Raw genomic sequence first — 71,399 nt, forward strand, 5'->3', positions numbered from 1 at the left:
AGCAGCCAGCATAGATCAAGAGCTACTACAAACCAGTCAGACAAACAACCAAAACAGGAAAACACAAACAGAAGGAGAATGTCGAATATTGAAAGATTACGTAGAAATTCTCCACTTTTTGAGGAGTCACAGAAACATGAAGTAAAGCAATGAGATGTCACTTCAAAACTACCAAATTGACAGACGTTTCAAAGGTCTGATGGTTTCAATAATTGAAAATTTGCAGCAATAATGTTACTATTAGGAAGGTAAACTGGTACTACTAATTTGGAAAATAATTCTAGTAAAACAAAATATATGTAGACCCATAACCTAAAAATGTCATCGCTGTCTGTATACAACCTAGAAAAGGCCACACACATCCACATCAGGATGGTCAAACATGGAGACACTGTTTGCCCATCATCATCTGAAATAGTGGCAACAATTCTTTGGTTGACCAGATTTTAGTCAGGCTCCTGAGCCTTCTCTTCGGTGCATCTGTGCTCTACATTGTAAAATCCAGTTTTAGCAAAAATTCTGCTAAGTTAGAATTTAGCAAGAGGCCTCCACCCTTCCTATCTCATCACCCTTGGTATCCGATCAGGTTCTTATCCCTTCCCCACCCCCAGGTGATGTCTGCCCACCCTGCCTGTCTCCAGGAATAATCTTGCTAAGTCAGGTTAGTCAGAACCCTGCTCACACCTGTTTCCTTTTACTAGTCTTTCCTCCACTGACCCCCACCATGCTCCTTGGTCATAAATATCCACTTGCCCATGTTGTATTTGGAGGTGAACCCAATGTTTCCCACACTGTAAAATTCTGTTGTAGTGATGCCTCTACCTATCATGATGGTCCTGAATGAGGTCTACTTTACCAACTTTAACAAGTTCCATAAATAATATTTTCTTTGTAATAGAATAAAACATTGGAAACAACCTAAATATCCATCCAAATGACAATGTAAAAGCAAAACATGTGTTCTTCATACAATGGTACCATCTGTACTGGGTCACAGTGCTACCCTACCTCAGACCTCCACACCCAAGATAAGGAACTATTGATCAATCACGCTGAGGCCAAGAACTTCCTTTCTTCACAGAGATGCAAACAGAATCATGTCCTCTATTCCATTTGGGGGGGAATGAAAGGAAGAAAAGTATTGTCAAACTCTGGAAATAACGTTGAGGGAAACCGGAGAAACGGAAGGGTGGCATCTCAGAATCTACAGGAGTAGACAGGATCAAAAACATGGCCAAAGTCAAACAAGATACAGCAAAAAAATGAATTGATTTTTTAAAAAATAGAAATGGCCATAGATTGGAGAAGAAAAGAAAAAAGAAAACTTAGTCCTTCCAAGATGGAGGATCAGCACCTCTTCTACCCAATATGGAGACTCTGTACATGATTGAAACCATAACTGCTCCCCCAAGAAATGTTATTGCCTCTTACTAGAAAACTGCCAGGTATCTGTCCAAGTGTATGTTTCCAAAGGGATTTGCACCATATGGGAGTGTGGGGTATATTTCTGGGATAAGGAGAGAGTGAGGAGAAAGAAACTGAATATCCAACTTAGAAATTGTCCAACTGGATGTTTCATGGAGGAAGATCTCAAAGGGGAAGGAGAAAATAAATGGGGTCAAACAACACATAGGCACAGCACTGTTGTTCACTAGGAACCTATATTCCTATGGTTTGTGGGAACACTATGACCCCTGAGATAAGGGAGAAGGAATCATAGAGGCGGGAGTTATTACTAAATAGGATAAAGGAAAACAAGTGGAGATGTGGACGGGGGTTTACCTTTGTGACTTCTAATATCCATGGAATGAGGAAAAGATAGTATTGAGGGTGTGAAGGTCAGGGATTAAGTTAATGTCACGAGAATGTAACATTTCAATGTCTTGAAACATTGGCATAGCCACGCTAGGGAGTGGGAACCCACCAAGACATCAGTTAATGGATTACTGGAACCAGCACAGCCAAACTGAGTTTGGAAGTTCAAAAATCTGTCATGGATCTCATCAGCACATCTGTGTGGCTTTAGTCATCAGGGTTTGGCAGCTGGGGAGCAGGGCTGGTTTGATCTAAGGATAGAGTTTGGCAATACTGTGAGGATGGGTATGGAGGAGAGGGGATAATCACGAGTCCAGTCCCTTTGATTTGATCATCCTACTTTGTTGTGAACGTCCAGATGTATTGGCTGATAATGAAATTTTTCAGTCCTTTCTCAGAATCTAGTGTAGGTTCAATGATCTTGTATAGCAGCTGATGGAAAAGACTGGCTAGGTGGTCTCCTGAAAGAAATCTCCTGTTTATCCTTTGAAATACTGGCCTCTTTTTTTTTTTTTTTTTTAAGCTGGTCTAGTTTTGTCATTGTATTGGATTCTTCACTGGAAGATTGGGTCTGCTGTGGGAACACTGCTCACAGCTCTGCATGTCTTGGCCAATATCCTTCCTTGTACCACTTCTCTGTTAGTCCCAGAAGAGTATTTTGCTTAGAATTGCTCAGAGTTAAGAGCACAAATGAAGGAAGCTATGAAAGGAAGCATAGCTCATTTTCACAGACTTGGAAACCTGAATGTCAGCATCAGTAACAGCTACAAGCTTCAATTTCCAGGCAAAAGTTCCAGGGTAAAAAGGAACAAGACAGACTCTGAGAGAGAGAGAGAGAGAGAGAGAGAGAGAGAGAGAAGGACAGTATAGAGAAGATAAACTGAAGGAAACAAAGAATTCTGAAGGGTCATCAAAGCTCATGTCTCTTCATCCTTTCTAAGTTTACAGATCTCTGCAACACCGTTTTGATTTGAAGCACAGATAACCCCACGGATTATTATCATGGCAGTTATCCTTTTACCAAGCCTGAGTCAGGTAGTTCACTGTGAGACCCAAAGAGGTCCTACATCTTGAGGATGTGTGCTTTATTAAGGGACAGAGACAGATCTTTGAACTCAAGTTCAGATTCTTCTGAATTTACGCCCAACCCCCTTATCCCCCTTTGCTTCATGGCTACAGATGCTTATTGAGCTCCTTCTCTGCATGAGGCATGAGGCAAGATAATTGGCCTTATCTGTACTGGTACTTCAGCCTAGTAGGTTTCCTCTAGCATTGCTAGGATAGCTCATTCTGGAATAGGCCCGCAATTGTACACACTTTCCAAAATGTTCTCAGACCAGTGATCTGCATTGGGAAACAAGACTTGCTAAAACATAAAGTTAAAATCTCATATGGCTTTACTGAAATTCTGAAAATAATAACTGATTAGTCCCAAATAAGTTCTTCTGCCTCTATCAATGATGGGCATCTGATTCAATCACTTTGCTGAAAAACAATATAGCTCTTTTTCATAGACTATTTTCAAAAGCTCGTAACATTAAAAAACTCATTTGCTATTTTATCAAGACCCCTATGGAGTCAATTTGTACAAAGCACTTGAATAGTCTCACATTTCATGAGAAATGTTAAGCTGAATTTTTAATAAATATCTTTTATTATCACAATAGATATTTATACTACATTTGTGGTGGTGTATTTATGCTTGTAAAATGTGAATCTGATCGGTGAAGTTGAAACAGAACCATTATTTTCAATGGATTATAATTATTTTCTCATAAGCCCAGTTCTATAAAAGCATGGATTTGAACATTATTGAACTGATAAATTGGCAGTTCTTTCCAAATTTGGGCTCAACTTACTCAGAATCGTATGAGTCTCATCAATTTCTGTACTTGCCTTTCTAAAATTGAATGTTGTAACATATTCTTGGCCTTCCTCTCATCTCCTTTTAAGCCTTACATATACTTTATTGTCTCAGTGTACTCAGTGACTATTCACGTAAGATGTATACCTCATTTCTCACTCCATAAAATTGAAGATGTCATAATCTTTTAAGAGGCGTACAACATGTCGGATCTAAAAAGAGAACTTGATCACTAATCCTCATGGTAGAAACAGATCCACATATCTAGGAAAGTTTCTCAAAGCCAAAGTACTAAATAGTAACTTAGTTAATAGTTAATGTTAGACCCTGAGACACTAATCTCCCAGACTAGTGGTCTTTCTGTTATAATCATAAAGAACTGTTTATATTTTAAAAACATTCTCCCTTTGTATACAAATTATCTCTTCCATATTTGGCGATTGTTAGAGATTGAATGTTTATGTTCCCTCAATTCATATGTTGAAATCCTAACTCCCACTGTGAAAGTAGAAGGAGGTGTAGCCTTTGGGGATCAGTCAGGTCATGAGAATGGAGCCCTCATGAATGGGATTAGTTCCCTCATAGAGAGACTCCAGCCAAGTCTCTTGCCCCTTCTGCCATGTGAGATCATTGGGAAAAGATGGCCATCTGTGAACCAAGAAGTGGGCTCTCACCAGACACCCAATCTGTTGATGCCTTGATCTTAGACTTCCAACATCCAGGACTGTGAGAAATAAATGTCTGTTGTTTATAAGCCACCCATCCTGTAGCCTTCTGTTATAACAGAAGAGACTAGGACAGGGATGGATTCAGCTTTTCTTTTTGAATCATTCTAAGTTAGATATTCAAAGGTCTATCTCTCTCACTCCTCTTTCCTCATTTTCATCCTTTACTCTTCTTTCTTTCTCCTTTTTCCTCATGTTCTATCAGAGTCCTTTCAACCTGTCTCCACGTCATCCCATGGAGCTCACCTTGGCCGCACGTGGCATCACAGGGATGATGGGGGTGGAACAAGTGGAGTGGTAACTGGCATCGTCACGAGACTGACTATTTACTTATGCTTTGCATCCACTCGAATGTACCTTCCAGAGAGATCTAACCTGTGGTTACCCCCCATTACATATTCAGTGACCAACAGAGTGTAACTATGAATATTTGCAGAATGATGTATTAAGCGTTTCTTAGGTACCATGCATGTTGTACAGTCATCTTGTAAAATTTGAAAAGTGGTATACTTTATCCACTCAAACCTGGGTGCTAAGAGGTTAAATAATTTGCCCAAAGCTATGTGGAAAAGCTGGTATATCATACAAAGTCTGTGTTCTCTTCAATATCCCAAAGAACCTCCTAAGATAACATGCGATTTAATGAGGCTTTTCCAAAGCCCATTTAAGGTCTTACTTCATTACTATTCCTTGGCAAGGTCTGTCTTTGTATTTACTGGGCAGAAAAACAATTCGTCTTTTGTCTCAGGGCATTGCCTTTATAGAAATGCCAACAAAAAGAACAAGAAAGAGTGACTATAAAACCTATCCGTTTGGGAATCAGCTTCTTAAAAAGACTAATCAGGCAGCTCCAGTTCAGGATAGACGAATAAACATACACATTTGTTCTTCACCTTCCAAAGACCTCCACTGAAATAAAAGATTAGAAGTTCAAAAGAAGGAAAGAAAAAAAAAAAGAGTAAATTAAGGGTTGGTAATAATCAACAACAGTTAAGAGATTTCCACCAATTTCTGAAGGGAGGTGGGAGAGGATGGAAAGATGAAACAAACAAAGATAAGTGACTCAGATGCTTTAAAAAGGAGACAATCTAGCTGTTGGAATTCAGAGAGGGTGTGGGTTCAGAATTAGTAAATGGCACAGAGGTTGGTATTTAGACGTTGGACTAAAAGCAGGAGTGTTAGTTGACAATGTACAAATGACAACCACACCACTGGACACTCATCCTACTTCAGTGTCCCCAGCCCATTGAGGTTGTTGGCAGGATTTAGTTTCCTGTATTGTAGGACTGACAGCCCCATTTTCTCATTGGCTATCATGGAGGAGCAGGTCTCTGTTTCTGGAGGCAGCCCACAGAAGACAGGATGCTGAGAGTGGGGGAAAGGCGTGTGAACAAAATTCAGCTGCTCCCAGAGACTGAGCATATGACTACTGATACATATTTAATCTGCAATAAAATAATTAAAAAATATAGTTTTAAGAATCTCCCGGACCTTAGAATGAGATAAAAAATATCAAAGAAAACACAGGCAAGATCTGTGCAAGAGGACAAACACCAAACTGGTAAAAATTTTAGAAAAAAAGTAGAGAAAATGAAATAGATGAATGAGATGTAAATCTCTCAGGCCTGAAGAAGGCCATGAGTCTTCAAATAAAACTCCCCATCAACAGCTCAAGGGCAAAAGAGAGAAGCAACACTATAGAGAATTGATATAACTTCTTTCTTAAATGTACGATAGAATCACCAGTGAACCCATCTGGGCCTGGTGCTTTCTATTTCAGAAGATAACAACTATTGATTCAGTTCATATAACAGATGTAGACTGTTTACTTCTTGTGTTTTAGCAGACTGTATCTTCAAGGAACTGGTCCATTTCATCTAGGTTATCAAATTTGTGGCATTACAGGTGTTCATAATACTCCTTTATTACCCTTTTACTGTCTATAGGATCTATAGTGATGCCTGCCTTTCATTTCTGATGCTTTTAATTTGTGTTTTCTCTCATTTTTCTCAGTTAGCTTAGCTAGAGACTTGTCAATTTTATTGATCTTTCCAAAGAAACAGATGTTGATTTTGTTGATTTTCATTATTGATCTCCTTTTTCAATTTCACTGATTTCTGCTCTAATTTTTTTTTTTTTTTTTGGTATTACCTTTCTTCTGCTTACTTTGGATGTAATTTGCTGTTCTTCATATTTTTATTTATTTTTTAAGATGTTATTTATTCATGAGAGACACAGAGAGAAAGGCAGAGATTCAGGCAGAGGGAGAAGCAAGCTCCCTGCAAGGGGCCTGATGCAAGCCTCCATCCTGGACCCCAGGATCATGCCCTGAGTCAAAAGCAAACGCTCAACTGCTGAGCCACCCACCCAGACGTCCCTTCATATTTTTATTTTAAACATCTTCCCTATTTTATTAACTTTTTATTAAACTACAAATACTGTGCACAAAATACTAGATGTAGAGCCCTGAGTTATGTTCTTGGCATCCTGGAGTTCTTTTTGCAAAGGTAAAATCCACATGCAAATCCAGTAGGAAATAAAAGAAGACTTAAGAAAGTGATAACTGCTTTACTCTGTGTAGGGCAACATCTGGGATTTGGCTTCAAATACATTTGGTCTAGATCTTGACCCTGACACAGATAAATGTTTGGCACCAGATAGTCACATAAACCCTCTGTGCCTCAGTTTCTTCATCTGTGAAATAGGAACAGGAATATCCATATTTTAAGAGGCTTTAGATTTAAATGTAAGGAAATTATTTAGCATTGTACCTGAGGATGTTACATGGTTAGGATCCACGAATTAGTGAAAGAAATACAGAAATAGGCAGGATGAGAAGGGGGAGAGGCAGAGGCAGGCTATGTTGAGGACAAGAGTAGCACGGGTAGAGAATGCTGAACTGGCCACAATTACCTATAACCCACAGCAGAGAGAAACTTCTTGAATTTCAAATATAAAATATAAATCACTTTAAAATGTATAGCTCTACGTGACAAAAGTGCCATGCTCTCACCCCAAACTAAATCTGTCTTTGTCCTGAATAGAGAAAGACAAGAAGGAGATACAAAAAGGAGTATGGGAGTAACATGTATGTGCATACACGTTTACGTATTTGTATGTTTACATCATAGGAAAAAATTTGTAAAACTGGCCTTGGCACAGTGGAATAGTAATTATTTTGCAAAGATCCCATTGTCACGTATCTCATCTCACAAACCTGCTCGTGTTGCACACTCTCACTGATGATGTATGCTTCATTTTCTCTTGTACTCTAAGAACAGAAGCTGGGGTGCCTGGGTGGCTCAGTCAGTTCAGTGTCTGTCTTCAGCTGAGATCAGGATCCCAGGGTCTCTGCTTATCAAGGAGTCTTCTCCCTCTGTTCTCTTCCCCCGCTCATGCTCTCTCTCTCTCTCAATTAAATAAATAAAATCTTAAAAAAAAAAAAAGAAGTTTAAACATACAATAGCTGGTGATAAACAAAATGTGGTATGAACATCCAGGGGCCCATGACTCAGCCTCAGTAATGAGGTCATTCCAACACAGGGCTATACCTTGAGGACTACATACAAAGTGAAAGAAGTTAGTTACGAAAAGGACCTGTACTATGATGCCACTTATATAAGGTACCTAGAGTTGTCCCATTCACAGAGACGCAAAGTAGGAGGGTGGTTATCAGGAGCCGGTGGGGGAAGGGATGGGAAATTACGGTTTAATGCATATAGGGTTTCAGTTTTGCAAGATGAGAAGATGTCTGAGAACAGACGGAGGTGATGGTTGCACAACAGTGTGAATATACTTAATGCCACTGAACTGTATATCTAAAAATGATTAACATGGTAAATTGTACATGATGTGTATTTTATCTGATTTTTTTTAAAATAGGAAAAAAAAAAACTACCCTTCTCATTGGTATTTGAAGAAATGGAAAAATTTTAAAAAGGGAAATCTTTAAAAAAGTAAACTGGCTGGGTGTGTGCTCATGAAAATCAGCCTGTGTTAAAAGTGAGCTCCCTCCAGGACTCCGGCCTACACACAGATTGGGGTAATGGTCTAAAATTTGACTTAAATGTGCTAAGCTTCACAAAACACTCCCCTTCCCTCCATTCACTAAATGGACCAGGAGCAGCTCCCACACGGTGGAGGAGGAGATGCCGCATCCTAGCCCGCGGGGAGCGGGCCCTGCTGCAGATCTCGGCTGTCCCCGCAGGACCTGAGGCTCTTGTCACTCTGTCCCCCCTTCGGATGAGCAGCCTGAGGCTCACCCGGGGCCCTGCGGGGGCGGGGGGGACCTAAGCCCCAGGTCCCTGCCTGCCCCGCTCCGCAACCCTGGTCCAGGCAGGCCCGGGGAGGCTGCGGCTGCGGGAGCCACAGTGACACAGTGACAGACAGTGGCCGGCTGCTCCCCCAGTGGAACCTCTGCTTCTCTTCTGCACGTTCGGGGGCCGCCTGCCGGGGGACTCAAGGACGCGGGGATGCGGAAGGGGGGGACGCGGGACAGGACTGGGGGGCGGGTGTCTGCAGGGTCTGCCAGAGCAGGGTCTTGCTGGGGCTCCTAGGGAGGTTCCTGGAGGGCACGGGGGGCACAGGGGGCTGTGGAGGGCTGTGGGTCTGGGAGGCTGCTGGGGGGCGCAGGGGGATTGGAGGTCTGCGGGGGTGCAGGGGGCTCCTAAGGGGCTGCTGGGGGGCGCGGGGGGCTGGGGGTCTGCGAGGGCACGGGGGGCTGCTAGGGGCATGGGGGGCTGCGGAGGGCTGGAGGTCTGCAGGGATGTGGGTCCTAGGGGGCTGCTGGGGGGCGCGGGGCCTGGAGGTCCCAGGGGGTGCAGGAGGCTCCTAAGGGGCTGCTGGGGGGCGCGCGGGGGGCTGGGGGTTTGTGAGGGCATGGGGGGCTGCTAGGGGGCTTGGGGGGCTGTGGAGAGCTGGCGGTCTGCGGGGGCGCAGGGGGCTGCTTGAGGGGCACGGGCAGCTGGAGGTCCACAAGGGCGCAGGGGGCTCCTAAGGGGTTGCTGGTGGGGCGCAAGGGGCTGGAGGTTCGCGGGGCTCAGGGGGTTGTTGAGGGTGCAGGGGGTTGCTGGGGGGCGCTGGGGGCTGGAGGGCCGCAGGGGCGTAGGGGGCTCCTAAGGGGCTGCTGGGGGGCGCGGGGGGCTGGGGGTGTATGAAGGCGTGGGGGGCTGTGGAGGGCTTAAGGTCCGCAGAGGCGCAGGGGGCTCCTAAGGGGTTGCTGGGGAGCGCGGGGGGCTGGAGGTCCGCGGGGCGCAAGGGGTTGTTGGGGGTGCGGGGGCCGCGGGGGGTGTCGGGGGCTGGAGGTCCGCGGGGCGCAGGGGGCTGCTGGGGGGGGCTGCGGGCCGCGGGGGGCGCGGGGGGCTGGAGGTCCGCGGGGCGCAGGGGGCTGCTGGGGGGGGCTGCGGGCCGCGGGGGGCGCGGGGGGCTGGAGGTCCGCGGGGCGCAGGGGGCTGCTGGGGGGGGCTGCGGGCCGCGGGGGGCGCGGGGGGCTGGAGGTCCGCGGGGCGCAGGGGGCTGCTGGGGGGGGCTGCGGGCCGCGGGGGGCGCGGGGGGCTGGAGGTCCGCGGGGCGCAGGGGGCTGCTGGGGGGGGCTGCGGGCCGCGGGGGGCGCGGGGGGCTGGAGGTCCGCGGGGCGCAGGGGGCTGCTGGGGGGGGCTGCGGGCCGCGGGGGGCGCGGGGGGCTGGAGGTCCGCGGGGCGCAGGGGGCTGCTGGGGGGGGCTGCGGGCCGCGGGGGGCGCGGGGGGCTGGAGGTCCGCGGGGCGCAGGGGGCTGCTGGGGGGGGCTGCGGGCCGCGGGGGGCGCGGGGGCCTGGAGGTCCGCGGGGCGCAGGGGGCTGCTGGGGGGGGCTGCGGGCCGCGGGGGGCGCGGGGGGCTGGAGGTCCGCGGGGCGCAGGGGGCTGCTGGGGGGGGCTGCGGGCCGCGGGGGGCGCGGGGGGCTGGAGGTCCGCGGGGCGCAGGGGGCTGCTGGGGGGGCTGCGGGCCGCGGGGGGCGCGGGGGGCTGGAGGTCCGCGGGGCGCAGGGGGCTGCTGGGGGGGGCTGCAGGCCGCGGGGGGCGCGGGGGGCTGGAGGTCCGCGGGGCGCAGGGGGCTGCTGGGGGGGCTGCGGGCCGCGGGGGGCGCGGGGCCTGGAGGTCCGCGGGGCGCAGGGGGCTGCTGGGGGGGCTGCGGGCCGCGGGGGGCGCGGGGGGCTGGAGGTCCGCGGGGCGCAGGGGGCTGCTGGGGGGGCTGCGGGCCGCACTGCCCACGCCCCGCAGTTGCCGCGGGCGGGGAGGCACGCCCGGAATGCGCGGGGACAGCTGCAGGGTCGCCGCGGCGGCCGGAGGGGATTCTTTGGCAGTGACCACAGGGCCGGCTGGGCCAGCTGTCCCACTCAGCGCGCCAGGGGTTCCAGGGTCGCCGGGCGGGTGTGGCTGTTGTCACCGGGCCGTCACCGCGCAGGGGTTAAGCGAATGTCGCCGATTATGGCAGCAGAGGAAATGACACTTTGAGGAGTGTCCCCGCGCAGGCTGACTCAGGCTTCGCACACCATTCCGGGGGCCCAGTCACTCCGTGGACGCTTGTAAAAATAGCGCCCAGCTCGCCGGGCAGGCCGCAGCCCCCCACCCCGGGAGGAGAGGTGTGGGGCGGGGAGCCAGAGGCGAGGGCTCGGCCTTGGGGACCCGGTGCTGCTGCGGGGACCGTGTCAGGCCCGCGCCCTGGGCCCCCTGGGCTGGAGCTGCAGAGCCCGCACACCCCGCCGGATGCTCCGACCTGACCGTGGAAGGAAATGAGCCTCCCCGCCTTTTGGTGATAAACCCGGCAAAGGGCTGTCACTTCTCGTGGAGGCCAGACACCTCCTGGCCAAGCCCGGGTCTGTGGGCCCGTCGCCTTCATCGATGCTGCACCCGACTGGGGGAGACGGGTATTATCTTTCCACTTGGTGAAGGGCCTCGACTTCCAGTGACAGGGGCTGGAGGGAGGAGCAGGGTGAGAGGGGGCTTTGCGACCCCCGCCAGGCCGGGGAGTCCACTCCACCAGCCGCCCTACTCTCTGTCCCTAAATCAGAGTTAGGCACAGAGCCCCCAGATGAAAGAGCCCCGCGCAGACCACACTGTGCATGATTTCCTGCTCTAGTCTGAAGGCAAAAACCACATTTGTATTTTAACAGCTGCTACTCCCTAAGCAAACATATTCATGTAGAAGATTCGGAATCTCTCCCCCCACACACACAAACACACAAATTCCCTGGAAACATAATTTTCTTAGGTAGCCGCAATTGTCTAACTTTGGTTATCTGTACGCATTTATGAATCGGCCAGTTAAGAACAAGAAAGTGAAAGGCAAGAAGGAAGGTGAGCAGAGAAGTGAAGGGGCAGGGCTGAAGGCGGGCGGGACGAAGGGGGGCCCTGTGGTTGCAGCAAGATGTGCCTCAGGACAGACCACAGACCAGACCGCAGATCCACATAGTGGGAGAGGCTGCCGGTGTGTTCTCCTCCCCGCGGGCACATTCCCTCCTATTTGAGTGACCTGAGACCAAGTTTGGACCCCCTGTCTACAGGCCAGTCAGGGAAGGCTTCCTGGAGGAGGTGATACCTGAGGCCAGGACTTCTCCAGCCCAAGGAGCCAGAAGCCTGGGAGCGGCCGTGGGATATAAGCGGCGTGGAGGTGCGGATGCACAGTGGGGAGTGGGGCCGGGAGGCCAGCAAGGTGGCCTGTAGACCGTGCCCTGCGCAGGGCCACTCTCAACAAAGTCCTGGAGCTCCGGTCTGCAGGCTGAGGGGGCAGGAAGTGGGGGGGGATCCTTCCCACTTCCCGAGCACATTGTTCTGGGGAAGGCAGAGTGGAAAAGGGATTGACCCCAGGCAGAAAGGCACTTAGGGCAGGAAGTAGGAAAGCTGGCGGAGGGGGGGTGGGGGGCAGAAATCAGAGGTGGCTACTTCAAAAGCCATCCAGGCGGGGGTGTGCACCAGCGCAGGGCGGAAAGGCCCCCACCCCCGGGTGCCAGCACATGACTGGGAGGTTCCCCGCCTCGTGAGGAGAATGAAGCGGGTAGCAGGCGTGGCTGGCACCTGGGTGTGTGCTGGAGGTCGCGGGGGGACGACCTCCTGATCCCATGACCTTCTGGACGCAGCCCTGTGAGGCCTGTTACCATTTTACAGAAGCAGGAGCTGAGAATCAGAAGGGTCGAGGAACTGAAGAGGTGTCCACACAACTAAGAGGTGGAGGCCGGCTGTCCTGAAGGCTCCCCGCCCAGGTGACTGTCACATCCGTGGTAAGCCGGTGAGATTCAAAGGGCCATGAGACATCCCGGTCGGGGGACCTGGGAGCTAGATGAGTGTGGAAGCGAGAGGGTTCCGGGCAGAGATTTGGTTGTGACGGCTGGGTTAGGGATGGGTGGGAGTTACTGAGCCGTGCAGGCTGAGGTCGAGATCTGGGACACCTGGCGCTGGGGAGGTGGCCCCCGAATGGCTTTAGTGCAGAGTGGGAGCGTGGGACAGAATGGGCCTGGCTCTGCCTGGCCTGAAGGAAGCTCAGCTTCTCTGCATTGTTTTTTGTTTTCTTTTTTTCTTTTTTTTTTATTTTTATTTTTTAAGATTTTTTTAAATTATTTATTTATGATAGGCACACAGTGAGAGAGAGAGGCAGAGACACAGGCAGAGGGAGAAGCAGGCTCCATGCACTGGGAGCCCGACGTGGGATTCGATCCTGGGTCTCCAGGATCGCGCCCTGGGCCAAAGGCAGGCGCTAAACCGCTGCGCCACCCAGGGATCCCTGTTTTTTTTTTTTTTTAAGATTTTATTTATTTATTCTTGAGAGACACACAGAGAGAGGCAGAGACACAGGCAGAGGGAGAAGCAGACTCCCTGCAGAGACCCTGATGTGGGACTTGATCCTGGAACCCCAGGATCACACCCTGAGCCAAAGGCAGATGCTCAACCGCGGAGCCACCCAGGAGCCCTCTCCATTGCTTTTATGACCTCAATTACTAGCCGTGTTGCTGCTGGCCTATTTTATTTTGCAATTCTCCTAAAAATAATGATCCCTTGTTTTGTTTTGTTTTGTTTCAACAGGGTTCATTTTAAAAAGTTTAGCATCTTATTTATTACTAAGACTCTTTGGGGAATAAAGTGCTATCCAGTATGATTTTTTCCCCTAATAAATGAAGCTTATCTCTATAAATTCCAGAACTTAGTATCAATCATGCCTATGTGTTTTGTTTTGTTTTGTTTTCTATGTGGTATTACATGGTTTGCTTCTTTTCTAAATATAGCATAATTGTGGTCTTCTCATTATGGATATATGTCATTAAATGGAGTAATTTTTACAGTGTTGTCTCTACAAGTGAGGCCTAGATGATTACTCACTACCATTATGAATGATTCCAGAATGCTCTGCATTTATTTCGTTCATTGATGACCTCATTTATTTAGTCATTGAACCAATGTTTGTTATTTCTATTACCAGTGAACAAAAGAAACGAAATACCCTGCTCTTGTATTCTAGAGCTTCTATAGCCTTCTGGTTCCTTCACCCTGCACTACAGGGTTCCCCTCACACTGGTCTGATATGACATTGGAGAACTCCGTGGCTTTACCTTTATAATTACTAACAAAATGGTTTCCAGCAGATGGGAAAGTAGTGGCCTAGTGTAAAGGGATGAACAAGAGAAAAGTCGTTTCCACAGGTTTCTACATACCTACAGAAAGGATTTATCCCATAAAATGGGAGTGATTAGGCAAAAGGTCATGATGTCTAAAATGCCATTGTGTTTATGCGTTAATGTAAAAAAAATGATGACACAAAATTATGTCTATTAACTACATGGTATATCACTTTATATTCTTTTCTTTGAACATCTATCTTTAAAGTCGGCCACTTATGGACAACCGATGGATGGATTTTGCTTGTTTCCAATCTGCCAATTCTACTTCTAATCTGCAGGTTCAGATGATTTAATTTTCATGTAATTATCATGTGACTGTCATCTTTCTATTCATTCTCTACTCATGTCCTCTTTTTTCCCCCCTTTTCCCCACCTTTTCTGCCTCTCTTTGGATTCAGTATTTTTTATGATTCTATCTCTTAAGATCTCTGCTATTTGCTTATTATCAATGCCTCTTTGTTTGATTTTTAGCAGTTGTCCTAGTGTTTACAATATACATTTTTAACTTGCAGGTTTATGTAGAGTGAAAAGCACACATCCAAAGAATTTCGCTTTTTCCTCCTGTTCTTTGCACTATTGTCATAAGTTTTACTTCAAATACATTTATGTGTGCTACACATCCCGCAGTATATTGTGATTGGTTTTGCTTTAAACAATTATCTTTTAAAGAGATGACACAATTTTTCAAGTCTTTTATATTTTTCATGTATTTCCGGTGCTGTTAATTTCCTTTTTTTGTAGAACAAAGTTTCCTTCTGGTATCACTTTACTTTTACTAGCCTGATTTCCTTTACTATTTCTGTAGTCCCAGTATATCCATGAAGAATTTACTCCACGTTCCTGTATCCAGAAAAGGCTTTAATTTCCCTTCATTTTGCTCGGCGGAGGACTCTAGGTTAGAAAATATGTTTGTCATTACTTTAGATTGTTTTTTCTCCATTGTTTGTCTTGGTTCCATACGTTCTGAAAGAATTCTGTGGCATTCTGTGCTTCTCTAATAGGCTTTTTTCCTCTTGTGACATTTTCCTCTCTCTGTGTCCTGTCCTGGTTTTCCAATTGCACATATGTAACTGCTGGACATGGTCCTGAGTGCAGAGCTGGGGAGCAAAGGAGTATTCACAGCCAGCTCAGAATATGAGGAATGGCAAACAGCATTGGATCCTAGCAGACAGTGAATCGTCGTTGCAGGTGCTTGTTGAACAGTTATAATATGGCAGCTTCTACTCTACTGTTTATCCACCTGACTCTGATTTAGGCTCGAATTTGTGTGTCCCAGCAAGCCATCCTGTAGCTTCCTTTCTTACCATAATTCTCTGCCTCCCTTCTCTTACTAGGACAGGTGGCCCTCATTTTTAATTGCATTCAGGGTTTCCCTGTGTCTCTAAATGTATTACTCTTTATTCAGCTCTAACTCTTTATTTCTCTATCGTCCATAGCTGCTATGTCATTAAGAACAAAAACAATGACTTTTGTTTTTACCTCAAATAGCTTGCCTTTTACCCAGAGCATGTTACATTCTCAGTAAATGTTCCATGGGTGAATGAACGGTGCCTTCCACTGGGCTGTGACTCCAAAGGCAGGGTTGTATTTCCTCCAATTTTTGTTGTAACTTCATTGCCAGATATAATCATTGGCATAAAATAAGGTGTTAGTGGTTGTGTTCAGAACACTGAAGGTCTGGATGAATGGGAAAGTCAGCCACCGCTCTTGCTAATTGACTCTGATGTTGACAGAATGATAGCAGAGCCGAGGAAAAGAGGGAAGTGGGTCTCAGCGACTATTCTTGCTCTTCCTCTGTAACATTTCTAGCTGGGAATCTGATCTCTGCCACCAGTTTTCGAACTGTCCCTTTGGCTTATGGTCTTTGAGTGCAATGACAAATATACTTTACATGGTAGCCATAAAAATGGCCATGAAGGGATTGTACTTCCTTCCTGCCTTGCGTTGTATTGCTAGTCTTGTCAACATCCATTCTGTCCCCCTCCAAATAACAATTCAAAAATAATAATAATAATAATAATAATAATAATAATAATAATAATATTTATTGAGTACTAATTGTGCCAGACACCTGGCAAGGTATTTTACAAGGATCATCATGATCATTTAACAGATTAGGAAACAAGATTCAGAGAAGTGATTTGATTTGCCCAAGGAAATATATCAGCAGAAAGAAACACAGCTGAATTTGAGCCCTGGTTGGTGTGCCAGCAAAGTTCACATTTTTATCACTAGATAAATGCTATTCTGTCAAGGTTTCTTTAAAGTACAAAATATAGTTTTATAGTTACTAGCCAATGATATATTAAATGCACAAACCCTAAAGTCAGACCAGGGATAAGTTCTTTATTGCTCTAATCTTCAGTGTGTTCATCTGGAAAACTGAGATTCTGATAGCATAGACCTTTTTGGAAGACGGAATGAGATTACGTGGATGAAAGGTGTTTCTCACATTGCAAAGCACTAGATGCATGTTAGTCATTATTCAAAACATCATATAGTTTGAGAAGCACCAAGAAAAGAACTCCTCCTACCTTAAAATACACTAATGACAAAGCTATGATTTGGGGCCGGTAAATAACTCAGTAAATAACTCCTTGAAAATGTGACTACCTTATTTTAAACCCATTTACTAGGCAACTAGCCATCGTTCCTTACCTAGAATGAATTATATCCATCAGACTGACATCTTGACTGCTAGATAAGGTTAGTTTCATATAATGGTTGGGAAATTTTAAAGTGAAGAGAAAGATAGCTATGGAGCCGAGCATACTGCATCGAAAAAGTCTTGTAAGCAGAAAAGGCAGCTGAAACGACACCTAATGCTCTGGGGCCAGAAACAACGAGGCACAAAACACGTAGAAGGGAGGAAGAGGACAGGGATCAGAAGTGCAGAGAAGAGGGATAACTTCACAACTCCACTCAGGGCTTTTAGAAATATGAACTGGGGGCAGAAATCCTCGTTCAAATCCGATGATCTTGGATTTTGCCAAGCACAGAATTGTCAGAGCGATTGCCCAAAGTACAGGGGAAAAGCAGCAGTTGGTCTCATAGGCCTGAGATGTCAGGCATGGCTCCAGGCATGATGGGCTTTGTGTCACCACGGCCCTGAGCAACCTCCGTCCCCTTTGCCCGCGTGAGTCTGAGGTGGGCTTACTGAAATCCTTCAGTGAATTCTGCTTATGTGAAATGTTAGTAAGCATGGTCTTAATTCCATAGGGATCTTTTTTCCAGTGTTTTCAACTTACACATGTTGGATATAATCAGAAAAAGAAATAACTGGGTTAGAAAGAGGAAAAAAGAGGAAGTGAAAGACAAGAAAACCAACAACGAGGCAGACAGCGCTGGGCAGAGGTCTTGCAATGAGGCTTCAAGAGAGACGGGTCTGAGTCCCCCGCCTGCCCCTCAGGAGGGGGTGACACAGGCATCACTGGGGCCAAGGGCAGATCCCTGGGAGGCTACCTCTGTCCCTGTGGCCTCGCTCATTGGCCATCAGAGTTGTCAGGCGGGCCTCCAAACCACCAGCTCAACAAAAAGCCAGGCCCAGGAGAAACAAAGCAAAGGAAATACGTCTCTCAGTGTGTGTATTATCTGCAAAGAAGCAAAATGAACGGATAAACATCTGGTTGCAACAGTGGGAGAGGGAGATCTGGAGAAGATTTTTCCAGTAAAACATGTTCGTTGGTCATAAGCGTCAAGGAACTCAGTGAACTGGGCTGTGCAGCGTGCCGTGCCTTGTAGGGTCTCTTACATTCCTCCTTCCCCTGTGTCTTCAGTTTCTTGACTGCGGATGTCCCAGCCCGAGACTTTCAGAAACCCCATTCCTGCATCAGGGAAGTCTCCTGTCCTTTAATGGGGTGCTTGTATCTACACAAGAAAAGAGCCTGTCACTAGAAAGGTAACGTAAAGGGAAGCAATACATCCAACTTGTGTATATGAATGTTGTCAGTTTTACTTTCATGCATGTATTTGTTTACAGAAAATTGTGCAGAGCACTAACCCTATAAAAAGGCAGACCTATTGTCAAGAACCTTCAAGTACCCAAAGGAAGACAAAGGGAAACCCATAATATGCTCATTACTGCTTACACTTTTAACTCCAGCTAATCATATCCTCATGTTCCCTGCATGTACACATTAAAGAAAATGTCAGTAATTAGTGGAAAATTTAACATAATGAATCCATGTAAAAACAAGGTTTTAATTACAGCATTTACACAGGTTACAAATTCCAACTTGCTTTTGTATAAGAGACAATCAGATCCATACTTTATTTTTTTTAAAGCTATTTTAGGGAAGAAAAAAAATGAGGCTTTGATATTTGAGTCATGATCATACACTTGGGTTCCAGGATGGTGTTCTGGCATTTTTCAAGCAGATCTCATTCCTTGTTGGGGAGGGAGGGTTATTCTTATAGTTCATTGTGTATAACCATCATCATGGAAAAATACGCATATGACTCCATACCCGAGTACTTCTTCCTACATGATCCCAGTCCCCAAAGATCCCTTCTCAGTCTGGTCCACGACAAGCCAGGGTGGACTCTGCCCTTCCATTTCCACAGTCACTCATATTGACAGTGCTTCAAAGTTCACATTCTAGGTCATCAGTTGGTGGGTGATAGAGCTTATGTCATTCCAGAATCCTAAGAGAACCAAATCCCTAGGATAGACCCAAGAAGCCACTGGACTCACATGTAGAATGTGAGTAGATCTAAAAATGAGTCAGTTTAGCTCTGGAAAGAAAATGTCAGAATCTTTATTAAAATAGGAAAAATACGTAAGTGTTAGTGATATTGAACATGCAGAGCGACTCCACAATCCTCAGTCACTCCTTCCATCAGAGGTTTGCACACCAAATGATCGCCCTGGGCTCCCACAGAGAAATGGGCATTGCACAGGCCAGGGAGTGGACCCCACGTGGACCTCACTCATTCCTTCACAGCCAATCGTTAGGGAGCGCAGTTCATCGGGCCCCCTTAAGTGAATTTCAGGTTTAACTCATCGACTTTTAACTAAACCCACCTTACCAAACGGTTAAGCAGCTTCAAAAGTTTCCTGCAAAGAAATAGCAAATTAAGCATGATAATTAATGTAAGCTGAAGTGAATGGGAAATATCAGACCTTTACTTCTTCAATTAGTCCTACATGCTCTTCCTGCCCCCAGAATGGTTTAAAATAATGACAAGAAGCCAGACCAAAAAAACAAAAAACAAAAAACAAACAAAAAAACCTAAATTATCAGGAAAGCACCTTGAAATATAGGTTGTATCTACAGTCTTCAATATTGACCCTTGTCATAAGGGGATATTCTCACTTGAGGCTTAAAGGTGATGATCGTATTTGGAAAATGTGTAGGATCGAATTACACAGGCTTAAGAACACTTAGACATCTACTTCCAAAATTTAATTAAACCTAATGACAACATTTAAAAGTCTTTTTTGAGAGATATTAACAATAGAAGACAAAAATCTGCCTCCTATTGGTTGAAAACTTTACATAATAACTGAAAAGCTTGTTTTTCCTATTATTTTGATAAAAACAGCAGAAATAATATATGGGAGGGGTGTCTGGGTGGCTCAGTTGGTTAAGAGTCTGTTTTTGGCTCAGGCCATGACCCCGGGATCCTGGGACAGGGTAGGGTCCCTTGTCAGGCTCCCTGCTCAGCGGGGAGGAGTCTGCTTCTCCCTCTGCCCCTCCCCCTACTCATGCTCTCTCTCTCTCTCTCTCAAATAAATAAATAAAATCTTAAAAAAAAAAGGAAAAAAAGGAAATAATATATGGAAAAATATAATGAACTAAATAAATAAAACAACAATATGCTAACAAACTGAAATAGAGTTTTTTGTAGTCTCCTACTGTTACATGATCTATAGGAAATATTATGAATCACGTAAAGAAGTTAATATTAAAACAGATCACACAATGAAAAGTGTTGAAAAGTGTGAAGTGTCCTTCAGGTCTCAGCTTGTGGAAATTTCTAGACTCTGCTTCAGTAATGGATCAATACAGAAATAATTGTTTCTCATTATTACTCATTACGTGTAAAGAGAAACACGTTAATGAGTAATAATGGAATACTTTTTAATAAAAAATAATGTGTATTGGGAGACAGAGAATGACTATGAAAATGATGTTTTTCAGACAACTGTTGGTTTTCTCTTAACAAATTAAACAAAGTTGTAAACTTAAAAATGAATACTGTGTTTTTCTCTTACAAAAAGAAGAGTGTACAAGAGTTGCTGAGTTGTTTGTGATGACACGTGGCTCACAGTGGCACATTACATAACACACATTTACACATATGCAGCACACACTCACCGCTGATCTAAACTTTGAAGTACAGTGAGTAAGAAAGTAAGTATAACTCAAAAGAACATATGCTATGAAGGGAGCATTGTGTAAAACATTTGGAAATGTTCCTCTTATCTGATTTCTTAATCTAAAAGTGATGTCAGTTTATCAGCTTCAAAAGACTTCTATCTACCTTGGAAAACGGACTTGATTGACATATTTACAACTGTAGGAAGAAAGTTCTCAATAAGGCAAAATGCCCATATTTCCAATGGACTATATGACATTTCTACCTGGATATCTAATAGGCATCTTAAATGTGCTATGCCTAAGACCAAATTCCTAATAAACTCCTGCACCCTTGTTCCACATTCCCCTCTCCCATCCTAGTTAGTGGAGATCACATTGTTTAGGCTACTCAAGCCAAAACACTTGCACAAAACCTTAAATCTTTTCCCCTCCTCCTCCCCCCATACCAAATGCATCCCACACCAAATGTATCAAGAAATCCTCTCAACCCCACCCTCAAAACATATTGGTAGTTGGACCCCCTGTCACCTTATGATGATGGCAAGGCCCCCACCTCTCTTACTCTGCTCCTTTTTCTCCTGATTGGCCTATTTCCCCTTTGTCCTCATTCTCTCTCTTTGTGTATTCTCTTCACAACATGCAAGGCATTCCTATAAAAACGTGAATCATGTGCATCACGTCCTTTCCACTCCTCTGCTCAAGGCCCTCCCATGACTCCCCATCTACACTCTATGGTCACCACTCAGTCTCCACCCTCAGGGTACCACCCCCTTGCCTCTGCGCTCCCACCCCATGCAGACACTCTATGCAATTGCTGGAGCGAAGGCTCTTTCCCTCCGTGGACGCTCTTCCCCCAGCTGCTTGGTGGCAACCTCCCTCGACTGACTTAGTTTGCTGACATCTCAATGGCATCTACCTTGACATCCTCCTTTAGAAGGATATCCCTGTCTCCATTTCCTTCTTTATTTGTTCCACACTTGCAACCTCCAAGTATCCCACATCCCCTCATCATTTATCTCCTGAATCTGTCTTCCCCCACCAGTGCATACTTCCTAGAGTCGGGGATGCTTGCCTGTTTTCTCCCTGCAGCGTCCTGGCATCTAGCCCAGGTGTGAATGGGGAGCCAGACTGGACAGTTCCACCTGCCAGAGAGAGAAGACAGACTTGAGAGGCATGATGGCCATGTAATCAACAGTACTTGGTGTTCAATGGATCTCAGAAGGGCAGAGAACACTTGATCAGGGCTCCGTGTTTTGCAGGCTGATGGGCCAGGGAGCCAGTGATGCCATTACCAGAGAGGGAATGTGCTGGAGAAGCAGGCATGCCACTGGGGAAAAGATAGGCTCCAAGTTTATATCAGTATAAACCAACGGACTGAAAGCCAACACCGTTGTGTTGAACAACTAATTCACCAAATTACAGAGAACAGTGTGAAAGTTTTAGATTTGTACTCCAGGCCTGTTTCCTTTCCTCCTACCAAACTATTACAGAAAGAAAAAAAATAAAAAGGAATGGCGTTTGAAGCTCACAAATTAGATGCATAGGATCCGACAAATTGGGGCCTAGGGTAAAAGCCGAGAAATGTGCTCTTTAATTCCTTGTAATATTCTAGTTTCTCTTACCATGTTCCAAGTCCCTCCTACTGAGGATCTAGCTTATTATTGAACTTGATACCTCAGTGCTCTCTTCTGGTCATTCATTCCTTACTCATTTCTCTGGCAAAATATTCATCACGAGTTTGCAATATTTTATTTAGATATTTGAAAGAATCTCATAAGAATCTAATGAGATTAAAAAGTGCTTTTTGTTTGGTTGATTTTGCTTTTTTTTCTCTCTCTCTTTTGTTCAGGTTTTAAAAAACGTAGCTAGACATTTGATACTTATTTTAACAGGAATGGCTATATGTTTATAACCATCACAAACAAACAAACAAACTCTGGTTCTTGTGATGTGTCACATATTCTTTAGAAAGCATGTTCCTTACAGGCAACAGACATTTAACCAATCAGATAAGGGCTGCTTCGTGGCTCATATTCGTGGAATACATCCTGAAGTTAATGTTTTCTCCCTGAGACTGATGGATTTAGCTTCTTAGAAATTCTTCTGTAATATTTGTTTTGTTTGCAAAATGGAAAGACCCTGAATTATATATAAACGCCACCAGGAACTTGGTCTAACAACCAGATTCTCTTTTCTTCCCTTTATTGTTGTTCTAACTGCATAGAAACTTAATTTTAACAGATGCTTTTCAGATGGGCCAATTTCAAATAGGCCTTTGACCACCACTCCCTGGGTGATGGGATGGACTCAGAAGGCATCTGTGCATTGGAGGAGACTGAGGCAAGCGCCCACACTCTCTCTGCAGGCTGATGGCTGTGCAACCAGGAGAGTGGTAGTATGACTTGAGTCCAGGGGTCCATTCCTTCCTGACCTGGACATCACTTACCTTTTTGATGGTACATCTGTGAGCTTCTGTCTCCTAGTCTTGTGAGAGGGAAGCATGTGAACACAGTGCTTGCAGCCCACCGCAGGGAAAGGCAGATAAGAAAACATAGTCTTTGGAAACTCTCAGGCCTGTGAGAAGGGCTAACACTCACTGCATATAACCTGGCACACATATTCCAGAGGTGGAGATGTGCAAACCCTTCCAGTCCACTCCCCTGCTAAGACCTCTCCAGAAACCCCTGGCAGCCCAGCAACCGCAGGAAAGACCCTGCAGCCTGCAGACCCTGTTCTAGCAACTGCTCTCTGTCCTGACCCGCCAGGGTCTCTCTCTCATGATTTAGTCGATACTGTGGTTATCACACCTGCTGCTTCTTAAAGGTTCCATCACGGAAGGAGACCGGCTTGCCGGCCTTATTCATACACTATGATATCCCACTTAGATTTAACAAATTCTCTTTCATAAATTTATATATATATATTTCACATATTTATATAAATAAATTTCATCTACATAAATTTCATATATTTATATATATATATACTTGCTTAAATCACATAGATAGTAAATAGTTTAGGACAAGCTAAAACAGATAGATATAATGAATGCATTTGAAATTTTGAACTTTGCTTTACAATTTATAAAGGAATATCAAATAAAATGCTCTATTTGCTTCTCCCTCAAATCCTATTAAGAGGACACGTTTTCCCTTCCTGTTTTTCAGTGAGGAAAATCAGTTCTAAAATGTGCAGTCACTTGCCCAGTGTCCCGCCCTTAGAAATGGAAAAGTCTGGGGCATCAGGACACAGGCATCTGTGCCCAGGTCTGTGTCATCACGTGACCTAGTCAAGGTAACTGCAGGAACCAAAGGAAGCCTGCTGCCTCAAGGGGCAGCTAAGACCCTCCTGGGGTCTTCTCCCAGAAGAACAAAGCCTGCAAGCTAGATCCTAAATGCATAAGCATTGGTATCAGTGACTCACAGTTCAAAGAATAAAACAAAATCTCTTCAACAGAATCATGCCAACATCACTCAAAAGAATTTTTGGAGAAACACAAGGTGTGTATTGAAATCAGAGGCTAAGCAATGAAATGAAAGGTGGCTTTGGGTGCCTGAGCCTTCTCTTTGCAAATAATTGTTTTTGTATAAAATAGTAACAAACCCAGCCAATGGCATTCTATTGAGCTGCTTCAGAGAGACTCCTATAAAGTTTAATTTTCCTGGAATCCATGAAAGAGAAACATAAAAATGGGATTTTACTCCCCTTGTTCATTCTGTCCCTTACTGGTTCTTAGAACATATTTATTCACGTATGGAAATGGTTTACAAACGCATGTGTGGTCTATCTTCTCTGACACTCCCCCAACTGCTTCGAGAGACCCAGTCAAGTACAATTTGCTCTAAGCTACGAATGAGAAGACTAACATGCAGAGGGATCGGGTTCATATCCAATCAACTGGCTGTGGAATAATGGAGCATCCACTTAGAGCCCAGCTTCCACTGAACTAGAGCGCCTGAAGTAAGCCACAGCGCTTTATAAACACAGTTAGGGCGCATCAAAGATTCAAACTGTTCATTTAAAGCACCCTGATTTGTTAACCTCATTAGTGATCACGGGCCTATTGGAGGATCGGGGTCTATTGGAGGACCGGGGGTGATTGCAAGGTCCTAATCACACTGGAGGATATTCAGTTTCCTGAATATCCTGAATAAATATTCAAATTTATGCATTTAATCTCTTTTAACTTTGGATAGTTTTATTAAAAAATAAATATTTTTGGAATAGATTTGAGCCTTAGACTAAAGAGAAATCAGTCATGTCCAGATCCTTCGGGTAATTAGGAGGGGGCAGAAAGTGAATAATTGTACTTTCCAATAAAAAGTAAGTCAATCACGCTGACACTGCTGAAAACAACTGAGAAATTCTGGATAAGACAGGAAAAAAAAAAATATATATATATATATAGTAACAGCATCAGAAGCTTACAACATAGTAAGGGATTTCCAGACCAAAATCTAAGTGAAATCAGGATCCTAACAAAGCAAGCAGAATGCTAAGGCTCCTTTGCCCTTAGAGAATTTGTCAAGGCTGAGAATGTGAACTGCACTTTTTAAGGTTTTGTGAAGTAACAGAAGAAGGAGCTAAAGCTCAGGACCCAACCAACATGTGTACACTAGTATAAGACCTCCCCCCCTGTGAAACGCAACCCTGGGGGAGCTGTAACTCCAGGGTAAGGACGTACTAAAAGTTGATCCCCACTCCCCACACCTCCACATGTCAACAGGAGATTTCACGGGGCCCAGCAGGGCCTGCAGGAAACGCGGCTCTTGCATAAACTCACAACCTGAAACACTCAAGCCACAAATTCAGTTTCAGACGATCGAGTCCATAGTGCCTGAAAAAAAAAAAAAAAAAAAGAAAAGAAAAGAAAAAAGAAAAAAAAAATCCCAGCTCCTCCTATTTCTGAAAGAATTCTCGCAACACTATTCCAAGGAAAATAACCATTCGCGGTAAAAACAATCGGCCAAATTGAGAAAGAAAGCATCATTAAAGAATGCCAGCAGAAACAACAGAGAACGGTTCTACGAAGGCTCCAGATGTAAGAGTAATCAGGAAAAGGTTTGTAAAACAACCCGTCTCACAGCGCACGATTGTAACAGGCTTGGAAATACGTCGGGAGAGAGCATGTGTGAAAAAAGGAAGAGTGTGTGTGAAAAAGGAAACAATGAAACGCCTCATACTGAACGACACCAGTAACCGATGTAAAATTCACGGCTCTTGAACTTGGCCCTGAAACAGCTCGAGTCCGGGGTGGTGGCCAGGAAGTTGGCCGAAGAAGTGATGCGGCAGGCATCACAGGTGCGCAAAGACGTGGAGATCAGTAAAGAACTTAGCAACTCGGACAACACGGGGGAAGCGTCCACATGCACCCCCCTGGGTCCCCGCAGGGGAGGAGAAAGAGCATGGAGCAAGGGTGACCCTGCTGGGAAATAGGCTAAGGTTGTGGCTGAGGATGTCCCCAGCCAGCACACAAAGAGCTCTCCAAATGTGTAGCAGGACCCACAAAAAAAAAAAAAAAAAAAAAAAAAAAACGCAGTACTTGAACATGGCATCGCGTACTGTAAAAATCGGAGACGGGACATCTAAACACACCACGTGCACACACACGCACACCCAGGACCCTGAGCAAAACAGCTTTCCTTCAAGAGTGATGCTGACCACTGACTTGTCAGCAGTAGCACTAGAGGACGGACACCAGTGGAATCTCAGCTCCCAGGTGCTAAAGTAAAATAAATACCTTCCTAGAACCTCCAAGGAAATGCCTCCCAAGAACAGGGCCAGACAAAGACGTTTTTAGACAAACCAAACGAAGAGAGTGTATCAAGAGCGGATTCTCATTAACGGATACAATTAAGGCAGTGGAAGGCGAAGATTAAGAAAATGGTAAATAAAAAAAATTAAAAAGAAGAAGAAAGCAGTAAATATGTAGACATAAGAGAAATAATCCGAAAGGTGAAGAGAAAGAAGCCAAGTGCCAAATACATGAGTAGCGTAGGAATTGGAAGAAGGTAGAAACGGAGTTAGAATCTTCAAAGGTACTGATTTTCCAGGAGATGGATAAAATTTCGAATGAAATGTATACTTTGAAAAGCTAAATATGTATTTATTGATTTTCAAAGGACCTACCAAAAAAAAAAAAAAAAGAATAGCCACAAAGTGTTTAGATAGTAGGGATTCAGAAAAGATTGCAATGAGAAGATAACCTCTCTCTCCAAAAAAAGCCACATTCAAGTCATACCTATTTTCATTGTTTCTAAACCCATGTACTTTCTAGAAAATGTCTCTTTACTCTTTGCAACAAGGCTCATGGAATTCTGAGATTCTGATGTGTGGGGTAACTTGTTTAATACGTTAAATCCATTATTTGCGTGTTCTGTTCTGTTTTGTGTTTTATCATGCAGCCATCCTCATCACCATCTGGGAAACCCCATGCTCTGCTTCCTACGCTTGACGCTGGGGTCCTGACTCGGTGGGTGGGGTGGAACCATAGGGGAAATCAGCCTCAACAGGGGATGGTGGTTTCACTGCCAGCGGGTCAGAAGAGGGCCACCCTGCACCCTGAGGCCAGGTCAGCGCCCTCTGAGCAGCACCAGGCCTACCCGGCGGCGCCTCACACCCCAGGACGCTCGGGCCAGCCACCTGCTGTCCTGGAGGAGTCGGCTCGGCTCCAGCTGCCTCAATCTCCGGTCCAGTCGCCAGAAGGTGAAGTTGGCGCGACCAGTGAAGTTCCGAGGAGAGCCGCCCCGTGGGCCTGCCTTAGCGCGCAGCGACGGCGCTCACCCGTCCCCAATGGCCCTGCCCGGGAGCTCCTGTGCCAGCGTCCTTCCCAGCAGCGGCCCTCGGCGGCTCACCCCGGGCGCCCGGCCGTCCGCACCGGTACTGGGCCCGCCTGTCTCGGAGCCGGCGGTGGCCTCTCTCCCTCCCTTGGTGACTTCACACAGACCGCAGGCTCCCGACTCACGCCCCACGGCGGCCTCCTTCGTCCTCCAAGGGCTCTTCGCAGACCCCGAGGCCCGGGCTTTCTGACCCCGCGCCCGGCCGGTGGCTGACGGCTCCAGGCCAGCCCGCGAACCTTGGGTGGAGATGGGACCCGCGAGGGACAAACGTCCATTGCCTCTCAGACTGAAGACAAGACGCAGGCAGAGCCCCGCTGGCTGGAAGAAGCTGAGCACCCCGTGGCCGGGCCGCGAGCCCTGGACGGCCCCGCTCAGCGCCAGGCCAAAGCAGGACCGACGTGCGGGCCCCGCCGCTTTCTCCAGCACGTGCAGGCCCGGAGACGCGCTCCAGGGCTCTTCTAGGGGAAGCAAAGGCCTGCCCCGCGGCCGTCAGGGGGGGGCCCCTGCATGTGGACACGGCCTGAAGGTGATGCCCCCTCCCACCCCGAGACGCATAGCTCGGGAGGGCCGGGCCCCATCCAACACATACACTAAATACTTTAATGTATTTTTTCTTTAGCAAGTGGATAAAAAAGTCTCCCTCAAGGCTCTAAGCTCCCTTTCCAGCTCCCTAGAAATGTCCCCCTCAGAGCAGGAAGGAGGCATCTGCACTTGGGTAGGAGCCGCCCGCCCCGTGTGGTGGGCTCGGGGCAGCCCAGGCCGGAGCACCGCCTCGTTCACCTCGGGACGGAGGACCTACGGAGCCGCCTGTGGGAAGGCGCCCGTGGGGCCCTGGGGGGCTCGGGGAGGCACCTCCTTCCTGCCCGGCCCGGGGCTGCCCGCCCTGCATGCCACAGGCCCCAGGCTGGCCCCTCGGGGCTTCCCCCAGGCAGCGCCCAGGCCCGCAGGCCCCCCTGACCTTCACACAACCACGGAAGTAGGGGGTCAGGGCATCTTAATGCCGCCCCGGGGACGGTCACCTAACAGCTGGGCTGCAGGACACGGGCTCCCTGGCCAGCTGTGGAAGCCTTGCTTCATCAAAGACTTGGGGCCCCAAGGCGAGGGGCCTTCCTCCTTCCTGCCGGGGTCTGCCTCTCCCCACCCCATTCCATCCTGCTCTTGAGCCCCCAACCCCAGGCCTTGTGGGCTGCTGCCTGCACCTGGGCCCCCTGAGCCCCTCAGGCCTGCACACAACCCCCCGACCTGGAGCCTCCTCCTCACTCAGCTCCCCCACCCCTCGCCCCCCCTCTTTGCTGACACTGCCCATCTTTCAAGAATGTCCTTGGCTGGGAAATCTTCCCATATCTCTCTGCCCACACCCACCGCAGGCCCCCACGTCATCTTAGGCATCCTGGGCCTCGCCCTGGCCTCCTGACATGGGGTTCCCGAAGCCCGGGACCCCAGGGTCCATGTGTTGTTCATTCCTAGAGCTTCACGCTGCTTCTGGGCCACAGGGAAATTCAGCCTCGAACACCGAGTCTGTCAGCAAATGAGCTGGAGTCCAGAGCTCTCCGCGGGTTCCCACGTGTTCACACCTGCATCCGCTGCCCCTGCCCACCGACCTGCACGGTAGAGGGTGGTGGGAGAACTGCTGAGCCCCGGCCACGAGCAGCTCTCTGTAAAATCGGTGACGTGTTCTGAAGGAACCACAGTGTTTCCAGAGCCCGTGGCCCAAGTGTTTGGGGTGCTCAGAAGTTAGGGACAGCCCGTGAGGAACCGCAGCAGGTGGAACCGCCAGCTGCTCCACACCTGCCCGCTGGAATACTATGCACATATAAACATGACCTTGTGGCCCAGGAATAACACGCAGGGCACCCTGGCTATGCTCTGTGGCTCTAATTTTCTTTGGTTTTTAAGGATTTGTATGCACCCCCCCCCAAAAAAAGAAAAGATCCAGGAAAGCCAGAATGTGAACGGTGCGACACTGGGGGATTTTTATTATTGTACTTCTGTGTTTAGTTTTTAATCTAAATGTTGATGTTTTTCTGTCTGAATTCCACCGCTTGTTTAATCAGAAAAAAATAAACATCTATATTTAAAAAATACATATATTTTTCAAATAATAAACTTATATATTTTGAAATGAGCATCATAGAAGGAAAAACTAAAATATCAATTAAGCATTATTACCATGACCATGGACCTTTCTACCCACAACTGTTGTTTCTAAATATCATGAAGGAATTTAGACCCCGGAGCTATTTCTGGTCAGGGCACCGCTGGGCTATATCTACTCCCCGTGGGAGGATGGGTGTGAGCTCCGTGGTATTTAGGAACCCAGAAATCATTCACTTGTAACCTCCTCACCAGCACAGAGGCCACATTGCGTTGCAATAGGAATTTCAAATATGAGTACTTTTTTATTGCTGGCGTATTGGGTTTCAGAAATGCCCAAGCGCCACCCCACATGTAATCAAGGAGCCTCTTCCAAGACATCTTAACCTCAAAGAGTCAGGAGCTGAGGGTCACACGAAGAAGAGGGACCGTCGTATCTCCGGAAACAGGCTTAGAACACCGTCCGCATAAACTCAAAGACAAAATTCAAAACTAAGCTCTGTTCACAGTGAAACCGGTAACCGGTGTCCACAGGCGGAACCTGTCAGGGCGCTCAGGAGACGCGTGGAGAAACCCCGGCTTTGTGCAGCCCCCCAGCGCGGCTCCCTGGCCTGGACACCAGCTTTATGAGCCCAACATCCACTTCCCTAATTCACCGATGAGGAATCTAAGCCCCCGAGTGAGTCCAAGGTCACATGAAGGTGGAATCGGGATTATGTCTCTCCAATTCCAAAACCACATGCGTGCTAAAAATAAAAAAAAAAAAAAAATAGGGCGTTTATAAGAAAAATTAAATATCCTTAAGCATGAAATATTACCAGCCATAATTACAGGCTTCCTTTGCTCCACGAAGCCATCTCTCGTCCATATGCCAAATCCCAGCCATTGGAGGAAACCTTTTCAAACCAGGTTAGGCTACAGGAAGATTTTTGTGGACATGTGACAGAGTCCCTCTGTCCTCCCGAGCAGATTCCAGCGCGGGGAGCTGCGGTTCTCTAACCTGGGCTGCTCTGCAGAGCCCCCCCACCTGCTCCCTCAGGCCTTTTATTACCTCCAGCCCCGAGTCCCGGTCCAGCACACAGGGCTTCTCTTCTCTGCCGGCCTCCCTGGGCCCTGCACCTGGCAGACTGAATCACTCCTTTCTGCCCTTCCTCCCCCTGAAGCCTCCGTGTGGCCACGCCTTACTACAATCCTGGATATTTATAGCACCATTTCCCGGCGGTCGCTCATGTGGCATCATTAAATATGTCAAATAAATTGAAAAAAAAAAAAAAAGATAAAACTAAAGTCACAATAGCCTCTAAGCACCCCTAAAACTATCATGAAATCAATGCATCCAACCTCATCTTTTGTTCTTTGGGAAAATGGCCCAAACCCTCCTGCCCATCTCACCAACTGCCCACCTCCCGTATATAACGCCCCTACCCTGGGCAGCAGGAACTAGCCCGTAGCTACATGGATCAGGAACCATTTCTTCCTCAGAAAAAAAAATAACACAAAAATCTTCCAGGTGACCATCTTCCAGGTGGCCATATATTTATATAATTATATGAATTTATATAAATTCATATAAATATATGAAAAATGTATATAAATATAAATAGTTGGGCAGCCCAGGTGGCTCAGTGGTTGAGCCCCTGCCTTCAGCCCAGGGCATGATCCTGGAGACCTGGGATTGCATCCTACATCGGGCTCCCTGCATGGAGCCTGCTTCTCCCACTGCCTGGGTCTCTGCCTCTCTCTCTCAATCTGTGTCTCTCATGAATAAAAAAATAATATAAATAAATAAATAAATAAATAAATAAATAAATAAATAAAGCTATATTTGCTGTAATCTGGGGAAGATCTGAGAAGATGTCATCCTTCTATACCCACAACCCCCTCCAGATGCTCTCCGGCCCCATCTTCCTGGAACAGAGACATGTCTTGCATGCGAGCAGCTGTCCCAGGGAGAAGGTCTATAGTAGAGGACACAGCAGCAGAGCAAAAGCCCGGGATATTCAGGAAAAGGGGGAGAAGGATCCAGCTGTCCTGACTTCGAGGCAGCCACATTAACCCTTCAGGGGCCCCCAAAAGTTCCTAATACATAAGGACCTTCCCTCACCCCTTCTTATTTTCGTTTCGCAAGGAAACATGCAACCGGTAGGCTGCTGGGATTAAAACCGGGCAGTTTATCCTAACTTGCTTTTCCAGGGCAGAGGAAAGGCTTCCAAGCCAGCACTTCTATAACCACAAAACGTCTTTCCGCCTTACAGTCCGCCGGCCGGCTCTGGTTGTGAGCACGGCTTAGAAGCTACTCCCATTCCTCGTAAGCGTCCGACTCCTGATTTCATTACCGACCACCGACGGACCCTGTCGCTTGTTTGCCACAAAACAAAAACAGGTGTTTTTTGCACCCGAAACAACACCTTCCTTGATGAATATGCTCCGCAATGTAAAGCACCAAGTACGCTGAGGGCTCCTGATATCGCGGGCCGGGCAGGCTCTCCTCGCTGTGATGAGAGTCAGGCCAAGGACGTACCGTGATGAGAGTCAGGCCAAGGATGTACGGCGGAGGCTTCCTGAAGATTTAAAAAAAAAATCATGTAAATACCCAGTTGTCTGCCTCCCCCCTTCCCCACCCCCCCCTCTGTACAGCACCCCCCACTTTCTCAGGGCCTGGTGTTCAGAACCTCATTGCCTTTCCTCCTTCCTTCTCTGCACCTCCCTGTCCCCCACCTCTCTTGTCTTACCCGCAGGGCCTTCATCACCTCCTGCCTGGAAGGGCTTGGTGGCCTCCCACCGCTTTAAGCACCTCGTTCCGTCCTGCTTCACCCACTCGGGTTACGGCTTCCACTGCATCATGTGGCTCTCCGAAAGCCTCCCCAGCCGGAAGAATCGAATCCCGTCCCCTGCGGAGACCGTGCAGCTGGCCATGGGTCAGGGGTACCTGTCACCGTGGAGAACCAGCAAGAGAATGACAGAGGTGGGGAACTTCACGCCTGGGGAGAGGCTGCGGGGGAGCTTACACTTCACGGAGACGTGGGGGTCATGCCAGCCTATGTCCACACACGGACGTGCAGATGCACAATCGGGCAGCTTTTCCCTCTGGGCACCCAAATGACGCAGTGCCTGTGTGCTGTCAGACCTCAGCAATGCCCCTCGGTGGGCGAGACCCAGAGATGCCAGTGAGGGGAGTTTCTATAGGAGTCGGCGTCTGGGCTTCTGTGAGGCACTGCTACGTAACCATTCGTGCATTTCTTCCGTCGCCAATTGTACGTCGATTAATTCTCCTGCTATTGTTTCACTTAGTAGCACATACCTATCCAAATACATTGTTTTGCTATTTTTTCGCCTTTTTCTTGTTTAAATGATCATTTTTATTGCTGTAACTATTATGTTGTGTAATTTTTTATGTCATTATATGTTTATATTTCAGCGTTCAGAATTGTCTAACATACGATTATTTGATTCTGCTCTTTTATTGTCATTATATTTTATTATTCTATACCAATTTATTGCTATTTCTCTCTGATATATTATTAGCTAATTTCATCTATTTATTTCATGACATTTGAATAGATAAGAAGTACTTGTGTCACAAAATAACATATAATAAATGTAAACCTGGCTTTTATCTCTGTACCCTATCACCCAGGTTGTCAGATTCACGCATATCTTTCCACAGATATTTTATGCACGTAAAAACACACACACACATACATAGTCAAAAGTACAAATTGCAGATTATAGAATTATATAGAAGTGCTGTAAAATCATAGTATTTTGTCTCATATACACTGTTCTACATATTGATTTCTCTTCTAACAAAATATTTTTGCAAACTTCCAGAACAGTACATTTATGGTATTTTACACTATTTTTTAAAATAGACTTTATTTTTGGAGCCATTTTAAGTTTATAAAAAGAATTTCACGGAAAGTTCTTGTATCTTTTTTCTTCTGCACAGTTTCTCGTATTACTAACATTTTGCGTTAGTGTGGTATATTTGTTATGATCAATGAACCAATGTTAATACATTATTATTAATTAAAGTTCACAGTTAGCATTAGGAGTCAGTTCTGGTGTCGTCCATTCTGTGGGTTTGGACAAATGCGTAAAGGCCCGTGCCCAGCTCTACGGGGTCCTACAGAACAGTCTCGTGACCCTAAACTGTTCATTCCTCCGGCCCTCCTAAACCCCGGCAACCACTGCCCTTTCCACAAGGTCGTTTAGTTGGAATTACCCGGTATGTAGCTTTTCCAGATTGGCTTTCACTTGGTTATATGCCTTTACATTTCTGCTGTGTTTTCTTCCAGGCTCAACGTTTGGTTGCTTTTTATCAGGGAAAAATAGTTCACTCTGTGGGTGTGCCACAGCCTATTTGTCCATTGCCTTGCTGAACACCATCTTAGTGACTTCCAAGTCTTGACAGTTATGAATAAAGCTGCTATAAACAATTGTGTGCTGGCTTTTGTGTGGCCATAAGGATTCAACCCATTTGGGTCAATATCTAAGGATGAAGAGGTGGATCACTGAAGACTTTTAGGGTAGTGAAACTTCTGACATGACATGTTGTCAAAACCCATAGGATGGGAACGCCTGGGTGGCTCAGGGGTCTAGGGCCTGCCTTCCACTCAGGGATCGAGTCTTGCATTGGGCTCCTTGCATGGAGCCTGCTTCTCCCTCTGCCTATGTCTTTGCCTCTCTCTGTGTGTCTCTCGTGAATAAATAAATAAATAAATAAATAAATAAATAAATAAATAAATTTTTTAAAAACCCCATAGGATGTACAACAGAAAGAATGAATCTTAATGTAGCCCATGGTCTGTGGTTAATGCTAATGTATGGTTATCAGCTTCTCAGTCATGAGGAATGTCCACACTAATGCAAGATGCAAATAGTAGAGAAACTATGTCTTGAGGACAGAGGCTGGGAACTCTCTGTACTACTTGCTTGATTTTTCTATGAACTTTAAGCTGCTCTAAAAAATAAATGCCATTAATTTGAAAAGGGATATTTGGAGTTATTATTCCAAGAGACTCAAATATCTACCTTTTTTTTTCAGCTAGATGCCAGGAATACTCTCTTCCTTATCGTGAATGATTCCCAGGCTTTCCACCTGCCAGGACATTTGGGACCAGGTGAAACTGTGGAAAGGTGCTCTGAGGAATTCCCTTCCTTTTAAAAACCTCAAGATCCTGCTTAGTTCACTACAATTTGGTCTCACTGCCAATAATGAAATTATGCAACAATTGTAGAAAATCTTCCCCGGGACGAAGACTCTGCATTGTGATTTATTTGTGTTTTCTCTAATCTTTACCACAAACACATCGCATTAGTAACCTTACTCCCAACATGTAGAGCTGAGCAGAGGCCACGGGGACCATGTTGGGTTTATACCGCTAACAGAGGCTAAGAGAGGACGGCCCCAGAAATCAAGCTCAACTCTTCCTGTTGACAAAACCCAGACTCTTCCCAGTATCTTCCACAAAACCCTAAAGGCTGGAAGCCTTTCCATGTTGATATTCCTCATTATATGCTTTTATTCCCAGCTAAGTAGCCATTAAGTCAATAAATATGAAAAAAAAAAAAAGCCCATGATGTAGCACATTTTAGTCATAAGGCCGCGGAAACTAGAGATAAAACCTCTCACTTCATACTCATGGAAAAATAAGTTCAGTGGATCGTCCAACATCCTAGAGGAGTCCAGGGGCAGGGGCAGGACTGGAACCCCATTTTCTTGACACCAAATCCATTGTTTTCTCCCTCCGAGTAACAGGGCCCCCAGAGACGCGTCTTCTTTCTTCTTTACCGTCGGCTACCAGGTCAAGTTTGAACTTCCATTGGCTTCCACACTTAGAAACGATATTTCACATCCATCCACAGCCACCACCTCTCCTGAAATAAAGGGAAAAAATAAAAAGGAATTGGAGACTACTCTTCAGAGACTGTAAATTTCCATGGAAGCATTAACACAATCTATTAGGTCACATTATCCTCAATTGTGCAGAGGGAGGAAGCCTACTCCACAACGTGATTTCACGGCGTTTTGATGTGCGATTTGCCCGACACAATGATGAACGCGAGGACTGAGTGATGGGGGGCATGCGAAGCCTACAGCTCTCCTGCGAGGTTTACTTCCCAGGCTTAAATGAGCTCAGCGCTCACGAACGATTTGCCTTGACACTGGAATCCAATTGGAGTCTGGAATTACTGTAACTGTTTTCGGCTTGGGTGATTTAATCAGCAAATCTTCAATAGTGTAATATGCATGTACCGAACGGATTCCAGACTGAACAGTCTGATTTACACACGCTCCTTGCAGACAGCCATTTGTGGCAGGCGTGCTAGCATCTGTTTGCCTGCATCTTTGTGACGCAGATGCCCGTGGTAATGTGTCAGAACAACTGAAGTCTGTGCTTTATATCAGTAAGCCCAAACAAAGAGACATACGCAGGGGACAATTCAGCAGAGAGGGGTTTTTTGCCTTATGATTTTTTTTTTTCTTTTCCTAAGGACTCTTAAAATCATTCACTCACTTGCTTAACAAATAATCATGTGTGTGTACAGCGTATCAGGCATTGTCCTGGGTCCAGAGAAGCAAAAGCAGGAGGTAAGGAAACAGAGAGATAAATAAGATGTGTCTCTTAACGCATGGGATAAAACTGTCATGTTATATTAACAGTTGAACACAATATTTTTTATTAAAGGCTGCCTTAAGATATTAGGACTCCCAAACATTGTTGGAATGTAGGTTTCTCACGGCTGTGTGGTGGGATAGGCACTAACCTAGTCACTGAATTTCATTTTTCTCCATATTTTACACTTTCTTCACCCACCCCCACCTCTCACTTCCTACAGATGGAATGCCCTGAGCTCTTGGCCTCCTAAAAGAGAGGTATCAGGGTCAGGATGAGGAACCAACCTGTCCGGCTCCTCCTGGCATGGAGATCTAAAACCCTAAACCCTCAGGACAACACAAGAGGTTCCAGACAAAATCTTTAAGGAAATGGAGGCATAAGGAGAGCTTCTGTGGGCCTCAGGACCATCCCCATACCCGCATCGTCATGAAGACTCTCCAAACTTCCAGACAGGAAAGAAAAAGGGTGGAGGTGGCACTGTGGGTGGCAGAGGTCCTGCTCCCTGATTCCCAGCAGGAACCCCAACAAGGCAGCAACCCCAAGACAGGTGATAATTCACATGTGGATCTGGGAAGAGAGGGCTGGCAAGATGCTGGTCAGTCAGGGAGACACACAGAGGTGGGAAGACCCCATCCTCAGGGCATCCCTAACTATCAGAGACCTGTACCAGCCTCATTGATGGGAGACTGCAAACAAAAATTATTACATTACAGAAAAACAACAAGAAAACTGTTCTTTCTTGCAACCTCTGAGTTCTGGGCTGAGATATATAGCTTTTACGCCTGATTGGTAAATGCTAAGAAATTCAAAACCTATAAAGTTCTAAGTCCTTTCTCCATCACAAAACTTTAAAAATGGCATCCAAAATTCCTATAAACACTCCCATAAAAGATGCTACGTGTCCTATCTGTCCCTTTAAGCAGCTATCAAAAAAGCAAAGAAACAACAGAAGCATCTTTGAATAGAATTACAGTCTTTGAAGGGGACGTCATCCTGAAAACCATTTTGTAGGCACAGCTGATGTGAATGAAGGTCATATTATGTGTATATATAAAATTTATTTTCAGGAATCGGCTAGGACGTTTGTGAAGGGCTGGCAAGTCTGAAATCTGCAGGGCAGGTAGTAGGCAGGAAGAGCTGACCCTGTGGCTCCAGTCCAAGGGCCTTCTGGAGGCTGAATTCCCTCTTTCTCAGGGGACTTCCCTGTTATTTTTCTCTCAAGGCTTTCACCTGATTGGATGAGGCCCACCACAACAGGGAGGATGATCTTGCTTTACTCAAGATTCTGATTATAGATGTTCGTCTCATCTAGAGTAGACCCTCCAAGTAGCATCTACACTGGTTTTTAGTTCCACATCCGGTCACCACAGTCCAACCAAGCTGACACGTAGAATACATTGTCCCAATGTGGAGAATGGGAGCCAGGCCCCTGCTGCTGCCCGGTCCAGCAGCCATGGCCGGTGCTTGCTCTGCCCTGGCCTCTGGATGGACCCTGGGTGCCCCTCTCTTGCTGCACTTCTCCCGGACTCAGTGACTCCCCCAGTGGGGGAACCCCAATCTTCCTCCCTGAGCCCCGCACACACTAGTCCCTGACCCCAGGTGAGCCCTGAGAGGTGTGCAGGTCCCAGGCCCCCATGAAGCAGCTGCAGGAAGGCCTGCCTTCCACGGGGACGTGCCCCAAACACCCGGGCCTGCTCGTGCTCCTACTTGGCCAGTGACATCCCCCAGGTCTTCCCGTGGATGGTAATCACCTGCACCTACCTGCCACCAGCCGGGCACATGCTTGTGAAATTTAATTTTAATGAGAACGATGATGACGACAGTGATGTAGAATAAAGACAGATTTAGTTCCTATTCAGCTCTATTTGTTTCTAAGTTTCAAGAACTAACTAGAATAAACACACCGAGGCCTGGACATAGATGGTCACCCTTTCACCCAGGAGGTAAATAGATTATGTGCAGTAAATCTAATTTACCTAATAAACTTAGGTATGTAACCTTGAGCTCCAGCGTACCGACCGAAAGAGGAAAATCAATTCATCACAATAGAAACGACCAAAATGACTATGACCAATGTCTGGAAAGTCTCATTTTAACTTGTAGAGAATTTTAATTGATGATTTAAACATCTTTAAAAATAAAAGAAAAACTATTTCTTTATTTAAAAAAAAATCCCGACAAATTCTAACTGCACGGTGAAAGCAGTCCTAAGGGTAGCTGCATATCGGCATGATTTACTTATTGGTGTTGTCATGAAACCCAAGACAAATTTTACTAGTGATTACGAGAGATCATTCCACATTTTCTACCCTCATGTGATGACTAGTATTAAAGGGTTTCTTGGGTTGGCAGGTTTTCTGTTGTAGATTTAATTTATAGATGTTTTACTGAAACGAAAAGTAGACATAAATTGAAAATCTATAAATGCATCCACTTGTAATGCATTGGGGCTGCTTCTAATTAGTAAAGGGAAAAAAGTTGCAAGGACATTTTGGGCCTTGGATAAAACCATCTGAATTCCTTTTTTTTTTTTTTTTTCTTTCTTTCACTTTAAATAGGCACATATCGGGATCCCTGGGTGGCGCAGCGGTTTGGAGACCCGGGATCGAATCCCACGTCGGGCTCCCAGTGCATGGAGCCTGCTTCTCCCTCTGCCTGTGTCTCTGCCCCTCTCTCTCTCTGTGTGACTATCATAAATAAATAATAAAAAAAATTAAAAAAAAATAAATAGGCACATATCGTGCTTCTAGAGCTCCATGCAGGGAACAGTATCAGAGGTACTGCTGGAGGTGCTGGGCTCCTTGGCGGGACACGCACTCACACCCCTGATAGCCACTGGAAAGTCTTCACAATCTTGGGAATCCCATGAAAGAGAAATGCAGACATTTGTGGTACTAGAAATACCGCTTACATTAGAACTCTACCAAGAAAATCTTTTTTTTGTTTCTTCCTGTGTCCCTTTTTACAGAGAGGCAAATGATTAAATTTGCTTCACCAAATTAAACTCCCTCCTCCCCCCCTGGCTACCTGCTGGGGACTGGGCAGCGTTTCTGGGGTGCCACCTGCAGGGCAGCTGCTCGGGTCCCCCTGGCCTGAATATCATCACATGGCATCAGCCTCCCGACAAGCTGTGGAAATCCTGGTTGGCCACAGGGCTCTTCTCTGGGTTGTGCGGGACTGAGGGAAGCCCCAGGACCACGGTCCAGGCAGAGCAAACCCCCCAGTGATGTGGGAGAAAGGCTGTTGATGAATAGGACACACAATCACCCACGAGGAAGGAGATTCCAAGAGGGGAGAGAGAGAGAGAGAGAGAGAGCCAAGGCAGAGAAGAGGAGGTGGAAAGAGGGAAGGAGGAGCTGGAGAAGACAAAAAAGAGAGCCTTTCTTTTCTTGCTCTGAAGGTCACGTCCCCTGGCCCACTGGCCCACCTTTATCCGTGAACTTAGCTGCTTCTCTCCCAGGCACTGTGCACCCACCGGGAGCTGGGCTCATGCTGGCAGATCTTCGGCTTGCGTTTACTTTTGTCAGCAGCCAGCTCCCTGCACATCCGCCCGTAGGCCCTCGCCGCTCCTCCATGCATGTCCCTACATGGCAACGAGTTCCCTGTGGCTGCAAGTCCAGCGTGGATGGCCTCCTGCAGTCACAGGCACCAGCATCCCAGCCTGCAGAGCATCACAAGGTTATTTAAGCAAGACTCTGACCTGCTCACCTTTAGGGATAGAGGTCTAGTGAAGAAAATGCACGTGTAGATCCCATAACGTGTAATGGGGAGTGCCACTCCCATCACCTCCATGAACGAAGGCCCTCTCTCCCAGCATATTCAGTTTCTGAAGAGAAAGAATGCTGCACCTCACTTGATGCAGAAGGGAGGAAAGACCACGAAATGGGTGCCTGCCGGGACCTGGTGAGAAAAGGAACATAACACAGGGATCTTAAAAAAAGGCAAACATCGAGGCTCATTGGACCTTGTCCTCGGGGCAATAGCACAATTGCATCCGCACTAAGATCCTGGAGGTGCCAAGGTGGTGGGGGGTGGTGTGTGTGTCAGGATTCCCTACCTTTGGGATCGTCGGCTGCCCTCAATCACTAGCAACAAAAAGAATGTACACGTGCCTTCACTTGCTACAATTAGCATCACAGAAAACGACACAGGTCACTCTTAGCTACAGTGTGTGTAATAAGAAGACCGTTCAGGTCTGTCTAAATTTTAGGTGTGCCGGAACCCACATTTCATTCATTGCTGCAGTTGCAAAACTACATTCCATAAATGCAAGCTGATCAGGGACCCACCAGGCATTGCTGAGGCAGGACTGAACAGGACGGTCCCTACCCTCCAAGAATTCGTTCTCGACTACGTCGAAGTCGGATTTCCCCCGGTATTTGGCAACATGGCTCCTGTGGTTTGTAAAAATTGAACTCGGACGCTCCCTCCCTACTTCTAAATAAACAAGGCCCCAGGAACTCCTGCAAGTTTAAAGCAATAACCCTTCCCACCTTCTCCATCCGTGAAGTCCTCCTCGTCCTTCAGGGCCGTGATCAAATACTTGCTTTTTGAACTGTTCCTTGATCCCTCCACTGGGTCTCCCCCCATGCACGCCGTTCACGGCCCATGGACGTGGCACCTGCTACAAACCTGCTCAGCTATTTGCCTCCCTGAGTCTCTCCCCCACCCTCCACCCCCCAGGATTGTGAAATCTTTGAGGATAGAAACCAAGCCTTTAAATGACACTGAGTCTCTGGTATATGAGACAATATCACAGACACCACAGATACTCCATCAACTCTTGTTAGAATGGATTTTGATATGGGCTCTGGAGTCGGGAAGATCTGAGTCAGCATTAGGCTCTACCAGCTGTTGGCCGTGGTCCCTTAGCTTCCCTGACTCTCTGCTTCCTTGTGTTTAAAATCAACCTCCTAGTCCTTACTGTATCAGTCTGCCATGAGGATTGAAGGAGGTAAATAAAAAGAGCCTCCTAGGTAGTAGGCACAAGCATCTTTTTTTTTTCTTTTTTTTTTTTTAACTTCACATTTTGGGGGATACAATTAACATAAAATTGTGTGATCTGAAAAGTGGGCACATGGTGATGCTGTGATGATGTGATCTAAGCATACGTTGTAAAAGGAGTCTGGCGTCCACCTAACACACCTACCGCTTCACGTATTTATCCTTGTGTGTCAGGGGAACATTTACATTCTGGGCTCTTAGCAAAATTTAAATGATACACTACAGTGTGATTTGCTAGAGTCGCCTCGGATGGGTAGGCATGGGCTCCTCAGATCTTTGTCCTACAGTTGAACGTGTGCTCTCGTTCACCAAGCATTCCCCGTTCCCCTAACCCCAGCCCTTGCAATCACGTTTCTGCTCTCTGTTGTGATGAGTCTTTCTATTTAGATTCCACATGCAAATGATCCGTGCACGTCTGTCTTTCTCTGCTGGCTTATTTGACTTAGTCTAATTCCACCAAAGTCCATTCAATGGGTGCACGTGGCAGGGTTTCCTTCTTTCCCGTGGCCAAATAATATTCCATTTCTTAAATGTGCCACATCATTCATCTGTGGAAGGGCTGCTATTTCCATGTTTTTCCAGAAAATTCCTATTTCTCTTTCTGCTTTTATTCTCATTCCCATACTGTACAGTTTAGGAAGGTCTGAATATCCATTGACACCCTAAAGAAATCAAAGTGTCAGTCTTTTGAAGGGGTTGTGTTTTGGTGTCTTGCTATTTTCGTCCATCAAGTCCAGAAAATTTCAACAAGAAGAGAAGATCGGATGGGCAAGCGTGGTTTGAAATTCGGGACATGCTCACAGTGATTTGGGCGATCTGACCCTGGCCACCAATACTCAGTCCCTGCGTTTCCGGCCTTTTCTGGGGAGCTCTGTGGAAACTCAGGTGGCATCAGAGTCGTGAGAGAAGCGACTTCCAAAGAGGACACCCAGCTGTGCTGCTCAGATGGTCTGTGCTCCTCCTAGCTGGGGACAAGTCCCCTGGTTCCCCCAGTTCTGACCTATCAGATTTGTCTAACTCTTCTGCACGAGTTAAACGGTGAGCCCACACCTCGCACTGAAGGGCACTGGAGGAAGACACTGGCTTTGCTAAAACTGGAAGCCACTCTGCACAAAACTGTCCTCCATGATGCGATCTCAGGAGAACAGTTCTCCCCGTGCCTCAGTCCCCAGAAGAGCGCATTCTGGAAAAGCATCTGGTTCGTTTTTATGCTCTGGACCCCAGGAATCCTGTGACGGATCACGTTCCCTTTCTGGCTTTGGCTACTCACTAACTCAAAGCCAAATGCCTGCCCTTCCTCTAACGTGCGGGCCTCATGGAATGCAGTGCAGGGACCAGCTTCTCTACGGCCCCATTGGCGGTTTCTACCCTTATTTCCTCTTTGTCCAGAATTTCTCCCGTTTTTATTTTAATCTCTTATTTTATGTGCATTTCTAAGTTGATAAGGATTTGAAAAGATCATTTCTTTCCCTCTGGAGCCATTCCTGGGTGGCGGGTCCACCTGCAGGGGCGGCCGTAAAGCCTCAGCCAGAAGAGGCAGGTCAAGGCCTCAATCTAGAGGCCCTGGTCTGACAGGAAGGATTTTGTCCTCGATTCAAGGGACAGTTGGGGCCTCGGAGAGGTCTCGGGCAAGGCCACAACCACAAACCTCCTGAGTCTGGGAGGCGCAGGAGCTTATCCGGGTGCTGCTTCCAGGTCCAGGGCTCTGAGGTGAGGCCTGAGGCCACCTGTGCACGAAGCTGCCAGAAGTGGTGCCGATGCTGTCAGGGACCAGACTGTAATAGCAAAAGCACAGCCTGGGGAGACAGAGACGCTGTAAACCGTGAGTGGGGAGGCAGGGTCAGCAGCGTGGGGTCGGGCCCAGGGCACACCTGCCCTCCATAACCACCCGCGGCGGCCAGGCACCCAGGGTTGCCCTGCGTGGGTGTCAGGGGCCGCGGGAGCCCTGGCCACAGACCAGCTCTGCCATTCAGCATCCCTCCCCACCGGCTCCTCCTGCATCCAGAGGCACCAAGGCTCATGAAGCACCTGGCTCCCCGCCACCAGTGCCACCGGTGCCTGCGGCGCCCATAGCCGAGCACCTGCCCGCGCCAGGGCGGCTGCCAGGGAGGCGCGGGGCTGCGAGACTCCAGGGCGGGAGCGCGGCCCCAGGGTGGCCCGGGCTGCGGCACAGGAGGTCCCTCGGGGAGTCTGGGGAGGCGGCAGCTGGCTCGTTCAGAAAGGAGGCGTCTCCGGAGGGCTGCAGCTCGGGCAGATGACTGGGGAGGGCTGGGGAGATGCAGGATGCAGCATCTCGGAGGGACGATGGCTGCCCGGGCTGGAGCCCAACACGCAGCGTGGGGCCTGGCAGGGCAAGAGCCGAGGCTGGCACAGGGTGACCCCGCATGTGTGTCATCCACGAAGGTGCGCCCGCCGCCCTTGAAACAAGCACAACTAACCATGCAGCTGCCGTGGAATCTGTGGGTCTTTCAGAAGATAGAGAACACGGTTGTGTTTTAGGGGGTTTGTTAAGGGCTGTTAACAAACGAAGCTTCCCTGTTTCAGGGAGAGTCTCACCCGGATGCTTCTTTTCATGGAGGCCACTGGGACTGGGGGGATTTTTAAAACCCTTCACTGCAAAATGCGTCATCCTGAATGACATGCGGGATTCTTCGCACCAAGATCTCTATGCTGGAGTCGTAACGTGCAGGGTGGATGACTTAGAGACCTACACGGGCTCACTGCCCGCTTCATCACGGGCAGGTCACCATCTTCCTACCCAGCCCTGGTCTACGACACTAGAACGTCTACGCTCAGGAGTTGTCCAAACATGAAATATCTGTCGTGTATCCTGTGGAGAGGACTCTTGAGTTCGAAGCCAGACAGCTACCTCCCCCCCACCTTGTTCCCTCGGAGCCCATGGGTCATCCACCCCTCGTAGGAACCTGTGGTTGTTCGGTTCTCAGAAAAGACATGCCTGAGATTTAAAGTCACACGAACATGCAAATGCTGGCAAGGGTAATTCTTGAAGGCAATGTCCACATTCACAGAAAAAAATTCTCAAAAGCCAGGAAAAGCTATTTTGCTTAATTTTCTTAGTTAGGGAGCCAGTCGACATCCTGAGATGCGTGAGTGATGGGTTTCAGGGTGAACCTGCAGGTGGGTGTGGTGTCCCCCTCTGCGGGTGGAGGCCAGACGGATGACATGGCAGGTGATGGATGATGTGGACACACACGTCCAGGGAATGGGGTGACACAGCAGCATCCTGTCCCTGCACTGACTCCCGCCAGCCTTCTCCGCTCTATCCTGTCTCAGGGGGGGTCCTCTGGACAACTCTGCTGGGCCCTGCTTGGATGTTTCTGTTAAAAACGCCTGGAGAGTGCAAAAGTCCTCAGCATCATGTGTGCACCTTCCCACACAGATCCTCACTCTTTTGAAACCCATTTAAAAATATACAAACAGGGGCGCCTGGGCGGCTCAGTCACTTAAGCCCCTGACTCTTGGTTTTGACCAGGGTCGTGATCTCAGGGTCCTGGGATCCAGCCCCATGTTGGGCTTTGCACTCAATGCAAAGTCTGTTGGAGATTCTCTCCTTCTATTCCTCCCTTGCTCTCTCTCTAAAATAAAATAAAATCTTTTAAAAAGCAAAACCTACACATACATGCTTGCTAATTACATACTATAAGTAAGAGTCCTCTGGAAATTAAGAGACACTTTCCCTGTCGTCGTATACTTTACCATACTGCCGTGGGCCTATTAACAATCCTGGAGGTGGACAAGGAAGACTTTTTCGCTTCCACATGTGGACAAGGAAACAGTCTCCACGCAAATATGTCACCTTCCCCAGGTCCCCCTCCAGGTAAAGATTCAAGAGTGCTTTGCTTCTCATACACGTGTGTCACTCCTTGCGGGTCCTTGGTCACAGGCTGTCGGGACAGATGGGGAGAATAAGTAGGCCCTGGAAGGGGACGTGGTCTCCTGGACTCCGAGGCCTGGGTTCCTTCAGACAGACTGCGCTGCCCACCCTCCTTAACAACCTCCACATTTCCAGAAGGGAACCAATGCCAAGCACGTTTCCTTTAAAAATGAGTGTGTGTCTCTACCTCACTGCAGTGGAAAATATTCAAACATGGTTCTTAGAAGAAAGTTATTTAAAAAAGAGTTGACTGTATTTCCACGAGGCATCTCCTTGCTTGACACGTGGTACTGGGGCCTGCACGTGTCTCTTTCTCCCCACGGGACAGGCGTTCTGCAAGGACGAGCATCTCCACCTCCCCTCTTCATCCCTAGTGCTGGAATATGGGGCACGTTATATGTGCTCATTAAATACACGCCCGGGAGAGAAGACAGGCCCTTTGTGAATGGCCTGATCACAGTAGCCAGACACGGTTGTGCTCAATAAATACCTATTAAACATATAAGCATGTACATGAATGATTGAAGGCTATGGATACCCCCTCACAGAAAATGCAGGGACATGAAGTGATGGGAGATGAGCCATTTGTGATATATTAAACATAAAGATTGTTCTCTTTACTTGTTTGGCGTGAAATACGTTTTCTGCAGCGAAATAACCAGGACTCTCGAACAAATACCCCCTGCTTTGTTCAGAGTGCCATCAGCAAGGATCGAGTCATCCCAAACGGGACTGGCTCCTAGTGGGATGACACAAATTTGTAGGCACCGCATCCGTTAAGCACAAATTGTGATTTCCTCATAGCAGCACAGCCTTGAGCACCCCGGCTATAAAATATACAGCGGTTAATCCAATACCAGACTGAGTATCTGATCTAAAGTCATGAGCTTTAGTTGGGTGTTGTCATGCTCGGTTTTATGGACTGACACAGAATTTCCATCATATACCCTGGTGGAGCCCCCTACAAATGTCACTCATGGTAGAACTCTCTCAGCTCACATGAGGGTGGAGAAGAGAGAAGCGTATTTTTTTTTTTCTGAGATTGAGGTGCCATGCTGTTTGGTATCATTCCTTTTCAGACCCCAAGTTCAGTTGAAGGGAGAAGAAGGTATCACAGAGCCTGAATAACAGAATTAATCATCGACGAGATATCCTAGCATGCACTGTATCACTTACTGATGACCCCCTATGCGCAGTCAACTCCCAATATAGCTGACATTGCAAAATTTTATAAATAGCAAGAGCGATCAGAAGAGCAAAGTTGGCATGGCTCAAGTAGCACGCATTGCCATGGAACTAACAGCCTGGTTAGCCTTGCCAATACCGTTCCCTGCTGCTCCCGGCCTCATCAGGACCCTGAAACGTGCAATTATGTCTACTGGATGGCCGTGCTCTGGAAATTTCATGTCTAATTTCAGCAAGGTCCCTAACCTATGAAGAAAACTCAGAGTAATGCTGGCAAGCAGGATTTAAATTTTGCTCACTCTCCTTTCCATCTCCGATCCAGAGGATATTCAGACAAAGACTTCCTAGACTCTGAAGGCAAAATACCACGTCTCTGGAAAGAGATGGCTAAAATACTTTCTTTCCTGCAGTGTCTTGGCCCATTTTTGTGCACGAGCTTCACAATCATGCAGGAGCTTCATAAAGGGCTGCTCCTCCTCCCAGGAACTTCAGGGACAGGTGGGACGTACTGAGCCATTTTCCCAAGGACAGACCATGGTTCTTACAGGGCAAGTACATGAGTCTGATCTAAGTTTATAAATTTAGTAAATGGGGATTCCAAGCCTTAAAGTCAGAACTTCTCAATCAAAATTGCGTGTGCGGAGTATTCTCAGTGCACACTCCGTGTCCACCAGGGTGTAATGTGCATAGAGATGTGCTCATAATGCTGTTTCTGCAGCCCCCAGAAAGCAGTGTGTGGACACCCTCGAAGTACACTGCAAAATATTTAGCACTCAAAATTTTGAATCCATAGTTCCAACTGGGTACTGAAGAATATCCTTGTAGAGAGAATATGTCCTCTGTGTTTTCTTAAGTAGGCAATCTGGACACCATACATTGTCTTTGGATTTGAGGCGGATCGCTTGGGGGGAGGGGCAGTTGCATGTTTCTCATATTTCGCTTCTGGAAAATAAAAGTAACTTTAGATGTGATTTATGTCAGTGGAGTAGGAGTTTTTACATCTACCATATATTGGAATATGTACTACGGAATAGCTAACCATTTTCGTACCGGGCATAATAGTGTTGCCGTAATTAACTTTAACACGATACACAAGCCACAGCTGAGGTAGCTATGCTAGTGAATGCACGACCAGAAAATACTATAAATATCTTTCCTTTTATGCCTCAGATCCTATTCTTCAACTGTTGGAACCAAAAATACACACACCAACATTTCACCCATGCTGTCACTTATTCACACAGAATACCATTAGATCTCTCATTGCTCTCTGCTTATAGGAGGGTAAATAGAGGCACAGCACCCAGTATGAGGAACGGCAGAGTTACGTCCTGGGAAAAGTGCTAACTACACGTGGACTACTTGTCATTGCTCCCAGAAAAAGCTTGAGGGAGCTGAAGGAAAAAAACACATGCATCTAGCTGGGGGGGGGGGGAGGGGGGCATAGAAAGCTATTTTAAACCTGTGGAATTATCACTATGGCCTCTCTAAGATAGGAATTCCACCCTGAATCAGATCAAGGGTGGACCTGTTCCCTGGATCCATGGAGCACCATGTGGGGAGGGTGATGGGCCCCTGCATTTCCCTACTGAGGCGACCCACTTCTTTATAGACTCACCTTGGAGATGCACACCTGTTGCATGCGGTGACGGACGCTTCCTTTGAAAGGTCCTCAAGTTCCCCACTCCTGAGGTCTAAGAAACCCTCAGATTCTATAATGACAAGTGGCAGTGGACAAGCTCGTGTAGATCTTCACAGATTTCAAGGCCTCCAGGAATTTTGTTTCATAGGAGAAGGAGAAAGGGAAAGGGAACCAAAGTGTTAGAGTTCTGTTGCGAGAAAATGCGTGAGTAATGGAGAGCAAGAATGTGTCTGAAGATGATACACTTGTCCTACACTGGCTTTACCTCAAGGGCAATCCCTGTAGACATAGGCAAGAGAAAACACACACATGCACACACACACACAAAAGTGGTTTAAGAGTGAATTCACTAACATATTGGTACGATATTGAAAGCACCAAACTGCATTGCATGAAAATGTGAAAGACAAGATCCACGTAAAGAATATTGTTGAAATATGAAGGACAGGGATCCCTGGGTGGCGCAGCGGTTTGGCGCCTGCCTTTGGCCCAGGGCGCGATCCTGGAGACCCGGGATCGAATCCCACATCAGGCTCCCAGTGCATGGAGCCTGCTTCTCCCTCTGCCTGTGTCTCTGCCTCTCTCTCTCTCTCTCTCTGTGACTATCATAAAATAAAAAAAAAAAAAAAAAAAAAAAAAGAAATATGAAGGACAGTGGCCTGGGCTGTGAGCAGGTCGCCATGTAAGGCAGAAAACCAACCACGAGCTGGCCAAGGAGAAGTGTTTCCTTTCTTTGAATTTCTTCTTTCCTCCGCTGGCCACTCTCTCAAAGTAACTCTGACCTCTGAGTCCTCTTCCTCATTTCTTCATTTGCTCGTCCATCTGAATGCCTCCTAGGGGCCGGGAGGCCTGCTGGCTGGGGGGGCTCAGGCCATGTTGGAACCGAATACCCTCTGCCTTTGAGAGAACGCACGGTCAAGGAGGAGAGTCTTCTTTCTTTTAATTTTATTTTTATTTTATTTTTTTACTTGAGTTCATTTTGCCAACATATAGCATAACACCCAGTGCTCATCCCATCCAGTGTCCCCCTCAGTGCCCATCACCCAGTCACCCCCACCACCCACCCACCTCCCTTTCCACCACCCCTTGTTCATCTCCCAGAGTTAGGAGCCGGAGGAGAGTCTTCTCTTTCAGGCGCGATACTACTTTTATCATTGGATCTATACCACCCACCGTGATGGTGAGGACATTTGTAAGCTAGAATTCGCATAAATTTTCTGGTACTTGTCAGCTGTTCCTGTCTCTAAAATACGCCAGGGAAACCTGCTAGAGTAACTCCATTGTATCCTAGAGGATTAGCACTGAAACCAGTTTTTATAAATAGCCCAGAGGACCTTCCTCTCTGTTAGACTCCGTCCCCCCAAGTGTCTTCCATAGGCCAGCGAAGCACGCAGATTCATCCTGCTTTACAGAACTCACTGTCCCTGGGGAGACATGTCCCCCCTGGAGATTAGGGGGGAACATGCTAGAAGTCCTGCCCTAGGGGTGAGCAGAAAGTGCCAGGGGGGTGCGGTGAAAGACAGCTTTGCTGGCCATGGGCAGCGTGGTCAAGAAACATGATTAAAAACCGTTGTGTCCGGGGCAGCCCGGGTGGCTCAGCGGTTTAGCGCCGCCTTCAGGGCCTGATCCTGGAGACCTGGGATCGAGTCCCATGTCAGGCTCCCTGCGTGGAGCCTGTTTCTTCCTCTGCCTGTGTCTCTGCCTCTCTCTCTGTGTCTCTCATGAATAGATAAATAAAATCTTAAAAAAAAAAAAATTAAGGGATGCCCTTTGGCCTGAGTACAAATTTAAATGGGTCTTCTCCCGTTCTCATAATTTTGCTGAGACCCCAAAGCTGAAAAGGGATAAGATGTCCAAGCTATGACAAACAGAGCAACAAAGTCCAGCTACACGGTGGCCAATGAGACCTTTCCTTATCTGCCGTTACCGCCGAAGTGCAATAAAAGTCCAGAAACCAACGGATGGGGGAAATTCTTCAGAAGCTGTGTAAGAGAAGCAGGCTTTATGGTTCTTGGTCCCCCTCTGTGTTAGGTTTCTGGGGCTCAGGTGTCAGAGTAGCACACAACTGGCTGATGTAAACAATGATTTCAGTCTGGAGACCAGAAGCCAGAAATTAAAGTGTCACAGGGTCGGGTCCAGAAATCCAAGTGTCACAAGGTCGGGTCCCTCTGAGGACTGGGAGGCACAGTCCTTTCCAGTCTCTCTACCTGGCTCGTCCATTTCCACCTGCACCCTGAGCTTCCCCCACTTCACCTTTTCTCCTGTGTGTCTGTCTCTGTTCCAAACTTCCCTTTCTTATAAGAGCATCACATCAGTCAACTCAAAGTAGAACCCACCAGAGCAACTGTCTCCTTTCTCAAAGTCCTCATCTCCAAATACAGACTCATCTTGAAGTCCTCGAGATTAGGACACAAATGTGTGAATTGGGGGCAAACCCAATTCAAGTCTCAACACTCCAGTTTTCTGGCTCCTAAAAATTCATGTCCTTTATGCAAAACACACGCATCCTGTCCCAACATCTCCAAAGTCCTAGCCTGCCCCAGCATCATCGGTAAATCCAAACCCTATCTAAATATCATCTAGATCAGGGAAGGGTGACATTCGAGGCAAACTCCTTTCCAGTTGCAAACCCATGAAACTAGACAAGTTATCTGCTTCCACAGTACGATGATGGGACAGGCAAGGACAGACCTTCTCCCACTCTGGAGGGGAGAAATCCGAAGGGAAGAAGGGGTCAGGGTTGGAAACATAGGACCAATTCTGTTCAGTTTAAGGCTGGACAACAGTCCTCTCGGGCTTGATGCTCTGCCCTTGGGCCAACTGAGGCAGCACCTTCATCTTCCCTTCACCAGACTTCACCCCATCTAGGAGCAAAGGCTCCCAACCCCGAGCTGCGGGGTCTCAGCCTGCCAGAGGCTGAGGCACCTGGCTCCCACCTGGAGAAGCCAGGCCCGGCCTTCCTGGGCTGCCCAGCAGAGTGAGTGGGCCGGGTGCTCCCAGAACCTCCTCCGGCGGGAGCTCCAGGAATTTCTAGGAATCAGAGGACTTGGAGGGAGAAGGCTGGAAGTGCGCTCACTCCTGAGCAGAACGGGCACTCAGGACTGGAGAGGAAGGCTGAAGCCCTCTACAGGAAGGGGGGCTGTGGACTTGCCCCTGTGCACGTTTGCTTCTGCTCATGCTATTTCTTGTCCCTGCTTGGTTATTTAGAATTTAGGAACTGCTGGTGCTGCACACAGCTCTGCCTGTACTGAAAGGGCGGTCCGGCTAATAAAACTGTCTTGGCAAAAAGCAGTGAAGATCTGTACTACTTTGACCATAAGAAGATGCAACAGAGACAGAGAGAGGGAAATAGTGAGATTGGGGGGGGGGGGGGGAGAAGGAGAGAGGAGGAGAGAGAGGGGAGAGAGGGAGGGAGCTGGGGGGTGGGGAGAGGGAGAACAAAGGGGGGCTGGGTCCAGCATGGGCCCCAGAAGAAAAGAGCAGCAGGTTCTGAAGCTCAGGCGTCAATGGAGGAAAGCCTTGGGGGAGCGCGGGGCTCATGTAGGAAAGGTAGAGAAGCAGCCCCGGCCACAGCTCATGGCTGAGTCAGAAGGAGTCCTTCCTAGGACGTTGCCTCATCGCAGGCTGAGGGGAAGGGGAGCTACATCTGACATCTCTGGGGACCACCTTCTTGGCCAGGCTCATCCGTAGGCACCTTCCCCCTGCAGTTGTACCAACCTCACCCCCCAAATCTACAGGACACCCACACGCTCCTGGGTGCCTCACCTTGGGGGATATCACCAAAAGTAATGATGCTGTCATTACCCTGGATGAACATGTTTTCTCTAAGAAGAAATTAAGATGGGGGGCTGGGGTGGCTCCGTCTGTCAAGGGACAATGCCAGTTTCAGCTCAGGGCCCTGGGATTGATCCCTGCATCAGGCTCTGTAGTCAGCAGCGAGTTTGCTTGCCCTCTGTTCCTCCCCCCACCCCACTCATGCTGTCTCTCTCTCTCTCTCTCTCTCTCTCTCAAATAAATAAGTCTTTTTAAAAAGGAAGAGATTAAGATACATCAGTAGCTATGTGTAGAGAAGTCAGATTTGGTGGATTTTTACATTGTACTTCCGAAACTGGCTATCAGTTCCTTTCTACTTTACATTCTTATAAGCATGCTTACACATATGCTCACAATCACACGTCCTCTTCTTGACTGTGTGAGATGAAGGTACTGATAGAAAACAGGAGCAGAGCCTCCAGGGGAAGTGGCCTCCTCAGCCCTGAGGAGGGAGGACAGGTGTCATCCCCTGCCCTCCCTACACACTGCCAGCTGAGGAAGTGCACACAGCATTTTTTGGAGCATGTCTGTCTCTCATTCATTCAGATGGCAAAGGGTTGATGTGTAACAGGCAGGAACCGTCTCTCCAGCCCACCTCACTGGCTGCCCCTCCGCTGGGGCACAAGGTAGGGGGGCCGCAGGTGGCACTGTGCAGAAAGTCAGCGGGCTGCTTAGGAGGATGGCCAACCGGGGCTTTAGGAAACGGTTATTTACCTTTTTAATAAATAATAATGAGGATAATGATAATCATAAATCCCTGGGTGTCCGGTCAACAAACAAAAGCCTTTTCTAGAGCAGCTTCTCACCAAAAAGAAAAGGGGGGGAAAAAAAAAAGATTGAAGCTGATTAATGTAAGTGTAACAAAAATAAATTTTGTTTCAATTGCAAAAGCAATTGCCTTCTAACAAACGCAGGGCTAATGGGACCAGTGTGAACATGTGAAACAGCTTTATCTGGAGCCACAAATATCCCTCCTGTAACTAGCTGGGCTTCACTTGTGTGTAGTGTGCGCGTCCAGGGTCATGATGTAAAAATGTATTTCATATGGCAGGTCACGGTCATAAGTTTGAAAGCCACTGCTCTGTGCTGCACAGCCCTTGTGCCCCTTTGTGTTTTTATTAATTGTGAGAGAGATAAAGCTGGAGAGGCAGAAAGCGTAGAAGCATGCTTTGCCTACATTGCAGAGGGCAGCGGATTTTGCTCCAGCGTGAAGGGCTCCCTTGAACATGAACCCATAGAGTCCGAAGAGCCAGGCTGCACGCTGGGGCAAAGAGTCTGATGGGGGTACAGGACCTGGGAAACCAGCTCAGGGTCTGTGGTGAAAATTCTGATAGTCTTGAGAAGAGCCTAAGTACCTGCAGCGATAGTAGAAACCAGCAGGGAATCCTGGGGTGACTCAGGTGGGGGACTTGCTGGAGCTCCCCGGGGTGTGTGAACAAATAGGCATATTCACTCACCGGACATTTATGGAGCCGCTCCCTACCGCGTGCCAGGAACTGCTAGAGGCGTTGGACAAAGAAAGGTTAAAATAATAGCAACAGCAATCCCATGTGTGGGCATCTCATGATGTACAGGTGGCATTCTGAGCACTGGAGGATGAGGGCGCAGGTGCTGGCCAGGCCGCCGAGTGCCGGCAGCTCTCGGGCATCGCTGCTGGAATGCAAAATGGGGTGCCGCCACATGGGAAGGGAGTTCCTTGGTTTCTTACAAAATTAAATATACTCGTACCATGGGATCCAGCAATTGTGCTCCTTGGTATTTACCCAAGGAATTGAACACCTAGGTTCGCAGGAGAAAAAATTCATATGGTCATTTATCGCCGCTTTATTCATAATTGCCAAAACTTGGAGGCAACCAAGATGCCCTCTGGTAGGTGAGCGGATAAATACGCTGTGGTCCGCCCAAAGGGATGTTACTCAGCACACGCACAGAAGTGAGCTGTCAAGCCATGAAAAGACCTCGAGGAACCTTCAGTACATATTTCTAAGTGAACGAAGCTAATCTGAAAAGGCTACACACTGCGTGGCTCAAACTATAAGGCAGCCTGGACAAGATAATAACAGCTATGGAGACAATAGAAAGATCAGGGGTTGTTGGAGGTGGGGGCAGTAGGGAGGGGTGATTTTTAGGGGGAGCACAAATGATATTTAGAGCAGTGCAACTCTTCTGCATTTTGTGATAATGGTAAATGCGTATCATTATCCCTTTGTCAAAACCCATGGAGTGTACAACACCGAGAGTGAGCCACAGTGTAGACTATAAGCTGTGGGTGATTATGATGAGTCAATGTAGGGTCACAAATTTTCACTAATTTAGCATTCTGGTAGGTTGTGTCCACAGTGGGGCAGGCCGTGCGTGCATGGGGACTGGGGATTTATGGGACTTCTCTGTACTTTCCACCCAATTTTGCTGTGTACCTGAAACTACTGTAAAAAATAAAGTCTTTAAAAAAAATACATAGCTCATGTGAATAACAGAGACAAAACATGAATTTTGGAGGCAGTAGGTTTGAGTGATTCTTTTGTTTTTATTAAAGGTCAAGGGCTACGTGATGAGATCCACTAAAAAATATGAGGGAGGGAGGAAAGAAAGAATATGGGAAGGAAGGAAAGAAAGAAGGAAGGAAGGAAGGAAGGAAGGAAGGAAGGAAGGAAGGAAGGAAGGAAGGAAACGAATGGATGGATGGATGGATGGATGGATGGATGGATGGATGGACGGACACCGGAATTGGCATTTTCAGTCCAAGGTAAACTATTTCAGAGTCTTAGAACACCCAAGCCTCTGTTATTCAAACTTCAATAATGTCTCATTAATAGACGAAATCAGTGGGGTTTAACCAACATTGTTTAAGAAATGGAATAGAAAGTAGTCTGAATTACACTTAATAAGAAGAGATATTCACTTGTGACCTTTGGTTTCTGCTTCATATGTGTATTGCTTGCGTGCTCATCATGATGTAAAATCATGTTTTATTTTTTTTATTTTAAATTTTTTAAATCTTTATTTATTTATAATAGTCACAGAGAGAGAGAGGCAGAGACCCAGGCAGAGGGAGAAGCAGGCTCCATGCACCAGGAGCCCGACGTGGGGACTCGATCCCGGGTCTCCAGGATCGTGCCCTGGGCCAAAGGCAGGCGCCAAACCGCTGCGCCACCCAGGGATCCCTAAAATCATGTTTTAAAAGTTTCAGGGTCAGGGGCAGCCCTGGTGGCCCAGCAGTTTAGCACCTGCCTTCAGCCCGGGGTGTGATCCTGGAGACCCGGGATCGAGTCCCACATCAGGCTCCCTGTATGGAGCCTGCTTCTCCCTCTGCCTGTGTCTCTGCCCCTCTTTCTCTCTCTATCTCAAATAAATAAATACATACATACATAAAAGTTTCAGGGACCCTGCCCTGGGCCCTCAGCTGTGCATTAATGCAGCATACCCTCTGGCCGGGCAATTGAGAGAATAAACGAGTGACAACATCAACAAGACTATTTTAGCAACTTTAAAGCGCGCGCTGATGAACCCAACAGGTAGTGACAGTCGTTGGCAGCCTGTGTGTCGAGGGGAGGCGCAGCAGCAGGTGCTTAGTAAGCCCTCTCAGTATTGCACTTGTGTTTAAATGCAATGCAGGAGGTCAATATGCAAAGACCAGGAGGATAGAAAGTTCTAGGTGGCTAGAATAAAACATCAAGGCCCTAAAGCACTGTGGGAACAACAGGGTAAAGTGGGATCTGGAGAGTCAGGTGCGTTCAGTTTAAACCCGTTACCACGTGGGAAGATACAGAGAAGGAGGACCCCAGGTAGGCAGGAGATCTACAGATCAAACCCCGGGTCCAGGTCTGAGGCGGAGGTAGGCAGAGAGGGGCGGCCGGACTGCGAGTGGAGGCGCTCATTTCGGGAGAGCCGACCAAGAGAGAAGACGAGAAAGAACCGTCCTGCGGGCCAGCGTCTCAGGCGCGGAGCAGTGCGTGTGGTCAGAGCTCATCCAAGACTGGTAAATTCAATTTAATGAGTCAAGTATTTACCCCGTGATATTTTTAGTGCATTATTGGCTTAGCAAAAACGTTTCCTGTTCAGAGGGGAAAGGAACATTTCATATGTATCCTGACGGTGTTTTCCTAATTTTGAGAGACTTCTAGAATATCTTACCCTCCTTCCATAATAGTTCTTTAAGTGAAGGGTCTTCTTTGTAAAGATCATTGGTAAGAGACAATAATAACCATAGAAATAGTCAGCTGGGGCTCTGCCCAAATGTAAATCTTCAGACTCTGAGCATGAATTATATCTGCAACAATGTTTACGATTAGGTATCTTGCTTACAAATACAGAAGTATTCACACATATATGAAAGGTATACTGGCTATAAAAAAAGATGACCCCTAGGCCTAGCCCTGATACACATTCAGTGGTTTTAAAAATAGCAGATGAGTTTCCGTTTTACTAAATTAGACTTTCAGGAGGCATGTGTATCCTTTCCGAGGGCCACATTTTCCATTTGTTAGCCTAAAACTCCTTTAAATACTAGGTTACTAATGATGTTGCAAACATGTATTTTTTTTTTTAATACTGTTCCCATGAGAAGCCTGCAGGTCTCAAACACCCCTCCTCCCACTTCCTTATTTTAAAACTTTTCCTTAGAAAGGAAAAGAAAGACAGACAGAAAAAGTATACAGATGAGTTATTTAGTTGTCTTTTCCCTCCACCTCCCCTCCCAATCCTCAATAAATTCTGGAACATGGAATAGGTATGGTAAGATCATGTTACAAAATAGCAATCTAGGTAATCCTCTCTGAAAGTTCTTACCTTGTCTATGGAATACAAGGAGGAATCTGCTCCAGGACATTCCTTACAAGCCTCCATGCCTGCTCGACCTCCTCCCGTCCCTGCCCTGCGTTGACTGAAAGACCCCTGGAGTCGCCACAGTGACCTCCCATCATCCCCGCCTGCCCCCTCACAACTAATAAACAACCCGGATTGGCTGGCTTTCTCTTCTCCAAAGATGACCCATCTTTCTCAGAACAGAAGTTGCGCTTCTTATCTGAAAGGGTAAATATTAACTTCTATTTCCTCCCAGAAGATCATAGCACTAGAAGAAGAAACTCATTCTTTTCCAGCTTTATATTGCACTCCCCTAATTCTCATTCTAAAGTCACACGTGACTTTTTGCTTACGGAGTGAAAAAGGCAAATAAATATTGAATTGGCTGTAGATTTTTTCAAAAACGCATTCTCTCTCGAAGTCTGAAATACGAGATGCCCTCATAGTTTGCATGAAAATAATGCAACCGAGCTAAATTCTCTCAAGCCTTCTGGCTAGAGTATGCATCTGTCCCTGGGTGTTGGGGGAAGAGCAGCGTGGAGCCACCCATTCCACCCACCCACTCCCCTGCGGCGTGCCCAGGGGCCGGAATGGCCGGGAAATGTGTGAGCTGAGCCAGGAACGCGATTCAGGGCTTGCCTTGTGGGAGCCAATATGAATTGTCACACACCGCCTCTGGTTTCATACCTCTCCAGACTTCAGGTCACCCGGTATGCGTGGCTGCAGATTCCTCTGGTTCCGAGGGCTCTAAAAAAAAAAAAATAAATAATAATAATAATAATAATAATAATAATAATAAATAAATTGCCAGCACGACCGACCTGAATATCACAAGTGCAGGATGCGGTGTTTTTCTTTAGGATGCTTAAGGAGGGGGAGGGTACCGCGATGGTGGAGTATGGATCACACATACCACGGTCTGTGAAACATGCGAAAACGTGGTACCATTTCACGTTATTGAAGACATCAGAAAACTGCAAGGCTTGGGTGCTGCAGTATTATTTGCAGGGAGGGCACCTGAAAGGAGGAGGGCTGGGGTCCCGTAACTAGTCCTAAGCGGCTGACTCCTCTCGTGAAACACTCTGGGCAGTTATCTTGGGAATCGCTCAAAGTTGCCAGCTCCCCGGCGCTGGAGGGTGTGAAGCCAGTGATGACGACAGACAATGCATAGGAAGCGGCGGGTTGCTTTTTCATTCCCCCCCCCACCCATAATATCCGCGGATGGGGGAAGAGCGACTAAATAAAGAAACACAAAGAAAACAAAAACAAAAGCAAAAACAAAAACAAAAACGGGTTTCCAAGTAGCCCAGCAGGACCGACCGGGGTTTGGGGGCTGCTTTACAGAAGCGGGCCCGACCTGGGGGTCGCCGTCCCGGAGCGGCCGGTCCCACCTCTGCACGCACGCGGGCGCCCCTCGGCTCCGAAGTTGGGATGCGCCTCGTTTTCTCTTCCGTCCGGGTCGTTTCGCTTAAAACAGCGCGCGCCCCGGGAGGCGTGCGGGCTCCTCGCTAGAGGGTCGGGAGGGAGGACGCCGGGGACCGAGAGAGGGGGAGGGGACAAAGAGGGGGACGCGGGGCGCGGGGGGAGGGGAGGGGAGGGGAGGGGGAGGGCGCGGGGCGGGCGCGGGGGCGGGGCCGCGCCGGAGCTCGCGGGGCCCGGGACCCGGTTTAGAACCTGCCTCCGGAGTGGCCAGATTGAACGCGAGGACCCGGCCCCAGCCAAACCCCCAGACCGTTACTCCGGCCTCCGCCTGGGGCGGGACGCGCGCGGCCCCGGCGCCTCCGAGGATGGAAAACCTGCGGAGCAAAGGGGACAAAACAGAAAATGCAGACGGGGGGTGGGGGCGGGGGCGGGGGCGGGGGGAGAAGGAAGCCGCGCGGGCTTTATATGGCTTTCTTTGCCTTAGAAAAAAAGGGAGAAAGGGAAAAGGAGGAGAGACCGAGGGGGAGAGCGAGGAGCGAGCCCACGTGCCCGGGAGGCGTTGTGTTAAAGCGCCACCTTCCGTCGACCCGGGCGCGGCGGGCTCCCCGGGCGGGCTCGGGCGCGCGCGGCTCCGGGAAGCAGCTGCACCCACCGGGGGCGCGCCGGGCCGCACCCGCCCGCACCCGCCCGCCCCGCCCGCCCCGCCGCGCGCGCCCGAGCCCGAGCCCGAGCCTGAGCCTGTGCACCCGGACAGCGAGCGCGCCAGGTCCGCGGCTCCGGGGGACCCCGGCACAAAGGGGGTGCGGGCCCCGGCCCGGACTGGCCCGGTTCGCCGCGGCTCGCGAGCATCCCGGGGAGAGGCGCATCTGTGCACGCACGCGGGTGTTTTTTTTTTTGTTTTTTTTTTTTTTTTTTTAAATAACATATCTCCAGACGTGCCTCCCCCTTCTCCCCCACCCCCCATCTTTGCAAAGCAGCCCCGAGGGCGGGGGGGTAGGGGGCGTGGCCGAGGAGTTAATAAAGGGAGATGGGCGGAGCCGGCCCGCAGCCATTGGCTGGCCCGGGGAGTGATGTCACCCATATGACACCCTGATAACTAGTTGGGAGAGAGCCCTCAACTTTTTGCAGAAGGAGCGCGCGCGCCTGGGAGTGCTCGGGGTCCGGCGCTTGCGGCGGGAGCCACCAGCCGAGCAGAGAGGGAGAGAGAGAGAGAAAGAGAGAGAGAGACACACACAGAGGGGTCCCGGGCTGCTCCGACCGCCGCCGCCGCCGCCGCCGCCGCCGCCTCTCCGGTCGCGGCCGCAGCTTCCCGCGCGCGGGCGGCCGCCGCCGCCGCCGCCGCCGCCGCCGCCGCCGCCGCCGCAGCCGCTGTGTGCAGCCTGGAAGGGGGGGCGGGGGGGAGGGGGGGAGCCGCGGACGCGGGGTACCGAGGACTTTGCAACTTGCCCGGGAAGGTGGAGGGGCGAGAGGGGGAGGGGGACCTCCGCACGAGACCGAGCGGCCCGGGTTGGAGCGCCCAGCCCCGCGGCGGATCATGGTGCAGCAGGCGGAGAGCTTGGAAGCGGAGAGCAACCTGCCCCGGGAGGCGCTGGACACGGAGGAGGGCGAATTCATGGCTTGCAGCCCGGTGGCCCTGGACGAGAGCGACCCGGACTGGTGCAAGACGGCGTCGGGCCACATCAAGCGGCCGATGAACGCGTTCATGGTGTGGTCCAAGATCGAGCGCAGGAAGATCATGGAGCAGTCCCCGGACATGCACAACGCCGAGATCTCCAAGAGGCTGGGCAAGCGGTGGAAAATGCTCAAGGACAGCGAGAAGATCCCGTTCATCCGGGAGGCGGAGCGGCTGCGGCTCAAGCACATGGCCGACTACCCCGACTACAAGTACCGGCCCCGGAAAAAGCCCAAGATGGACCCGTCGGCGAAGCCCAGCGCCGGCCAGAGCCCCGAGAAGAGCGCAGCGGGCGGCGGCGGCGGCGGCGGCGGCGGCGGCGGCGGCGGCGGGGGCGGCGCGGGCGCGGGCGCGGGCGGCGGCGGCGGCGCGGGCGGCGCCAAGACCTCCAAGGGCTCCGGCAAGAAGTGCGGCAAGCCCAAGGCCCCCGCGGCCCCCGCGGCCCCCGCGGCCGGCGGCGCCAAGGCGGGCGCGGGCGCGGGCGCGGGCGCGGGCGCGGGCAAGGCGGCGCAGCCCGGGGAGCTGGGCGGCGCGGCCGACGAGTACGTGCTGGGCGCCCTGCGCGTGGGCGGCGCGGGCGGCGGGGGCGCGGGCAAGACGGTCAAGTGCGTGTTCCTGGACGAGGACGACGAGGACGACGAGGACGACGACGAGCTGCAGCTGCGCATCAAGCAGGAGGCGGACGAGGACGACGACGAGCCGCCGCACCAGCAGCTCCTGCAGCCGCCGGGCCAGCAGGCGCCGCCGCTGCTCAGACGCTACAACGTCGCCAAGGTGCCGGCCAGCCCCACGCTGAGCAGCGCCGCCGAGTCCCCCGAGGGCGCGAGCCTGTACGACGAGGTGCGGGCCGGCGCGGCGGGGGGCGCGGGCGCGGGCGCGGGGGGCGGCAGCCGCCTCTACTACAGCTTCAAGAACATCACCAAGCAGCACCCGCCGCCGCTCGCGCAGCCCGCGCTGTCGCCCGCGTCCTCGCGCTCCGTGTCCACCTCGTCGTCGTCGTCCTCGTCCGGCGGCGGCGGCGGCGGCGGCGGCGGCGGCCCGGGCAGCAGCGGAGGCGGCGGCGGCGGCGGCGGCGGCAGCAGCAGCAGCAGCAGCAGCGGCGGCGAGGACGCCGACGACCTCATGTTCGACCTGAGCTTGAATTTCTCCCAGGGCGCGCACAGCGCGGGCGAGCAGCAGCTGGGGGGCGGCGCGGCGGCCGGGAACCTGTCCCTGTCTCTGGTGGATAAGGATTTGGATTCGTTCAGCGAGGGCAGCCTGGGCTCCCACTTCGAGTTCCCCGACTACTGCACGCCCGAGCTCAGCGAGATGATCGCGGGGGACTGGCTGGAGGCGAACTTCTCCGACCTGGTGTTCACGTATTGAGCGGGGCCGCCCCCGGCTTCTCGCTCCTTCTCTCCGCGGGGTGCAGAGCGGGGCTCCTCGGGAGGAAGTCGTGGTGGTGGCGATGATGATGATGATGATGATGATGATGATGATGGTGGTGTCGATGATGGTGTCGATGATGGTGGTGGTGGTGGTAGGGTGGAGGGGAGACCAGAAGATGCTGATCTTGATATGATGTCGTGACACAAAGAAATTGGAAAACGATGATGGAAATTTCGGTGGAGTTAAAAGTGAAATGAGTAGTTTTAAAACATTTTTCCTGTCCTTTTTTTTTTTTTTTTTTCTTTTTTTCTTTTTTTTTTGCTCCCCTCCCTTCCCTTATCGTGTCTCAAGGTAGTTGCATACCTAGTCTGGAGTTGTGATTCCCCATCCCCCCACCCCCCCACCCCTCCCCAAATGTGTTTTTGTAATTACTATTTCTTTTTCCTGAAATTCGTGATTGCAACAAAGGCGGAGGGGACAGGGCGGGGGAGGGGAGGGAGGACCCGCTCCGGAAGGCGCTGTTTGAAGCCTGTCGGTCTTTGAAGTCTGGAAGACGTCTGCAGAGGACCTTTTGGCAGCACAACCGTTACGCTAGGGAGTTGGTTGGAGATTCCTTTTTTTTTTTTTTTCCCTTAAGAGATCTTAAAGAACTGGTGATTTTTTTTAAAAAAACAAACAAACACAAAAACAAAAAAGGGACCATTGCAACTTTTTTTATTTTATTTTATTTTTTTGGAGGGAGAAAACTGATGTCTTCTATGCATCCGATTCTTAACAAAACTGCAGGGAGCTTGAAAAAATGCAGACTGTACAAACGCTCACAAAAAAAAAAAAAAAACTGTGAACTGACTTAAGATCAGAGTTTACTTTTCAGATCAAATTGTTTATGGTTTTACAAATGTGATTTCTACTTGCCAACTTTTTTTTTGTAACTTGTTCCCTTATACCTCCTTGATTGAATACCAGACAGCCTAGACCTCAGTACAAAAGGTATTGAAACATTTTTGATACATAACAGACCTCAGTCTTTTTTAAAAATTAATATATTTTCAGGCGTATTTTTGTACAGTGAAAAGGGAACATTCTTGCTGTGTTTTTTCAGTAAGACTTTCAGGCACTTCTTCCCTTTTGATTTCTTTTTTTCCTCTGTTTTTTTTAGCATGCAAGTATGTTGGTACGTGATGTCCTGGTTTAAAAAGGATTAAAATTTTTAAATAATCCTTGCATCTAAAGGCCTTGTGGTTTAAAAAAAAAAAAGCAAACTTTTTTTTGTACAGCTATAGTAGAGATTTGTTCAATATTTGTAGGTAAAGATTTATTGAAAATGGTGATATAGACCTCAGAGCTGTTATCTTAGTTTAAAGATTGTATATGTACTGTACTATACTAGGACTTTATGTATCTCATACGCTGTGATATGTGGATGGGGCCCCAGATGGAAGGTTTGAAACTGGATTCTCGATTTTTAGCAAAAAAAAAAAGAAAAAAAAAAAAAAAAGGCACATAGTTTAAAAAGTTTCTCATTTTGTGCAATATAATCTAAATAAAGTACAGACCATCTGCATATTTTGTAGCAAATGGTGGCAAAGCAGACTCAATGCACTGTCGACATCATTGCCTGTTTTTTTTTTTTTTTTTTTTTTTTTTTGTGCTGGAAGTCTGTATCTTGACAATTTTAATAAATCAGCTGGAACTGATAGAAACTCGCATCGCCAATAGTCTCTATAGAAGTCAAACTGGAGGTCCTGGGGTCGCAGCGCAGTGGCGAGGCTGTTGTGTGCGCGGGCGGGAGGCGGGGGTCAGGCTGCGAAGCGTCGCAGAGGCAGGCCCGGGTCTTTCTCCTCCGCCTTCCGCGGCTACTTCTGGAAAAGGAGGGAGGAGGATCCTTTGCTTTCCGCCCTCCCTCCCCCCGTTTCCTCTCTCACCTCCTCCACCACTCCCCGTCCCTCCCCACCCTCCGGGCCGAGGGGTCGGGGTCCGGGGTCCGCGGGCGGTGCGCTCCGTGCGCCCGGCTGCGCCCCCGCTGCGCGTCGCGGTGACCGCCCTGGGCAGCCTGCGCTCGGGGCGCGCCGACCCCGCCGCTCGCCCTGGGGGGGGGGGGGGCGCCGGCTCCGGGGGCGCATCCTTCCCCGGACCCCGCTCCCCGCTTCTCCGCGCGCGCCGAGGTGGACGCGGGGGCCGCGCGGCGAGAGGGCCGGGGTCGGGGGCGACGGGAGGGGCAGGGCGCCGCGCCGGGGGGCTCCGGGGGGCGCCGGGGGGCGCCGGGGGGCGCGGGGAGGGGGGCCTCGTGCTCGCCGGCGCCCGGTTGGCCCGGAACTCGGCCCCGGGAAGGCGGTTCGGCCTCCGGCTCTGCGCCTTCCCCGCCGCCTCCCCGGGGCGCTCCCCGGCCTCGGGGTGGGGCCCCCCGATCTCCCCGGGCCCCCCCGCCCCGCGCGCCCGACCCCTCCTGCCCCGGGGCCGCGCCCGCCCTGCGGCCCCACCTCCGGGCTGCGGCTGCGGCTGCGGCTGCGGCTGCGGCGCCCCGGGGGCGGAGGGGGGGGGGCGGCTTTCGGCGGCTCCTTGACACTCCGAGCAGAGCCTCCACCGCCCCTCTTCTGACCTACTGACTTGATTTACCGAGGCCCGGCCTCCATGTTTCCCGAGATTTGGCGAGACCCGGTGCGGGCGGCCGCAGCCCTCCGGGAACGGCCAGGCCACGGGGCCCGCACCCTCCCTGCCTCCCCTCCCGCCTCCCGGGGCTCGCCCTCCCGGGCGCTGGAGCTGCGGCCTCCCCGGACCTCCCCCCGGACCTCTCCCCGGCCTCCCCTGCCCTCCCCCCGGCCTCCCCCGGCCTCCCCTGGCCTCCTTCCTACTTCCCCCGGCCTCCCCCTGCCTTCTCCTGCCTCCCCGGACCTCCCCCCGGACCTCTCTCCGGCCTCCCCTGCCCCCGTCTGCCTCCCCGGACCTCCCCCGGCCTCCTTCCTACCTCCCCAGGCCTCCCCCCGCCTCCCCCCGGCCTCCACCCCAGCCCCCAGCCCTGGGATGCGAAGCCAACCAGCTTTTGCTACAGAGGGACGGATTTCTGTGGCTTTTTCCTTTCGATGAACCATCTGATTTCAGTAGTACACTTGGGAAAAGAAAGGGCTGATGGTGTTAACAAGGTTCTCAGTTTGGAACTGGATTTCTGAAGTTGTTTACCTTCTTTTTTTGTTTTGTTTTTGTTTTTTTGTTTTTTGTTTTTTTTTCCTTTCAAAATGATAGACTAATGTAGTCATTGGTCGGACATTTATTTGAGCCACGAATAATTGAACCAGCGGTTTACAATTGACAGTTCTCTGTGCTGGTGGTTGTACGTGGCGGCCCTCTGCTGCAGTTCTGAAACTTGTTGAAAACACAAACCCATTTTTAAGACTGAGTCTATGTATTTTGAAAATCTGAAAACTTTGCATGTATTTTATGTTTTGATCATAGATGAATCTTGGGCTTTTTTTTTTTTGTGGTGGTGAGGTAGAAACTTTAGGTAAATTAGTAACATAATTGGCCTCGGAATGGAAACAAATAGTCTTGATTTAATGATAATAATAATGATGATGATGATGATTTTAAAAAGGCTCTGTAGCTAAGTTCTTGAGAGTAAAATACAGGAAAAATAGGTGGTCAGCGATCTAAATTAAAAATCTGTTAGAACTCAGGACAGCGCTTGGATGCGCTTTTAACCATATTTAAGGCTGTTTTGATGAATGCATTGTGAAAATCATTCTTAATGAATCCTTTATTGAATGTCTAAAACATAATATAATACACAGGTATTCTTGCCACTGGATAGTCTTCAATAAAAGTTTAATTGCATTTTTTTTTTTTGTCTCTTAAGTAAGTCTTATTTTTAACTAAACATGGACAGAATATCTTAAAATGGTAACATGGGGGTGGGGGGTGGGCGCTGAGAGCGCCACAGCCTAGCCAGTGGGTATCCTGCTGTTTATAACTAGTTCACAGACTTTGATGATGGCATTTTGGTAAGATTTCCAACTTTAAGACCTAAACCAGCATTCTCTTATTAATTCTTTAAACTGTGGAAATAATCTTCCAGTTCTTACACTCCGAGATGCATCCCTTTTATTAAGAAAAAATAAATAACGCTAATAAAAGGCAGTGTATTTAAACTGTGCTTTGCAAATATTACGTATGTTATGAATGACTACAGTCACAGGGCAAATTATTTGTAGAATGATTATCCTTTAGCTAGAAGAAAATCATTACAACCCTTTTGGGCAGAGATGTTTCTTTGTAATGTTAATCGAGGGGAAGTGATTTAAATATGCATGCATATAGCAGTCAGGAGGATTTAGTTGTTTTTATGTTATTTTATTTTTAATTTTTGAAAAAGAGAAAGGCTCGAAAGGCAAAACTTTTAACCTTTCTCTTCTCTGGGAGTTGAAACCATCCTCATTTGCTATCGGTTATCGGTCCAGTAAAACAAATGCACATTTCTTTTTCACTTCAGAACTTAAGTGACTTTTGCCTAAGGAATCTGAGAAATAAAGCAAATAAGTTGCTCTATTTTAAAGTAGTCATTCAATATAAATATATTATATCAATCTTAACTTTTTTATTCTCTGGATGATTAATAATATGTATATTCTTACTTTTTCTTCCAATGGGCATATGTATCCTTGTGGACACTTTGGAGAGAGGTTTTCTTGGACTCTCCCCATTTATAGAATCTTTATACTCTTTTACCGCGTGGTCCCCTGCTTTTAACAGATTTCTGAGGCAAATATATTTGTGCTTTTTTTTTTTTTTAAATGTAGGATGACCAGCAAAAAATAGTTTACTGAGTTGTCGATTTTATCAGTAGATAAGAAACCTTCTTTATTACAGTTTCAGGGAAGATTTTTTCAGGATATTTCTCAGTTATTCTAAGGGCCAAATTTTATAAAATTTCCATTAGGAATGTCAGTTTCAAATACCCTTTGTATAGCCTAGGCCTGTGAGGGTACCGAGTCTGAGCCTTATGTAACCCAACACAGGAGTTCATGAGTTCCCAAAGTAACTGTCTCCATGCAATGATTCTTGCACATGCTTCTCAGAGATTGGGCTTCTTTTAATTATTGCTTCTTTCTCACTGTTCATTTATTTCACTCTTTCTGCCATATCCCCTTTTATTTGATGATCCGGCAAATTCTGCTCTTTGATAAGAACTCAGTTGTTTTTCGCTTGGTTTGGGTTTTTTGGTCTGTCGGTTTTGGCTTTTGGTTTTTGCCCCCTTGTGCCGAGCCCATGTTGTTGTTTTTTTTTTTTTTTTTTTTTCATTCACAATAAAGATTAAACAAAATTTTCTAAACTCCACTCTTTTTGCATTTTACTTTGCTGCTGGCTTTTCTTTTTTCTTGAATCTTAACATACCTTTTTTTTCCCCCCATTGAAGCTTTATTTTTATTTTTCCATTGAGGCTTTTCTTTTCTTTTCTTTTCTTTTCTTTCTTTTTTTTAACACTACCTATATCCATTAGCTGCCTAATTAGTTTTATCTATTCCATGTGGATGCAGTGAGTTTATAAGAGAATTTCACAAACAAGTAGTTTTTTAGTGAACTTAAACAGAATTTTAAAGGAGACCTATTTTTATACTCAATAAAAGCACAAAAGTGCAGAAAGTATAAAATGGCTTACAAAGGGAAACATAAGTTCATACTGTTCCATGTATAAAAGTAATAATTTTATTGGGTAGAGATACTCTTAAAAGATTCAATACCTCTGCCAGTGCACAGATAGGACTGTTCTAAATGACTTGGAAACTTCTGGTTGCCTGTGGTTGCAAACAGAGAATCTCTCCGTCGAGAAAACAAACCGCTGAAAGCAATAGGACGGAGTTGACCACGTGGTTTCACATGAGCAGTTGAGGAATTGAAACACCCTGGAGGTGCGTACGTGGAGGCTTCCTTGTCACGGTTTGATCAAACTTCTTTTATGTAGTCACATAGACGTGGGTTTTCTGTGCTGTGAAAAATGACAAAGCAATATGACAAAAAGTCTGAAAATGCGTAGGAAATATTTACTCTAGGGTCCTTGAAGGGACGTTGATGTTTATGTTATTTTATTAGATGGATTACATTCCCTCTTTGAGAAAAGAAAGAGCGACTGGAAATAATAAGATGATACCATAGAAAGAATTTTGATCAAATAGATATTGACAAAGGGCCCTCTAACACATTTTTCTTCATCCAGCTTATGTTCAAGAACACAATGCCCCATCCCTTGAATCACATAGGGAGAAACGTTATATACCATTACCATTAATTTCCCATTTTGTCTACTTTTTACTCTTGTACATATGTTGTGGGTTTAAGAGTCTTTTGCATTTGTTTGTGACACCTTTTTTTGAATGGACTGTTTCAAAACTGGAGGCCTACTTTTCCGGTCTGGGGCTCCTAGTGGTCACGGCATCCTGCAATGCTTCATGGTGGCCACCAGGACAGGGCCACCTGATGAGTGAGAGCAGTTTTCAGCATGACACTGTTGCCAAGTCTGTATTTTCCAAGGCCACATGAAACTTAACTTTCATAGCCACTCCAGGTTTGGGAGCAGAAAAGCTGAAAACCCTTTTGTTTAGGAGTCTGAGTGGTTTGTTGGGGGGGAACCTTTTTTAGAGTTTGCATGCCAGCGCACGCCCTGATGCTGTGAAACAGAGAGAGGGTGAAGCTCCCCGAGGCGGTGCGCTGGAGGATGAAGTGTTTGGTAGCACTAGGGGGAAAAGAAAATGCATGGCAAAGTTTCGTCTTCTTGTAGACTATCTAGCATGCAGAGTTTAGTGTGTTAGAACAGTGTATGACATTGCTGTATCAAAGTTGTAAAATTAAGCATTATTTATTGAAAACTATGTATTTTTTTGTAAAAACCTGATCACATAGAGAATATCAGTGGCTTGTGCTCGTGCTCCAATGGAACCAGCTTCGTGACCCACCCTCCTTGGTATGCAGTGTTATTGCTCAGGGTTGAAAATAGTATACCCCAATGTCTCTTTGCAAGAGTTTTTCACAGAGGAATACATTTGTTCAAAAGACTCTAATAAAATTGTGTGATCGATCTGCACTTGTGGTTTTTATGTGACTCTTTTACGGTTTTGCATTTGATAACTACCGTATGATTCCTGATCGTCCCAGACAGGCTTGCAGAGTCCTGGATGTCAGCCTGGACAGGAGTAGACCCCACAGGAATGCTCTGGGCAGGTTTGAGAGCTGCTGATAATGGGAATGAGCATGATAATAAGGTCTCGAGATTTTTAACTGGCCAATCGAGTGGGTAAAAGCATAAGCAAAGTATAACAAGGCAGATGAACATGCTCGGTCAGAAATGCTTGAGGTAGAAAATGAAGGGAACTTATTCAGGGCCAGTTGATGCTGTTAAATTCAGTGCCAGCAAACTCCCATTTCTCTGTGTCCTTTTGTTTTTGTTTTGTTTTGTTTTTGTTTTTGTTTTTTCCTATCAACAATTTACAGTGTAAATGTATTTTGACATAGAAATCATTCTGTATTGAGATTCTGGATATAAAATGCTTTTATGGATGCCTGTAAGTGATCCTTGGAATTATTATCAGATTTTTTTAAAGATGTGTTTACATGGTGAGTGTTTGTTGTATATTAAATTTGGTTTTGTAGAAACATTTGTGTTGTATTGTAACAAATCTCCAAGTGCACAATTAACACAACCACTCTTAGGTTTTTAGATAGACTGATTTTCTCTTACAGACCATAGAACGAGTACCAAAGCTATCTATGGCAGCACTGTCGAATCATTATGCAATCAATGTTTTAACTTTATTCCTGAATATTTTAGGGATGCCTTTCATCTTGGTAGGGTTTTATTTTTTAAGTTTGAAGGACACAAAGAATACATCCTATATAAGTTTTATCTAGTAAAAAATTCCTTGCAATTAGCAGTAAAGGATCCTGGACATGTTTCCAGATTCCTCATCGGGACTCCTTATACTATTTATTGATTACACTCCTTTCCTTTCAATGCGGTGGGTTTTTTAAAAGTAGAAATTATTCTTTAATTCAATAGTTAAGTTTATGGAAGGGACAACTTCAGCTAAAGTGTCCCCGGCAGGACATATAACACAGGAAAAGTTTGATTTTACTTTTCTCCCAGTAAACCTGGGAGTGAAAGGAGGTGATGTACACTTACTCCAGGGACTGCTTATCTATAAGGCACCACAAGAATTGTATGCCTGGACCGAATGTCTTGACCCAAATGTGCATGATAATCTTGTCACAAGGTACATCGGTTCTACTTGAAAGTAAATATCGTTAGGACATCTATAGCTTGGCGAATGCAAAATCATGAATTCCCGATTTGGGCATTGGCGGAAGTACATGGGACTTCATTAAAATGGGGTGCATTTTGATGTTTTGAGCATGATGAAGGTGGAGAGAGGCCCCAGCAGAAGACTCGCTCCCTCTTTATATTGTATCATCACTTAAGACTGAATTACAGAGATATAAATGTTGTCATCTTGATCAAAATGAAAACTGGACCTAACTGCAATAGATAGCATGTATGTAGATCTAGAAAAATTCAGAGAAATGGGAGTCACCCTTCAGATTTGACTTTCCATGAAATACTCACCAATGCACATCTAGCTTGAGCTTCTGTATTACAGGTGCCCATCCCATCGTTTGCTGACCTTCCTGTCTCACAGTCCCCTTTCCAGCTGGACAAACTGACCCCCTTCCCCGCTGCCACCCTTTGCCCCGACCGGGGCCAATGGCTGGGTGGTGACCACACCAACCAAAAGGTAGCATGTGGACGATAGGCTTGCTCATAACCTGAAACTCATTTGTCTCTCAAGAGTGAAACTGAACTAATAATCAGACTCCTTCCCCGGTTTGGGTTGAAAATGCAGATTGACCTAGTTCTCTGCACGATATGATTTGAGAGGTCATGAGGGGACCTTCGGACAGGAGTAGCCATTCCCATCTGAAATGAGGTCAAAGCCAAAAGGAAAACTGGAAGACAGAAATGGGAGAGAGAGAAATCATGAGGGAGAATCATGTGTCTCCTGGAGGAAGTGCTCCTGTGTGTCTAGGGAGGGGACCAGGTTCCTGGTGGCTTATTGGTCCCAGTTCAGGGCTTTATATGATAAATCATGGCTGCTGATGACCAACCCAAGAGTTATTTGGCCATTTCTATTTACTAATACAAAATTATTTCCGTTTGAGTGCCAATACGACCAACCAAAACACGACCTTCCTTGCAGGGAGAGGTGACCTGTGACACGGTTCTGATCAAGGTGATGCTAGTGAGAATTGTTCAGTGAGACCTCCAGGAAAACACCACTGCAGGAAGGCCTACATAGTGGGCACGTACCATTCTGCTATTGCTTCTTCCAGCAGGGTATATTCGCGTCAGCTGGAGCTGCAAGAAGTGTGAGCATGAGCAGAAGGGGGGAGGGATCCCCGAATCCTTAACCAGCCGCCAAACCATCGCCAACTACTGCCTGTGTGTAAGTCACAGTTACTCAGATTTTCTCGTAAATGTGGCCAAACCCAAACCATAATACACTCCTATTTCCTTGGGATTATTTGCACTGATCTGTGTTTCTTTTAACCCAATGAGCAAAACTAAAAACAGTTTGAATAGCCAAAGAGTTGGGATGATGTGCTCAATGTTGAGAAGTAGCTAGAGTTTAGGAAAACTAAAGTTGAAAGAAAGTTTAAGAAAAAAAGAGTAAAGAGAAAGAAATAGCAAGAGTTTTCAGAGTCACAGCAGGGTATCAGATTTAACCACAGAAGTTTTTGGATGATTGTTAGGAAATATTTATATTTATATCAAGGACTCGAGAGTGGCTTTACATCTGTGGAGCTTCTCAACTCTTCAGGATGATACCATGTCTACCTCATTTGTCTTCATATCTCGAGTGTGTCGTGACTCCTTTGCCAAGAAGTAGCTCCCCTGGGAGCGTTGTCCCTCCACATGCGACCTTTCTCACCGCCAGATTGGGTCAGACATCCCTTCTGACTCAGTATATGGCATCTCAGAAGGAAGAGGTTCTCAAATACCATGGATTCTTATTTGTGCCTCATGGTCAGAATGCTGACTTTCTAGCTCATAGAATGTCACAAGCAACAAATGTATTGCAGCAACATATTACAGGAATCAATGTTTGTAATGCTGATGCGAGGCCATCCAGAAAAGCTTCGGTCATGTTTATTTTGGACATTTTAGCAAGGCAAGGAGGTAAGAAGTTTTCAATATTTCTACTCCATGTAATTATAAATGAAACCAAAAAGTTCCAGAAGAGTCACTTTTGCCTAAACTCTCTTCACTTCTAGTGCTTTACAAAAAAAAAAAAAAAAGTATTTTTGTTCCAAGAGCTACTGGGAGATAGTACAAGTGAAACTTCCTGTTTAGGGAGGCCCACAAGCCAAAGAGGCAAAATAGAACATTGCAGCTAGGTGGACGGGAGGGCCCTTGGCACGAGAGCCACCAGCACACGGGACTCAGATCCCTCGACTCAGGCCCAGTCTGGGTAACAAGGAGCTGAATAGAGGCAGGTGAGATCAGTTACAGAAGCTTTTTGAGAACAGAGACAAGAGTCATGCAGGAGCCGGAGGGCTTGGGCGGCAGAGAGAGAGAGAGCAAGTGCAGCCAGAAGCAAGTGGGAGAGACATGGGGGTGAAGCCTGCCAG

The 71,399-nt window shown here is 47.7% G+C and overlaps 1 protein-coding gene and 2 long non-coding RNA genes across 6 annotated transcripts; 2 read left to right on the forward strand and 1 right to left on the reverse strand.

Moving 5' to 3' along the window:
- Positions 1–15,030: 15,030 nt before the first annotated feature.
- Positions 15,031–35,894, forward strand: LOC112664900 (uncharacterized). Of its 4 annotated transcripts, XR_004806382.2 has the most exons (4): positions 15,031–15,236; positions 17,825–17,946; positions 31,560–31,889; positions 32,043–32,610. It is a non-coding gene; the product is annotated as an uncharacterized LOC112664900 (long non-coding RNA). The 4 variants fall into 4 exon arrangements; XR_003140099.3 differs by lacking the exons at positions 31,560–31,889; positions 32,043–32,610 and adding an exon at positions 34,352–35,894; XR_004806385.2 differs by lacking the exons at positions 31,560–31,889; positions 32,043–32,610 and adding an exon at positions 33,603–33,743.
- Positions 16,375–30,507, reverse strand: LOC112664899 (uncharacterized). Its single transcript, XR_003140098.3, has 2 exons — positions 30,356–30,507; positions 16,375–17,915 (listed from the first exon to the last, which is right to left on the reverse strand). It is a non-coding gene; the product is annotated as an uncharacterized LOC112664899 (long non-coding RNA).
- Positions 35,895–59,095: 23,201 nt separating the features above from the next.
- SOX11 (SRY-box transcription factor 11) lies at positions 59,096–61,126 on the forward strand. The gene has a single exon (XM_049095999.1). The coding sequence runs from the start codon at positions 59,226–59,228 to the stop codon at positions 60,726–60,728; it is 1,503 nt and encodes a 500-aa protein (XP_048951956.1). The 5' UTR covers positions 59,096–59,225; the 3' UTR covers positions 60,729–61,126.
- The last annotated feature ends 10,273 nt before the right edge of the window (positions 61,127–71,399 follow it).

The sequence above is a fragment of the Canis lupus genome, chromosome 17 (assembly GCF_003254725.2).
Source record: "Canis lupus dingo isolate Sandy chromosome 17, ASM325472v2, whole genome shotgun sequence".
Lineage (NCBI taxonomy): Eukaryota > Metazoa > Chordata > Mammalia > Carnivora > Canidae > Canis > Canis lupus.

Bases quoted from the DNA above. Each gene is read 5' to 3' on its own strand.
- SOX11 (XM_049095999.1), top strand. From the start codon at position 59,226: ATGGTGCAGCAGGCGGAGAGCTTGGAAGCGGAGAGCAACCTGCCCCGG.